The sequence below is a fragment of the Colias philodice genome, chromosome 20, assembly GCF_061535455.1.
Source record: "Colias philodice isolate Cphi_HAF_F1 chromosome 20, ilColPhil1 Martin Lab GWU primary, whole genome shotgun sequence".
In the NCBI taxonomy this organism is placed as follows: domain Eukaryota; kingdom Metazoa; phylum Arthropoda; class Insecta; order Lepidoptera; family Pieridae; genus Colias; species Colias philodice.
The window spans coordinates 1,301,978-1,353,161 of record NC_143105.1 but is presented as its reverse complement, the minus strand read 5'-3'; the positions used below and the strand labels follow the sequence as shown (position 1 = coordinate 1,353,161).

The following is a 51,184-nucleotide window of genomic DNA, read 5'->3' as shown; positions in this document are numbered from 1 at the left end:
TGAATAAAAATATTTTCATGAAATATTAACTATGTATTTACAGACAAAATAACGCGAAAGTTATTTTGTCTATCTGTCAGTCTGTCTCTTTTTCAGGCCTCAACCACTGAAATGATTTGACTGAAATTTAGTACTGAGATAGCTAAGACCTGAAAAAAGACATAAACGGGACCTATGCGGGTTTTTTTATTGACTAAAGGCCAGGTTATAAAATAATCAGGATACAAATTATTTATGTGCAAAAAATAAGTACAAATTATTTGATTACTTATCAACGAAAAAAACTTCGCACTTTAAACGAATAACAAAAACTTTGAAATGCCATATAGGGGCCATCCATAAATTACGTCACGCGAATTTTAGAACTTTTCAACCCCTCCCCCACTCCTTGTCACACGTTGTCACATTTTTAGTACCCCGTTCCCCCTAATGTGACGTCACACATTTTTCAAACTTATGCATGTATCTAAAAATAATCAAAAGAAAACAGTTATTTTCATTTTTTTACTTATTAAATATCGAAAATTTAAAAAATCGTAAATTTTAGTGTCCCACTTGCATTACAACATGACTCTAGGAATTAAATGTTGTTGCGTAAGAGATAATCTTATAGCGAGAGTGCGAAATTATTAAAAAATACATATAGGTAGGTAGATTAAAAATTTTCTGTTCAAAGTTTTTTGCTCACGTACAAATTTCGTTTCGTTTTATTATGTCACGTCACAAAGTTTTTGATCCCCCCTGCCCCTTGTCACATTATGTCACATAAAGATGATACCCTCCCCCCCTATTAACGTGTGACGTAATTTATGGATGGCCCCATACCTACATGTTGAATTTAGTTCACATCATACATAAATAATGATTGCAACTGCACAGCTGTTCAGCCCATACAGATCGATACTAAAGGTTTAAAGAAATCCTCGTAATGGAAAATAGATATACATACATAAACATGTATTTTGAGAAAATACGAGTATAGTTTTTCTTTAAACCTTTTTTATTAAACTTACAAATAAAAATCAAAAATCAAAACAAATTTAAGTTACCAATGTATCGAAATAAATTTTAAATGAATGTCAACTATGTAGTAGACCACCTGCCTTTATGAAAGTCAGGGGCATGGGCGTAGCCACGGTGGGGCAGGGTGGGGCACTTGCCCCACCCTGGCTCTGATCTGGAAGGTACCTAACCAAATCTAAAAAACGTAATTATCTAGGTACTGACTACAAAACTTAATATCCGTTAAAAAATTCTCACTCGAAAGTTGTCAGTCGACACAAAGTTTCTGCCGTTTATACAATGATGTATCCAAAAATTTCCCGATTTTGATATATTTGATCATCGACTAAACATATTCAAAGAACATGTTTGTCAAATAGTGAAATGATGTCCTAGTTGTGTAATTTTGTAAAATTTGTTATTATTGTATAAGAAACCATTATTTTAATTGTATATCTAAGTAATATTTAATTATTGAATTTTTAATTATGAATTTATTGTAACACGCTTGAAATAACTGTAAGCTGTATCTCATTTTGTAGTAATTCTACACATTTTGTTGGGTTGCGATCTGCTCCCGAAATTGATATGTCGCCTATGGGCCCGGCAAGATTGTAACCTGTTATGTGTATTCAATTTAAATAAATAAATAAATAAATAAAATGTGATGTAAACAAAAAGCAGCTTGCGCTTCTATGTTACATGATTTAAACCACTTTTGGTGCCAGAAAAATTTGTGTAGTACTGTAACAGTACTCAAACCCACCTCACTACCCATTCAAAGCTGTTTTTATTGGGTTATTGTAAATTTGCCACAAAGTTAATTCGTCACCTAAAAAAGTATGTGTAAATTTGCCACACTTTTATTTTTTTAAAGTTAATTCGTCACGATTTAATATCAAGTATTGTAAATTCGTCACATCGATAATTTAAGTACAGATAGCAAAAAAATTAAACAATAAATTAATTTAAAATGTTTATTTCTTAATCAGTTTTAGATTTTCAACCTTACATGTAAAAAAATCACAGTCAAATTGGAGGGCGATGGACTTTGTAAAAACATAAGGAAAAGCATAACAAAGATAAATTTTGCTAAAAACCAAGGAACATCTATTTTGTATATGTTCTAAAAATTCACAGCAGTTATAAAGAGTATTACTTAACATCTACATTATTCTACATAGGTAATGGTAAAAATCACAGTTCTCTCTATAAATATTTTTAAAATGTAATGAAATGAGAGCGGCTCTATAATATTTATCACAATCACAGGAACAAATGGCCAGGGCCCGTCCTGTATCGTCTATACTCTGCCAGATTAAAACGATTGCCTTTAGTTAGTTTACTTACACACTGTATATTATTCTACATAGGTAATCGTAAAAATCACAGTTCTCTGTATAAATATTTTTAAAATGAATTGATGACTCAATAATGAATTTACCTTATGTAATGTGAATGATGACTGTAATATTAAAATGTAAATCATTATATTGCTGGTTTCATTGCAGGCTGAAAGGTATAATTCACTTGCCTTGCTTGCTGGCGGTACTTTACTACTTGTGGCAAATTTACAATAACCCGAATATACCTGTGACGAACTTACACATACTTTTTAAGGCATGTGACGAATTTACTTTCAATGTATGGAGTTTTAAAAACGTGACGAATTAACTTTGTGGCAAATTAGCCAAATTCGCACTAAATTTCCCATCCAATTTCACTTTTGTTTAAGGATAAGTTACTGACCATAAAAACACAAAATGCTGACAGATCCAGGTGAAGCTACGCTCGCAATCTTACATAAAAGTTTTTGGCCGATATCTCGGAAACTATCCATTTTAAGGCAAAAAATATTGGTAATTTTTTGTAGGTAGTAAAATTTTACACCTTTTATACTTTGTAAACTTTATGTAAGACTTTCCGTTTACGATTTATGGCCTATTTAATGAGCCGGTTTCATCTTTGGCAAGTAGGTAACTCTATAAATATTGGATTTATCAATGAAATGCAAAGGCATTAATATATTATACATAATATTATGCATTATCCATTTATTAAGATTATTTGAAACTTTTTTTCTAATCCTTTTTGAGTTATTTAACGTTTGGCGATAAATAGTAAATTTCAAGGTAGTTACCAATGTATGTTTCGTATATATTTCGTACATATGTTTCGTATTTATTCTAAATAATATTGAGTAGTTATTTTATATTCGGATGCAAGAATAAAATAAAGGAAAATATTTTAAAAAATGTATTAAAAATTTTCTATAAGTAAAAAAAAAATCAAAAATGTTGCCGTTTCGGAAACGGTGAAAATCCACTTGCATTGGAAATTTCTTCTTCGTTTTTATTACATCCGTAAAAAAGCTTTTGACCTGCCATGTCACCCGCCGAGCCTCAGCATTGCTACATTATACGTGGAACAACTCAAAAAATATGGGCACTAGAAAAAAAATTCAAACAAAACTTGTAGAGAGTAAAGTGACCTAAAAACCAGAGGCGGCTCGCCCTAAGGAGCGCTGGTGCAGTGAACTCCCATAAATAATTATAATAAAATCATACTCCTTAATTTCATTATTAATATTAATTATAACTATTTAAAATCAATCGTAATCGTAAAAAACTACTGTCAATACCAATGAATATATCCATCATTCCATCATTCCATACACCTGAATAATACTGTATTATACAGTAACGCGCGAAGCGGAGCGCTCACGATTGCGCTCCAATGAAAAAATATTTAGTACATTTCCTAATACGAAATTCAATAGGAGTGAAAGAGAGGGTTTGCCAGTGCCCTGCGCGCGTGAAACAGAAGATTTTCTATGGAAAAATAGCAAAATTCGGAGCGCCGCTCCCGCAAACGTTGCCGGTTCGTTTTTACCGCCGCGCCTGGGCGCCCGTACACATGACAGCTCTCTATATTATAAACAAAAACTCGACTCTCGAGTCTCGAGTCAACTTCAATGCACGCGCGCGAATGCAAATTCGGGAATTTTCTAATTAAAATCATAAGATACGTGTTGAAATAGTCTTTAGTTATCAGTATTACTTGTGAGTGTGAAAATGAACAATTAACTATAATGTGGCGTTCATTAAAAAGTGTGTTAAAACGTTACAAATTCGGCTTGAATTAAAAAAGCTAAGGGACTGCCACGGCCTGAACTTGACCTTACGCAAAAATGTACGACAAAAACGAAAACATATACCTACGCGTGTGTTTAAATCCGAACAATATTATGTGAAAACACCGTGGTTGTGTGGTTGTGATGAAAGCAACAACAGACATTTACGAATGTCTTGTCGCTTTAAGTTATAGATATTTTTTGCACACCAAAAAGAAAGACGTATGTATTTCCTTTATAAGTAATTTTTTTGATAAATGTACTGCTTTACACCATGTATTTTCAGTGTTTTATTTCAAGTGAACACCCATAAAATTTTGTCACGAGCCGCCTCTGCTAAAAACTATGTACATACATACATGCATTTTATTCATTAATCCAATATTTTAACGATCAACCGGTTCATCAAATAGGCCATAAACCGTAAATACTAAATAGTAAGTCTTACAAAAAATTTTACATGGTATAAAATATGCGAAATTTTACTTTCTACAAAAAAGTCTAAGCAACTTTTGCCCTAAAGTGGATAGTTTTCGAGATATCGGTCAAAAACTATAAGATTGCGAGCAAAGCTCCACCTGGATCTGTCTGCATTTTGTGTTTTTATGGTCAATATAAGTGACCATTAACCTAAAACAAACATGAAATCGGAAGTGCAAGGTTTTGCTTTATTTACTGAGTTATTTAAAATGGTTCATTTTTCTATTTACATAGACCTATATTTTATGGTAAAAAGGAATCATATTATTGTATTAGACAGATAAACTATATAATATAGGGATGAAATTTGCAACATAAACGGCTGTAGGTATCTTTTGTTTGTTTTGATTTATTCATTATTATTTCAGCTTGATACCTCCACGTGTTCTTGAAAAAAAAGGTATTTTTAGACAGACAGACGCACAACAAAGTCTGCCTGTCGGTTTGTCTGTCAACACACTTTTTCTCAGGAACGCGTAGAGTTATCAAACTGAAATTTATATCGAATACTCAAGTCTACGGTCTCTTAAAGCTGTGAAAAAATCAAACTTATAAGCCAACGCAATCAAAAGATACAGCCATTTTATGCTGCAAATTATCGCAAATTTCGACATTCGCAAGGGCATCAAAACCTACATTGTACCTAGGGTAACGGCACCAGTGGTCAGCCAGGCACCAGTGATCAGCCTATTGCGTTGTTTATTGGCCATAAATATCGCTGTAATCAAAATAACCAAATCACGCGCACTTAAATAGAAGCTCTGTTTCGTTATTGGTTCATGCATCACGCGATAGGAGCAGCAGGGGGTCAGGGGAGAGAAGTAAACACGTTCGTACAGGTGCTGTCCGCCGACAAGAGCAAAAGTGTCATGTCTGCAATATTTTTTGTTTCACGTGGTGCTCTTTTGAAAGGTGAGAAATAACATATTTTAGTATGAAATGTGATTGTGTTGTATAGATAATAACTTTATAGATTACTTAGAGCATTTAATTTTATGAAATTTGATAAAAAATATTGTGTTTTTACTTAAAAATACGAGGGGCTGACCATTGGATACTGATTTTTTATGAAAGATCCAATGGACAGCCCCTGGGGCTGATTACTGGGATTATTCCTAATTGTTAGAAAACCCAGTGGTCAGCCGCATTTAAAAAAATTTTTTCAAGCGGCTGACCACTGGGTCTCAATCTGTGGTCTCAATGATCCAGTATTCAGCCACGATGTTATTGAAATAATATTTTAAGTATAAATGCGAATGTTTGTGTTTAAATATATAAGTAATACTTCATGTTAGTTAAGTTTTACCTGAAATAATGGTATTATGTGTATTCATATCCAAAAGTTATTATAGTTCCCTTTTTTTCTGGCTAAAAATGCCGCCAAGACAACAGTATCCTCCAGAGAAATCCTCCAAAAGAGATCCTCCTGTGGTTGATTATAATTATATATATTTTGGATTATAGATACATCAATAATATTATAAACTAATATCGCTGATTTTTTTAAAAAGAATTATTGCTGTTTTTATGATAAATAATAAGAAATTCCTAGAAAATAAGAAGACACAAAGAGATTGTAATATGTAGTATGTTTAAAATAATATTTGTATTATGTACGATATATTTTTTTTTGTGCTAAGTGAATCGTTGCTATAAAAATGTGATTAATATAGTTGATTTTGATATAACATTGTTTATTTTGATCTCATAATTAGTTATACTTACTAAAGGCTGAACACTGGGTTCAACAAGGCTGTTTATTGGTTTTTAGAGGCTGTTCACTGGGACACTGGGCCATTTTTTGTTTAAAATTAATTATATATTTTACTAAGAGAATTATTGTTTTTGATAAACGCTGATTCGAAACTACAATAAACAATAAATCCATACATGTTGTACGTTTTTTTATTCGACGATTGTTGTAGAAATGGCAATTGTCAAAACGTCAAAAAGCTGTTATGAGGCTGACCACTGGTGCCGTTACCCTACTTCCCGTGAACACAGAGTCTTGAAATTTGGTTAAAAGCAATGTCTTATAGCGCAGATAAAGGAAAAATTGCTAAAACATACATTTTAGAGTTACAACATAATAAAAAGTAGGTTTATTCGGAGCCCTCGGTGTGCGACTCCGACTCGCACTTGGCCGGTTTTTTTTTGCCCCACCCTGTGCCCATGGCTAGCTACGCCCATGGTCAGGGGTTAAATTATACATAATTAATAAATACTACATTTCATAAATTCGATGGTCGTATCGTACTATGTATATAGCTTATATTATATACCTACTAGCTTTCCACTCGCGGCTTCACCGGTTTGTCTAGAGCCTAATGCCGCGGCCACACACTCGACGAGTGGTATGGGAAGTAACGAGGAAAGTAGGCAGAGACATAGTGTGGCCACGTTACTCGTGATGCCACTCGTCGTGCTCATCGTCCTGCTCACTGCTCCCTATTTTGTCGGCTTTTGCGCGCGAGTCAAAGGACCGGCAATACGAGTGCGAAATGAAGAGTGTCGCGATTAATCGCGCGAGTAGATCAGTGTGTGGCCAGATAGGGCAATGTCGCGGCGAATAACCGCAGCGCGATGAGCAGGACGAGGAGCATAGTGTGGCTGCGGTATTATAAATTATACCTTTACGAAAACCTCAAGAATCACTCTATGTATTAAAAAACCACATCAAAATCCATTGGGTAGTTTAATAGATTTAAGAATAGGTACATAGTGATAGAGAAAGTGACTTTATTTTATACTATCTACCTATGTATTGATCTTCATTTATAGTAGAAACAATTATAATTATTATAATTTAAGACGGTAAAAAATTTCTAGCTCCTCCTTACTATGAAATTTTTTAAACTATATAACATGAGGAAATATTAAAAATACATAATTAATTCCTTAAAAAAACTTCCTGCAATATTACAATTACACTTTGTGCAAATGATCCCTTTGAATAATTAACCTTCATTTTGAATTCCCTTGCAGTCTGCAATATCTCGAGACGGGGTTTAGTTCTAGATTAAGATGGTGCAAGTACTATGGTATCAAATGTCAGCCTACTAGGGAAATACGAAATTGGTAGTAAAGCTAGTTTTTTTTTAATTTTTGAGAATGTCATGCCCCCCTAGTCAAGTGGCTTTCAGTTAGCGTAGCGTTCAATAGAATAGACTACGAATGTATGAGATTGACGTAAGCTGTAGATAAACCGTAAACGTATCTACAGCCTACGTCAATCTCATACATTCGTAGTCTATTCTATTGAACGCTACGCTAACAGAAAGCCACTTGACTAGTGGGGCAGGTAATTATAGCCTGCTTCATGATAGATATTCTAATTCAAACTCAATCTCAAACACAAACATTTATTTATTCAACTAGACTTTTTTGAGAAGCACTTTTGAAACGTCATATTTTTACATATTTTTAACATTTACCACCGATTCGAATTTGTTTATTTTTAGGTTTCTGTGTTTTACATAATTATACATAATTTTTTTATACATAATTCTATCAAAACATCCTCAACTCTAGTAATGACATAGTTTAGTTTCATCTTTTGTTTTCAATTAGCCTTCCATATCTGCAAAAGACTATTGTTAGGTTACAGGTATAAATAGCAATACAATTCGTGCAATACCCACACGAATCAAACAAATAGATCATTTACAGTTAGGGCCGGCGAAGATATGGCGGAGCGCAGCACAGAGCAATTTTCATTGACAATCTATTATAAACTTTGTCCTCATTTAAAATAATATTCAAAAACACTGCATGATACCTAATCGCTTCGATGCTCCTCGGGAATAAATTTTTGTGACTTGATTCTGAATGTTATTGTAATGAGGACACTGACGATAATAATTTGACAACACAAAATGCTCTGCGCTGCGATCCGACATATCTGCCCCAGCCCTTGTGTAGGCACCTGTTATGTAGACCATTAAACATGCAGAGCGCAGGTGGCTAATCAATCGTATAGTTAAGTTCAATTCTTTAGGCTATTGTTCCGCTGAATAGAGGATATAGGCCAATCACCCTTTGTTAGCTATTAACCAGGCTTTTGTTGGGTCTACATTCTAAAGTGGTTTAATTAGGAAAAGGAAAGCCTTTTATATTTTGTTGTGAACACTGAATAGGTTATAAAGAAAAAATTAAGGACTTCCCACCGAAAATCTTCAGACTTTGGCAATATTTGCACATCTAGTGGTTCAGAAATAAAATCATAAACTCATAACGAACTAAAATCCATCAATTCGTAAACGCTTGGCAAAGAAACTAACATAGAGAATAAAAAAAACATAATCGAACCAATTCGTATCTTTAGAAATCTGTTCGATATATTTGTTCAATTCAGGAAGGCATCAAACTTTAACACCTCCACATGTATGGGTTAGGTAAACTGAATAGATATCGATTATTTCTATAAATACACACACTTTATAACCTTGGTATTGGTGAACGTATCGTTACAATCGATTTGCAGTTCTTGCTTAACCTTTATGTAGGTAAACCTAGAAAATTTAGGACATGGTGAAAGCTCGATATTTTTAACACATACCTATTTGAATCGATCTTTATTATTATATATAATGTGTAATTCTTTATGTGTACTACACAATTCTAAGCACAATTTAATCAATAACATCTGTATACTGTTTTTTTAAATAAACTTAACACTCATATTTTAATAGCTTTAACACTAATTAGGAAACAACTGAAATAGGAAGGCATTCGAAGGTGTACCTCCTAATTTCATAATTTGGACACTTTAGATGTCAGTCACTTCTTTATTATTCATTTTATGTACAGTCTACATCGTCTGTTATTTCGCCTGTATATTGTGTAGAACTACAGTCAGTACCAAAATACGACTTACCAAAACAATTCGCAAACAAAATCGAATTTAGTCGACAATTGAAATCGTTTTTGCTGACGCTAACGGACCACAAATCCGCGCCCCGATATGGGGTATCGTCCTAACCCATCTAGGAGCAATATGTCCAGATGGTTCATAAATTGTGGGCCGTGGGACAAAAATGATCGAATTATTTTCGCCGACATTCCGCTAGAAAGGGATGCTAATAAAAGATATTGATATAAAATATTGCGTTATGAACGAGCTTTTTCGGTTTAAATGTTTCTTCAAGGTTTTCGTGGATCTGGCTTTTGGGTTGAGTTATTTCAAACTATTCGTTATATTCTTCGGTTTCAATTTTTTGTACAATATTTATAGATGAAAATTAGAACGTACAACTGGAGTTGAGAGCCTCGGCCACCGTACTATTTAATTATTTAGGTACCGTAGCACCTATTAGTTCCATGGTGAATTGGGATTCCCAAAGTTAAGCCGAGACAGCATTTCTTGTATTATTAAAAGCCTTTTTTTCATTATAAATATGACGTTCTTATATATTTTTATTTTATTATTTAACAGCATGTCCTCAATTTTCTTCAAATGCTATTTAAAACTAAAATAAAACACTATCAACTGCTCTATATCTTTTATTATTCACATACCTAATTGTTCCGTCCTTACCCCATTTGCTACGCTTGATTAACCGAAGCAATGCAAGTAAAACCGCAGCACATCGCTAGTATCGCAATCCCACTAGTGTTACTGCTAATTGGCATTGTTACTGTTGTGCTTGGGACACGGTTTATCGTCCTGTTTGGGGTTCCTTGGGCTAGTTAGTCAGTTCCTTGTACAAGCTTAACAGCTATAAGCTCTCTTTCAAACTCAAACTCATTCAAACTCAAACTCAAACATTTATTTATTCAATTAGATTTCTTATAAAATCACCACAATCACATTTTTAATTTAATTAAGGTTGAATGTCGATGGTGACCACTAGTATTGAAAATAATAAAATAAATATTGTAATGAACATTCACGATAATCCTTTTTCGCGGGAAATTGCTTTTAGAAGTGCCAACAAGTTTCTTGACGACTCTTCTAAGATGAACCAACATTCCGAAAAGGAGGAAGTGATATAAAATATTAATCCTTTAATAAACACTTATATACATAGTTTTCTAGAAACTTTTTCGTAATTAATACAGTTAGTAAGTTTTGTTATAAAAGATTTCAGGACAATTTTCACACACGGCACGATCTGGTCCCATACTAAGCTTTGGCTTGTGTTATGGAAACCAGATGGCTGATAAACATAGATAATTAACACTCAGACACAGAGCAAACATCTATGTTCATCACATAAATATTTTCCCTGGGTGGGAATCGAACCCACGACCTCTGGCTTGGAAGGCAGGGAACCAACTAAACCAACCGGTCAGTCAAGACGAAAGAAAATATGTAATTTCAAGGAAATTCGTGAAAATATACGGAACCAAAGTTCCCAGAGGGTTTTCTTAAAATTACTGCTTAGTTTTATTCAAAGAAAGGACTTTGATAGAACACTTTAGTTTCGCACTTCTGCAACCCACTTAAGACGAACCGCCTTTAGGTATTTTGACGATTTACTCGTCATTTGGACATTGTGTTCAAATGTATATGTTATTAACTGATTATCTGGGTTAGCCAGGATATGACGCGGTAGTGTTCTAGCTTTCAAATGCCGTAAGAATATTAAAAATCGGCCAAATAGTTTTTGAGTTATAAACAAACAAACAGAACATCAAATCTACTGCTAAATACTTGAAACTGATAAAAAAGAAAATTCGTTTATTATGGACACAAAATTATAAAAAAATATACATTAGAGATTTATGCAACATACATTTTTAATCATTCCATGGTATGCATTTTTTTGTGTTTTGCTATCATAATAATTTATTCATCATTCAATATTTTTGTCTGTTGATATTTTCCATGTACTTACATTAATTTCTCTTTGCAAAAGTGTATCCAGAATCAATTCCCGTAACAGAATGTCGAATAAACTGCGTTTCCTTTATAAAAATGATATTAAACATCAAACATGTGTGTTCCTTGATCATTTCCCTACAAAAGAAATCACATCATGGATTTCTTGTTATTTGCAAAACGTATTTCTGAGATATTAGGCTGTCTACACACCTGCGATCGCACAATGCTTGTCTTGTCATTGCAATGCCTTTATTTGGGGAATTAATTCGGTTGTTGAAATGTGTTTCATATAGTATTTCATTATAATATATTTTCTGCAGCATTTTCTGTTTGAAACGTTTTTATTATTATTATAAAGTAGGTGACGCGGGTGATTTCGATTGCCTTTAATTTTTTCTTAGCGGAAATTACCAATTCGACGCATAGGTTACAAACTAGTTATTTTAGTACATACAGCGTTTTTAAGGTTATTTTTAACTAGCTTTCCACCCGCGGCATCGCCCGCGAAAAAAAAGAAAAACCCGCATAGTTCCCGTTCCCGTAGGATTTCCGGGATAAAACCTATCCTATGTCCTTTCTCGGGTATCAAAATATCTCTATACCAAATTTCATGAAAATTGGTTCAGTAGTTTAGACGTGATTGAGTAACAGACAGACAGAGTTACTTTCGCATTTATAATATTATTAAGTATGGATAGTATGGATTTATTTTTCAGTATAAATAGCGTGTGATTATATTTGTCGCAGTCATCTGGTTGAATCTGATATTGGTTTGAATGACTAGAAGGCTAGTCATTCAATCAAATAGCAAATTAAACCATTAGACCACAGATATTCACTGTCTAACAATATTACTTCATAAAGTCTATTCAGTATTAATAATTACACAAACGACAATAAATAGTAATTGATTGTAGCGTGTTGTAGTGAACATCAAACATAATCTAGTTCTATTCTTGGCCTAAATAAAGTTAGGTGTGTATAGGTTCAACATCATTAGTACTACGCTTGATTTGATTGAAGTTTCATATAGGTTAGATATATATAGGTTTAATACACGTCAACTATTTCTACATTTTAGGTATAAAAAATATAGAAATAGTTGACACGTTGCTATTATAAATTCATTGAAATGTAGGGTTCGTATGTTTTCACTAACATAATTAGGATAACATTTTTCGAATTTTTAAGAAGTATATTCAAGCCTTTATAACAAGATTTTTTTTAGCTTCAAGTGTATGTTCGTATGTAACGGTAATGTTTGAATGTGACCGACGCCTTTGACGACGCATGACGCACTTTAAACAGACAAATGAAATTCAAACTTTGTACACTTATCAACTAAGCTTATCAAGGATCGGTGTCAACTGTCAACTCAATGATTTCATGAGTGTAAGCGTGTCATTAGTTTTTTTTTTTAACAATATTGATTAGATATTTATTTGGTATATAAAAAACTACTTAGCCATAATATCCTCTTATTTACAAAGTAATTTACCTAATAACCACGAAACTAACAAGTCTAAACCTAAACACCTAAACACAGCTTCATAAATCTTAACCACACGTTACGCCACATTAGCTCGATAATGGCGTCAAAAAATTCCAAAGTTTCCAGAAGTTTCCATTGTTACAGCTAACTGCTGGTTTTAAGAATAAACGTATAATAATTAAGTTAGTCGCCATCAATCACCGCGCCATCTGTAGGCGGTGGGGAAAACACCGGGCAAGTGTATTTATAGACCAGGTTAGAAAAAATAAAGTGTAGTACCTTATTTTTCTTATTACAACTTTATCGTCACCTTATTATTTATGAAATTACATTAAAAATAACAAAATTGTATACACGTAAACAAATAACTTATTATACTGTTTTGTTTTATGATCATAAACGGAGTAATTGAGTTTTTTTAATCCTTTCTCTTGCCCGCCAGTTCTTTTCAAAAGTTGATTAGGTCTGTTTCTTAAGTTATATAAAAACAATAGATAAAAACAAAGATTCTGAAAACATGCCAACAATCAATTTATTCAGTCTCACAAGCATCTACATTCTACATCATGAAAATTATAATATGACAATGTTATCTAATTCGATAATACAAATAAATATAAATGAAATATGATGCATTGATTTTTAATCATAAAATTATATTTCAACTTTTATGTTTAAATATCTAATAATTTTAAGAAAATTATAAGAATAGACATTGATATTTATTGATTGATAGATTTTGATATTATCATAATAATTGATACTGTATGTTATGTAACCTAATATTAATCTTCGTATGCTGCTAAGTCCATCAATTAATATGATTAACTAAACTAATTCAGTCCGTGTCTATAAATAAGAACTGAAAGGCAAACAACGTACTCAAAGGTAACTTTTGTTAGGCGTATTCGTATAATTGATTGTTCCCGTGAATTTTAAGCGTTCAATTATTTAGTCGTGTTTTTCGTAAGCTCTATCAAACTTATTCTTTAGACAAAAATAGGCTATTTTATATGGTGTACCTTTATCCAGGTATTATATTCCACAAATTAAAGTTACTTTACTAAAAAAAAAGCTAATAAGCGTTTTCAGGTTAAGGACGCTGTCACAAATCTGCGTTACTCAAATTTAGGTATCTAACGACGTAACTTTGTTCGCGGCAATATCACGCTCACGTAAACATAGCGCATTCCATTTTATAGACCATCTTCATACTTGATATTATTTTTAATTTTTGATATTATGTATTTTTATTGAAATTGATTCCAGAAGATTACTAGGAACTTTAAAAATTCATTTTGTTACTTTTATTAGTAGGTACGATCCTAATAAGTATGTTAGTATATTCAAACAACTTAAAAAAGTGTGACTATTTTACATCATTATTTCATTGAATAATAATCTATGAATTGTATACAATATCCAAGCTTTTTAAGAAATGTAGAATTATTATCATACATATTATGATGTTACCGGCACTGTATTAAATCCGGCATTGTATACAATTCTTAGTAAATGTATGTTATTCCGAAAAATAGTCGGAATGAAATAAATTATAGGTATTCGTCACATAACACATTACCTAGGATACTCTTAAATCTGAACTTTTCCTACGTAGCAAACACATTTGCAAGTGTGGGTAGTTTTTGGGGTAGCTATTAACCAATATGAGGTCAAAACTAAAATCCAAGATGGCGTCGACGAAAATTTTAGATCTTTTCGTCATGGGTGTCATTTTCATGGTTTTTGGGGTAGCTATTAACGAATATGAGGTTAAAACCAAAATCCAAGATGGCGCCGACGAAAATTTGACTTTTTTCGTGATGGGTGTCATTTTCATGGTTTTTGGGGTAGCTATTAACGAATATGAGGTTAAAACCAAAATCCAAGATGGCGCCGACGAAAATTTGACATCTTTTCGTCATAGGTGTAATTTTCTTAATAATAAAGAAGTAAACTAAAATAAAATAACAAAGATTTTCGTCGGCGCCATCTTGGATTTTATTTTTGACCTCATATTGGTTAATAGCTACCCCAAAAACCATGAAAATGACACCCATGACGAAAAGATGTAAAATTTTGGTCGGCGCCATCTTGGATTTTATTTTTGACCTCATATTGGTTAATAGCTACCCCAAAAACCATGAAAATGACACCCATGACGAAAAGATGTAAAATTTTCGTCGGCGCCATCTTGGATTTTATTTTTGACCTCATATTGGTTAATAGCTACCCCAAAAACCATGAAAATGACACCCATGACGAAAAGATGTCGAATTTTCACCGGCGCCATCTTGGATTTTAGTTCTGACCTCATATTGCGTAATATCCACCCCAAAAACCATGAAAATGACACCCATCACGGAAAGATGTAAAATTTTCGTCGGCGCCATCTTGGATTTTATTTTTGACCTCATATTGGTTAATAGCTACCCCAAAAACCATGAAAATGACACCCATGACGAAAAGATGTAAAATTTTCGTCGGCGCCATCTTGGATTTTAGTTTTGACCTCATATTAGTTAATAGCTACCCCAAAAACCATGAAAATGACACCCATGATGAAAAGATGTAAAATTTTCGTCGGCGCCATCTTGGATTTTATTTTTGACCTCATATTGGTTAATAGCTACCCCAAAAACCATGAAAATGACACCCATGACGAAAAGATGGCAAATTTTCGTCGGCGCCATTTTGGATTTAAGTTTTGTCAAATTGCTTTACCCCACCAATCCGTTCAACAACCCATAAAAAAAGAGGATCTCAGTCAACATAATTTTTAAAACATAATTTTAAATTACAAATAACTGGAATATGAAACTTATACAGTTTACTCTTATAAAGTATCAAATATTTCAAATCACGAAAACGACAGTATACGCACAATAATCTTTTTCTAATTCGTTTTTATTTTTGGGACGAGGAGCGATACACCCGTCCTTCCAAGAGCGCTTCTGAGCGCGGTCTGACGACCCGCGAGAGCAAAATGTATGAAGAAATCGACAAGTATTTTTAATTTAGCTTATAATTGAAATAAAATTTTGATTTAGATACAAAAAAACTATCACAATCTATAAAGGACTATATATCCCTCAATAATTTATAGGTAAGAAGATAGATTAGGCTTTTAATTTTCTTAAAAGTGTACCGGTTTAGACCCCATTTTTTTGCATTTTATGCCATCATTGTGCTGGGAAAATCGTATTTCAGTGACAATTTTGTATGACGTCGTACAATTTTTATAAGATGATCGTAGAACTGAATATATTATCTTTAAATTAAGATATTACTTTGTTCTCACGTGTAAGTGCTTTGAGTTAAAATTGTACCGTAAAATAGCGGTTTTTGTTAAAAATCTGTTATAGCACCCTTAATATCATCGTCATCATCAGCCCATATACGTTCCCACTGCTGGGACACGAGCCTCGTATGAGGGCAGGTTAATATAAAATTCATTTACTCTGGAGTAAAATCATTTATATGTATTTTAGTGAATCTAATAAACACTTACAGGCTATTGATACCTACATAAAATAAATATTGTAGCTTCATACAAAAAAAAATTATTAATTTTCTAATTCTAGTACAATTTACGAAATTATCGTTTAAGAACTACACAATTTTAAGTTTTAATTTATTATTAAGAATTAGTCTCAGTATTAAAATAATTTGGAAAATCCAAAAGTGCACGCCTCATAATTTTTTTTTAATAAATATTTATTAATTATTATTTTTGTTTATTTAATAACAATTAAACCACATCGAATCAAACCCTGAAAAATGAAAGGGTTCTATTCCTGACCATACTCAAGCGTAAGAGAAAAAAAAAGACTCGATTAGTAAAGTATTTCGGTCGCTATCGTGTTAACAAGAAAAAGGATCCGCCCATACAGACACACGGACGTCGAACAGAAGACAGAACTTTTTTAAACTGTTTTTTAACTAGTTTAAATAACAAAAATGACATCAAAAATATCATGAACGTTAAAAATAGTGTTTTTTCTTAATATGTGTGTGTATGTATTATCTTACAAGTGCAATGTATGATACATAAAGACATTTTAAGTTTGAAAAATCAGATGTTTTGCGCGAAGTGACAGTAGTACCCACCTCAACGCTTCGCTTATGAGGCGTGCAAAATAACAATAGCATAATAATTACGGCGTACGTTTTTAAATTCCCCAGCAGATCCAAAAATATAAGGGAATTTCTTAGAACAATTCTAAAATATTAATAAAATCCAAATGAAAGTTTTAATTGCGTTCAATATTAGGGTACATAATCGAGTCCGAATTAACTCAAGGGACGGCAGATGCGTGAAATTACTCAATTAAAAGTATTAAAGAAATTTCCATTTAGCCCTTTCTATGCTAAGAAATGTTGGCTAAAATAATTATTAGTTACTTTCCCGTGGATTCGAAACATTGTAGAGTAAGGATTATTTGAACGTCTTTTGAAATATTGATGTTTTCTCTATGCTTATAATAAACTAACAAACAATAAAACATTTAATAAACTAAAAATTCGTTTTATTTGTGAATTGGAATTCTACTAATTCAAAGCCAGAAAATAATTCCTAATTTCAAAGTAAATCTTACTAGAAATTATAATTAAGTAGTTTCGAAATATTATAAAAATCAAAATGGCGCCCGCATAAATGCCCGCATAACACAATTTTTTATCCAACTCATTTCTTTGCGAAGTTTTGTATTAAATTTTGAACTTATGTCTCACAAGTAATGTACTAATAAGTACTTACGTAAAGTTATACCACAGATAATGTTATTATTAATCAGTAGGGAATCTTAATACAAAACGTTCGAACCGGCTCACTCGTACAAGCAAGCGTGTTTACGAGAATCCTAAGCGGTATGCAGTACCTAATAGCTAGTATATTATTATTAGTCTGTGCTAATAGTGATTTATGGGGATTTTTTTGGCCGTACGTTGGATGACATGACGCTTGTATACTGTCAGAGGAAGGTCAGAGGCGTAGTGTCTTCCAAGTTCCAGAGGACAAAAAACACCTTATCCTCGTGTTATTTTAGGTACTTACCTATCTTATAACACGCCACTGTTTGCCCTTTGTCATAAAAATTCATCTATTAACAACAGAACAAAGATTGTATATTGAAAATTAAAAATGTACAGCTCGCGTGTAGCACACACACAAACCTAATTGTTATTTATTGCAAACATAAACGGAAGTTGGAATTATGGAACCGATGTGGCTGAAATTGGTTTATTTTTTATTAAAAACTGAAAGAAGTTATAATAACTAAAGAGGCATAAGGCATTTAAATTAGAAATATTGTTTACTAGCTGCGCTTCGCATGGCTCCGCTCCTGTTGGTCTTACCGTGATGATATGCCTATAGCCTCGATATATGGGCTATCTATAATCTAACACCGAAAGAATTATGCAAATCGGGCCAGTAGTTCCTGAGATTAGCGCGTTCAAACAAATTCTTCAGCTTTATAATATTAGTATATAGATTACTTGTTTCCTGCTCAAAATTAGTAACCCATAGTCATAGGTATATTTACCAAAAAATTATAGATAGATATACGTCATTGTCGAATAACTTCAACTTGCACATACCTAACTGCATGCAAATGCATGTGATATATTGCATGCATATTTATAAACTTTGTATGGATCAAGGAAAGCTACATTAGTAAATAATTAGAGTAATGTAAATATTGTAATTAAACAACTTTAACCTTTTTTTTTTAAAAGTGGGGAAATCTTCCTAAGATACCCACGGCCCCCGGGGAAGGAGCCGTGGGTTATGTCGGATTCTTACCGACTAAAACCCCACTGTGTTCCGTCGAGCCGCTTTAATGATGGGGCCGCGGGTATTGGTTAGAATTCTTCCGCGACAAACACCTTTAACCTATAACGTAGTATATTATTATTAGTCTGTGCTATAACCTAAAATGTACTAATTCTGCAACTAAAATATGGCAGCTAAATTATGACAAAATGATAAAACTCTCATGTTTTGATTTCTGAAATTTAATAAGGGGCTTATCCATTCTTATTACTCGTCGTAATTTCTATGAAATTTTAGCAACAAAAGCTTAACTAGAAATAGTTAGAGTAATGTAAATGGGTGAAAACCCAGACGAACTACTTCCTACAAGTATAACACTCGTAGTTAATTTAACGTAGATTCGAGACTACTTTAACTACTTGACTCTAAATAAAAAATCCACTTACTATTTAACAAATTTTAATGATATTAAAGGTTCAGGAACATGAATATCGAATGCAATAGAAGGTGAATGGGATACAAATAATTAGGGGGTTAATGTTGGTTCGTAAACGGAGCACTTATGTGAAGAGCCTGCAGCGGCCGAGCCTTAAAATGTAGGAAGCGCGTACGTACACTGAACGTTGCAGTTGTAGGGAAATTGGTAGAAATAATATAATTGAAATGATTGTAAAAATGTATATGTGGATAGGAAGTAAGAATACAATTGTAGAATCTGGACAGAAGAAAAATAAAAAACTTGTTGAAAAGTGATTTTTTGGCATATTACAGGAATTAACCATGGAAACGATATTTCACGCGCGGCGGTAGAAAGTAGGCTAGATGTCACTCTAGTCTAGCCTAGTCTTTTCACTATCTGTCTAATCTTGTCTTTTCCCTATCTCCATACACAAAATAATATCATACACTCCTTTACAACGTGATAGAATTATTCTTTATTTAGTAAGGAAAGTATAGGACCTTAGTAGAGGACCATCTTAGTGTTTGTTCTTTCTACATTTACAAGAACTTGAGCATGCACACTTAATTACACAAATCGCTCCATTACGATGAAACTCGCATTTATAATATTAGTAAGGAAAGCAGAGGACCATCTCAGTGTCTGTCCATCCTATAATTACAAGCACTTGAGCTTGCACGGTTGTTATCCATTGGAGAGGCAATCACCAGGTCTTATGGCGTATTCACAGATAGGTACGAGCACAGTACTAGTATCAACGCAAAATATCGCTTCATTCATTGCTTTAAATTCCTTGTTGTTTGGTATCATCTGCGTAATTAAGTATGAATGATAAATTATTTAGCATTATGTGGAAATAAAACTTCGTTATTACATAGATGTATTGTATAGGCTTGGGTTTAAGGTAAAAAAATACCTTATACATATTATGAAATTGATATTTCAATTATCTTCCATTAAAACTTTAAGTAGTCCTTTACAGTTATAATAACTACTACTAGTACTGCTACTAATATTTGTTTTAGTCTATCTACGATTTCTTTTCTACTTCTATATATATCTCGGAGAGGTACTTAGTGCTCTATTATTGTCACCAAATTAAAAAATCACGATCCATTTACCAATTTTCTTCCCCTATTTATAAAAAGTACAACTAAACTAATCACGATTATGTGGATATTTCACTTAGATGCTCCTTAACCTACATATCACCAATCCTTATTTGACAACTTTGAAATTACGTCTTCACAACAAGGTATAGCAGCCAATATTAGAATGTGTTGAATTTAATATCACACAATTAAGCAGGAACTATGCAATAATGCTATATCTGAGGATGACGTTAATTTACACAAGATTTTAGGCCATATATCAAAGGACTAAGATTTCCTTTACCATGCAAGAATAGGTCTACTAGGAGATGTAGGTAATGATATCCGAGACTTGTTAAAAAAGCTTTACGTAGTGATATCAAAGTACAAATTAGGTTTCTCAAAAGAAAATGATGCACACTAATATTATACATACCTACCTAAGTATGACTTAATTTCTGCGTCGTTATTAAGCCCAAACCTACAATTTGAATTGAAACTTTATTACAAGACTAGCTTCCGCCCACGACTTTGTACGTACATCCCCATTTTTCCCAGTTCCCGCAAGAATTTCGGGAAATCCTTTCTTAGCGGATGCGTCCTAACATCTACCTGCATGCCAAATTTCAGCCCGATACGTCCAGTGATTTGGGCTGTGCGTTGGTAGATCACTATATCAGTCACCTTTGAGTTTTATATATATATAATAAACACTGTGCTACATAAAACCTTCGATAAAGAAACCGCAATATTCGAGTTTTCACTTTTCAGCTTCGAGACTTATACTGATTAAGATTGGAGCTAAAATAAATAATAAATATCCATCCAAAATTCAGAAAACAAACTGTATTCTCCACAGCATTATAGCAACATTAACCTCGCTAAAATTCATATTTTATGCAGTGGCAACATATTTATGCGAAACTCCTAACCTCAAAAGTACATTTAAAATGTAGGAGTAACGCGAACTTTACGAGGACTGTAATCGTTCGTAATCATGATAAACCCGACAGTAAAAACATTTTTACGTTCAGCCATATTTAATATTTGTACTTCGTAATATTTAATTGTTTTCCTTATAACTTTAGGTCAAAGTTATTCCGCCCACTTGCATGATTATTTTTTTGTGATCGATCATTTTCCATTTTGAATAATGTACTTAAATAATAATTAATTAGAGTAAATGTTAGGAAATGTTATTTTAATCACTTTAATGTGAAATACCATCTATGAAAATGAAAATAGTGATAATCTATACTTATAATAAATCTGTAGAGAGGCCAATTCTGTACATGAAATATATTTAAAAAAAAACTATGAAGGGGTGATAAGGGATCGCTACTGATGCCAAAAATGCAATCAGTAAAATTTTTGTCTGTCTGTCTGTCTGTCTGTCTGTCTGTCTGTCTGTCTGTATATTCGCTATAGAAACAGAAACTACACGACGGATTTTAACCAAATTTGGCACAATTATTCTTCATACTCCTGGGCAGGTTATTGTAAAAGAATCATGTAAATCGGTGTAGAAACACCAAAGTTATACATGAAATACGCTATAAGTCATCGCGCGTGAATACAGAATCATGCCATAAGGATTATTTTTGTGTATCAGTTGCCGCGTTCGACGCGCTTCGCGGCGGGAGCTATAATAAAAACCGGCCAAGTGCGAGTCGGGCTCGCGCACAAAGGGTTCCGTAGCAGCAAATATAATAAATTACAGTTAAATCAACCTATCTCAAAAACTATAAGAGATACTTTGATCAAACCAAAAATCGTTGAAAGAGTTAATTAGCATGCATCACCTCTATTTTTTTTAGAATTTTATACCCCGTAGTTATAAAAATAGAGGGGGGGGGACATACTTTTTACGACTTTGAGAGCTGATATCTCAAAAACCGTTCACTTTAAGAAAAATGTTTTTTAGAAAACTTTATATCATTTTAAAAGACCTTTCCATTGATACCCCACACGGGTATGTACATCGAAAAAAAAAATTTCATCCCTCAGTTACATGTATGGGGGGCCCCACCCCCAATTCTTTTTTTTACTATTTAGTGTCATATTTTTGTAGCGGTTCATACAACACATATTCCCATCAAATTTCATCACTGTAGTACTTATAGTTTCCGAGTAAATCGGCTGTGACAGACGGACAGACGGACAGACGGACAGACGGACATGACGAAACTATAAGGGTTCCGTTTTTGCCATTTTGGCTACGGAACCCTAAAAAGGCGGCGGGTCTGCACCCGTTTTACGCGTTGTCACGGCATCACGTGTGAACGGCTGAACCGATTTCGATAATTCTTTTCTATTATATTCCTTGAAGTACGAGGATGGTTCTTATGTAGAGAAAACGTAAATATGTTCCACGGGCGAAGCCGGGGCGGACCGCTAGTTAATAATATGCACTTAAAATCTATTTCATTCATCATTGATATAAAAAAGATTCTACGAACTATCATAATTCGTAGCATCTTTTTATTTTCGATAGAGGTTCATAATGAACCTCTATCGCTTTTGGGATTGAGAGGCAGTTAATAATGGATCAAAAGATAATTGAGTGAACACATAAATTATACAATAAAGGAGTTAATTAAACCTTAGGAGCATACAAAGGATATTGTAACAATGACCTTCATTACAATGCTATATTGAAGAAGCCAAAGGTAACCCATCAACCCGTTGACTACGCCTTCGCTTACTTGACCTACAAATCAATTACTAAGTGTATTTGTCCAGTCAGAAGTAGCTACTATCCACTGAATCCTGCCTTCTAAATTTTGTTACTAGATATTTTATTCGGAAAATTTCCATTCTAATTTCCCTACAAACACAATATACGACTGTGTTATTGTACCTACTGCTAAAATAATAACCAAGATAATCTTGTACTTTATGTCCTTACTTTGAACATCAATGACAAATATATTTCAACACACTCCACGTTTAAGACGTAAATTACCATACCAAAGACCGTAATTAAACTTGCCAACTTAAATGTAGCATTTCCTCATAAAACGTCAAAGGAACAATAAACTCCCCTCCCCTGTACAAAGAAGTTGCCAGTTGTCAAAACAATTACCATTAATTCGGGCAAAATGAAATCCTTTGAGACACTCACTACGGGAGATGACAAATCCGATAATGTTTTGATAAGGCTTTTAAGATATTTTAGGCGCCAATAAATCTGTCAGAAACTTTGACCGATCTGACATCGTTGAGAGCTGAATGACTATTTAATAAGTAAATTGAATTTACTTATTTTCATAAAGCTAAAGGAAATTAGAAATGTTATATGTTATCTAGTATTAGAACTTAGAAGTTTTCTTATTGGTTACTTCAAGAAAATAATCTATATGTATAATAGGGTGGAGTGAAAAATATTTTTTTTCATTTTCGTTTCGGCATACCTGTAAAAAGATGTCATTATTGCTCATAAATACACATGCAAAATTATACTTTGCAGATGATACATTTAGAGGTGCCCCCAACATCATGAACTTTCAGAAATTCAAAAAATTTAGTCGAAAATCATTAAAGTTTAATTTTGACAAATTAACGCTAAATCAGATTCTGTGTTATCTCGTTGGTTGCCAACGGGAAGACACGGAATACATAATATTTCAATATATAAAAAAGTGGCTATCGCTGGCTACCAGTGGCTCTGGTCGGTGGCCCGTTTGTGCCGAATCTTACTGTAGGAAACGTTGATTTTGAACAGTGCCGTTAAGGAAATAACACTAATGTTAGTAATATTTCTTAATTATATTTTACACGTAAATATAATTAAGATCATAATTTAATATTTTTGATGTGAGTTCTATCTATAATTTCGCTTTGTTACAGTAAAATGTTGCAAGTCAAAATACGACAAACAACATGTTGTCCTGTATTTTGTTTGCCAGAGAAGTACCCAGTGTCTCAATTACCAACTTATACTGATGCTAAGAAACTATTACTTATTTATTAGATATGAATTTAAACCTGATAAAATAACAAAATTCATGATTTATCCGAAAGATAAGCTACGGAAATGTTTGATGTGTGGCGAAAAGCATCGCTTCCCACTATTAGCTTTAATAGAGTACTACAACTTATTCGACACACCATATTCAATGAATATAGACGCTTATTAAAACCTTATCAAGACCGACAAACTAACAAAAGAGAACAAGAAAAGATAACTGAAGTATTTTTTCACTCAGTACCAAAGGTTATTTGATATTTGAAGTTTCAAATGCATTTTTTTTAATTCTCTTGTACTTGCTCAAAAGATTATACCAACTTAACTATGTGGCAAGAATGTAAGAAAACTGAGCCTCTGACTTCTAATTTATCTGAAGAAACCTTAAAAGACATCGTGAAAAGCGGTTTGACTACGTTTCAGAATATCAAAGATTTTCTATGCCTTGCCCAGGCCGTAAAGCATGTTATCAAATTGGTGACATAAGCTTCAAGTGCAGTTTGCCGAGAATGTAAACAAAATGATTTTATAATGGCAAGAGCATCAGTATCACGATTGCTAATGCCTAATTTTGAAAAAAAAAACAGCGTTATCTATACTAATATTATAATCTATACTAATATTATAAAGCTGAAGATATTGTTTGTTTGAACGCGCTAATCTCAAGAACTACTGGTCCGATTTAAAAAGTTCTTTCGGTGTTAGATAGCCCATTTATCGAGGAAGGCTATAGGCTGTATATCATTACGCTTAGATTAACAGGAGCGGAGCCACGCGGGTGAAACCGCGAGGCAACCGCAAGCGCAGCTAGTACTAAATAATTACTTATTTCTGATATTTTCATTCCTCCATAATATCATTTTCATTAATGAAATACGTTAAAACAACTAATCAGGCTATTATTTAGTGTATCACAAAGAAGTTTGTTATATAATAGACTTGAAGGCCATAAAAATACTGTGATTAAAAAATAAATCAAAGTTTGCGAAAAAATCATATTTTTCTAATTTTCAATTGGGTTGGGGCACCTCAAAACATCAAGACAGGTAAACAATATTTTGTATGCTGAATTCACTCATTAAAAGGCACCTTTCTGTCGCTATGCCTTTTGAAAAAAACAAAAAAAAATTTCTTTCATACATTATCACTCCACCCTAATGTATAACCTTTATAGCCATATAAAAAATCTATTATAAAAACAGAACGAATTTATTTTTGAATTTGAATTTTGAATTTTTGAATTATTAAACAATTAATTTAACATCATATAGTAACAAAGCCGTTAAACCGTATTTTACCCTTGAGTTACTAGAGAGGGCATTGCTACTACACTATTTGTAACACGAGTTAGAGCCAAGCGTCTCAAACATCGCTTAAATATCTATGAATAGATAACTAGCCGCCCCACGCGCGCCCCGCACCGCCGCGATTGTCGCACAGATTTTGTTCGTGGTGTCCTCTCTATACGTAGTAATAATACCTCAATGATTTTACCTGTGATTTTACCCTTCCACATAGCGATACCTTTCGCTCGAGACTTCAAACACTGGTTGCCATAGCAACCGATATAATAACAAGAATATAACCTCTTTAGTGTCTGAATAAAATGTCCAAAAATAAGAAAGGTATAGTGTGGGAAGACAGAGAAGTGCTATTTGATTTGCCGTTTGAGTATGTACATAATATGTTTTTACCTTATATTGAAATATCTGTTTCCCATTGTATAAAAGAGCTACCTACTCACGACAGGTATACTTACTCCAGTAGGTATAACTGGGATGAAAAATATAAAAAGTTGAATTTAAATATAAATAGTAATCTTTTCTCTTTAAAGTATTGTTGTAGAAATAGATACATGTTTATTGTTTTAATTAAATTATTAATTACATCTACCTACTGGTTTAATACTCTATGGTAATTAATTTTAATAATTATGTAATATATTTTTGTTTCGAACGTTTTGTTTATAATCACTTGCCTCACAATAGGTAAATGTGAAATTAAAGTGAAAATTAAAAAAAATACTCATTTCTTGCCAGTTCGTCTCTACATTAATTCCAAACTTTCTTTAATATTACCAAATTAAACCTATATTTAAACAAACTCTCTTTAAAAAAATAGTTCAATTTCTCAGATACCTAAAACTGCGTTCCGGCGAAAAGATTTTCGACAGAATCGAACCCATAGAAGATACAAAAGGAAACTGCGGGGTTAAAGGTCGAATGGTGGTAACTAACCTGAGGGTAATATGGCATTCTTTGTCGTCACCTAGGATTAATCTATGTGAGTATTAACAGAAAAACTATATTGGAAATTTTGACAATTTTTTTTTTTCTTTTAGCGAAAATAATAAAAGTGCTAGGTAATAAAAGTTTAACATTCGGATCAATAATATATATTACTGAATATAAATAGTACCTATTCATTTACATAATTGCAAAAATGTGTTTTCTCTCAATAATTTTATACATATTATAAAATCAATATAAAACGTTTTCTTCGTCGTAGCGTAGTCTTTTGTCTTATATTATAGTCAATATCCAGCTCATCAATGCATTATTATAATATGAAGTACCCATATTATATACATTTTTTAAGAATATAAAAAATGAAGTATATTACTTACGCTGTGTTAGTTAAATGACGTGTTTTTTCACCGTAAAATAGATGTAACCTAGATGAACTAACTCCATTGTTTTCTTTGAAACAATAATTCCTAAGACTAGCTTCTTCACGTCTTAATTCTTACAAAGAAACAAATTCTACAGCTTCTCAATATTTAGTATACATGTCTCCAATATCGAAGTATCCCCATGCCCCACTAGTATACAGTATTCATGCTATGATTGCCCCACGGGATTACGGGGGATTGAACTAATTTCACATCCCATGTAATTGTCTCTTCATAATTAATTCATAGAGATTATTAATTTCATGTATGAATAAGATTACTGTTTGCACAAGTATATTATTATTAGTCTGTGCTGTTTGAAACTAGTTTATAGCCGTGCGTTGCTCGGTTCTCCTTGACTCTATTGATTTATGTACTGCGTAATAAATTATATATTAAAGTAATTTACTTAGTTAATTAAAAACTGATTGCCCACAATTGTACAGATGTTTAAATTTATAATAAAGAGAAACAATATCCTTCTTCATAAGCTTGTTTAAAAAGTTTGTAAGTTTATCCATCACTACAAGAGCATGCGAAGATATTAGACAACAATAATTATAAACAAAAACAATTATGTAATAAGAAAGTTGTAGCATATATACGTTCGTTAATTTAGTCCAGATATCCAAGTTTATATTTTAGAAATTATTATTCCAAAAATCTTATATAACGCACTCAAAGTCGCTTTAGCTAATGCTATACCATTCTTGGAAATATTCCTTGCCTATGAAACGGCCTTAGGCATTTATAAATGAATCCCCAAAGGCACAAACATTCGGTATAATTTCAGTAATTTGATCCGAATAGATGTCATGTGAGTCAAAACCGATTTATGTGATATGGGCTTACCGGGCTTACGATATGCAACGGTAAAATAGGGTTCTCTAATTTTGAAAGGTAATATTTTATTCTCTTGTTTTTTTTTTCATGATGAAATAGCTTCTAACTTCGCTAACAACAATCGATGAATATATTTAAGAAATGCAAACATTGAAAACGGGGTATCAATATATGCATCATCCACCTTAGAAAGAACCTGAGAAAATAGTTATATGATATAGGTAATATTGAGAAAAAAGAGAGCTTTTATTTTTTAGTAACATGCGCTGCCGCACTTTTTATCACATACTTTAATACCAAAACCTATTGCTTATTCTTTGAAAGTAATGTTTAAGTTCTGATATCTAATCTAATATTCTAATATATATTATAAAGGCGAAAGTTTGTACGGATGTATGGATGTATGGATGTTTGTTACTCTTTCACGTAAAAACTACTGAACCGATTACAATGAAATTTAGCACACATATAGAGGGTAACTTGGATTAACACATAGGATAGTTTTTATCCCGGAAATCCCACGGGAACGGGAACTATGCGGGTTTTCCTTTGCAAACGCGGGCGAAGCCGCGGGCGGATATCTAGTCATACATATTATGTCATGCTATAGTACTTCAGGCTAAATTAATTATTATATTATTAGTACCTAGGTACCTAACTCCAAAGAAAATGGAATAAAGGATACTTCCAAAAGTAAAATTAATATTTTCTTCTTCCAGCCATAGGTTTAAACTGCTTCATAACAACCAGTACTAAAACTGTAACCTCTGGTCTCCGAGGCAGTACACAGGCGCTGCATGTTCAAGCGGGGTTCAAGAGGAATAGATATGAGTTTGTTTTCACCAATTTGTCGCCGAACTGCATCCGCCATTACACCACTGTGACTGCTGTTCATAAGTTAGAGGTTTTTCTTTATGCCTTCTACCTAATAATGTTGAAAATTCAAACATTTTAAACGTTAATTTATGATTACAACTACCTAGTCTTCTTTTGGAAGTCATCTATAATCGCATTTATAGTCGCTTCAAATAGATAGACTATTTCAATTCATATGAATTTTTATAAAATAAAAATTTTCCTTGTTAAAATAATTAAGACTCATTAATAGATGTTTGTTACGCTAGTTGTTTTCCTAACTTCAGAGCTTATGCGGGGTCAAGGCTGTACAGGGACTTAAAACTACGAAGCGCTATAATTCATAACAAACAATTACGCATTCTACCCCTAGAAAAGGTAGGTTTTTAACCATAAATAATATCTAACTAAAAACTATATTGTGATCCTACAGCAACGTTGAAAATCGTTTAGTACATTAATAAAAAAAAAATAGTTCCCTCCAAAATAAATGTCAGAATTGGATACACGTACTTGCATTTTTTTAACGATGAATAATCTAGATAAGTCATCATTATAATGGTAATAATTTCAGATATGCCTAAGTGAGTCTGGAATTTGGAATTTATCAAGCGAATCAGGCAATTTGGGTACAATGGTGGTAAGCAATATTCGGATAGTGTGGTACGCGGATATCAATGAAGCTTTTAATGTTTCTATGCCGTACATAACGATTGATAGTGTAAGTTGTTTTATTAAATACTAGCTTACCGCCCGCGGCTTCGCCCGCTTTGTCTAAAACCTAATAAATCTATACTTATAATAAATCTGTAGAGAGGCCAATTCTGTTCATGAAATATATTTAAAAAAAAACTATGAAGGGGTGATAAGGGATCGCTACTGATGCCAAAAATGCAATCAGTAAAATTTTTGTCTGTCTGTCTGTCTGTCTGTCTGTCTGTCTGTATATTCGTTATAGAAACAAAAACTACACGACGGATTTTAACCAAATTTGGCACAATTATTCTTCATACTCCTGGGCAGGTTATAGTAAAAGAATCATGTAAATCGGTGTAGAAACACCAAAGTTATACATGAAATACGCTATAAGTCATCGCGCGTGAATACAGAATCATGCAGCCATAAGGATTATTTTTGTGTATCAGTTGCCGCGTTCGACGCGCTTCGCGGCGGGAGCTATAAAAAGGCGGCGGGTCTGCACCCGTTTCGCGTTGTCATGGCATCACGTGTGAACGGCTGAACCGATTTCGATAATTCTTTTCTATTATATTCCTTGAAGTACGAGGATGGTTTTTATGTAGAGAAAACGTAAATATGTACCACGGGCGAAGCCGGGGCGGACCGCTAGTTATATACTAAAACCTTCCTCTTGAATCACTCTATCTACTAAAAAAAACCGCATCAAAATCCGTTGCGTAGTTTTAAAGATTTAAGCATACAAAGGGACATAGGGAAATAGGGACAGAGAAAGCGACTTTGTTTTATACTATGTAGTGATTTATTACTATACTTTATTATTCCTTAATAATTTAACTTTTAATTCGGTACTTTACCGGGAACTAACATTTCTAGTTGTTCAAGCTACGTGTTGTTATGATGATTTATTTATTGTGATTCTTACATTAATAGGTGCAATTTTTACTTAAAATATAAAAGTTCAAAAAGTTATGATATACCATTTTCTATAAAACACAGACCAATTTAATTAAAATTATATGTATAAAACTTTTAGATATCAATCCGTGATTCAAAGTTCGGTGATGCCTTAGTTATCCATGTGCGTCCTACATCTGGTGGCTATGTACTCGGCTTCAGAGCAGACCCTAAGGAGCGTCTCCCCGCTCTTCTATCAGAACTGCAGGCTTTACATCAAGCGTATACTGAAAAGCCGGTCTTTGGTGTTGAAATGAATTGGAACCATGAGGTATTTTTACTCAATTCGTTGAATTTTAAATTAACATATCGACAATTTTCTTGAATTGATAATTTAACCCATTGACCACCGTAAGGCCCGATCGGGGCGCGACACAATAGATTTTCTATTGTGTCTGTGATTCCGAGGACTGATGGATTAATTTAGGTACTATATTTTTGAGAATATCCGTTATTTAGAGCCATTACGCACTGTCGACTAGTGTGACTTACTATAGTTCAAATAGGGGCTTGCGCACAGTCGTCAGTCGTCCAGGCGAGTCGCACTATAGTCGAACTATAGTCACAGACGCCGGCGATTGAATCGCCGGCCGCGGCGACTAGTCGACAGTGCGTAATGGCTCTAAAATTCAACCTGTTATCTAACAATTCCCACTTGGGCTACATTCCACTGCACATAACACGATGTAACGTACAGTACGATTCATGAAAGATGACCATAAATGGCGGCCGTCTGCGCACGTACACTCATGAAGAAAAGACTTAAGACAAAATAATATTTTAATGTTGGTTAAATAATTTATTTTTTATTTATTTAAAATTAAATCCGCCCGCGCCTCACCTCGTACCTCCAAAGGGACCTAAAATATGCCTTCTGCGCTGTGGTCATCTTTCGTGAAACTTACTGTACATTCGAAATGCATTGTAATACGAAAACAAACATATCATCGCGATAGTGAAAACATAAAAATATGTAGGTATGAGAAAACTATGCACTGCATAATAATTTAAAATGAGGTTAACTGATCTGTAGAAGGCTGTCTGTTCGTTCACGCAAAAACTGTTGAACAGATTTAGGTGAAACTTTAATTTGTTTTGAAAAACTTAATTTGAATTAGAATCCATGCACTCGCGATTTATATATCGGGCACTGCTAGTACTATAATATTAATATCACTTATTTATGTTTATTTCAGGAGCCACGACCCTTGAATGAAGATATTGACGAATTGGAAGAAATAGGAGAACCGCGTGGAGAAATGGGATCAACTCTCTATCTAGCTTCACATTTAGCTCAGAACAATGAAGATTCCAGTGTTCAACCAGTGTATAGTCCTTATTTGGGGCTTGCTATCGAACCATTGAAAGAAGGAATTACTTTGAAAAGCTTATTTGAAGTTCAAACTACCACATGAATACTAAAATTATTATATTTATGAGAATAAACTGTAGACTAAATAAGTTTATTTTGTTTATTCGTCTTCATATGACCCTCCCTATCCCATAAGTTGCAGTATTGTGACCACAGATTGTGACCAAGATTAGCAGTTAGCACGTATTAGCTTGCCATGTAAAAAATTTAAATGTCAGAATCAGTAATGTCAATGTAAACTTCAAACGTCAGTCGTCACTCGTCACTTATACACAATTCACAAATCCCTACGATCTACAACTATGTTCAGCTTGCAAGTTTAACCAGCATTAAATAATACATTTATCTTGATATGTTGCTTAATTATAACAAGATTTGCATGTACAATACGTCCAAAATCTTATAAATTTTTGAGAATAGTGTTGTGTTGACTTTTGTGTATAAGATACAAATTATTAGTCGCTTTGGCAATATGAATAAAGAAAATAATAGGAGTGCTGCTGGATTGGTAAGTATATCAATTAACTTTCACAAACTTTCACAGAGGTTATTATATCAAGAAAATTTACTGGAATGTAAAAAACGAAACAGAAACTAAGATTAGATCATATCTAATGAAGAATATCATTAAATAGCGTCCATGTCATTAAGTGGTTATGTAGAGTTTGTTACTATTCATCTATTTTGTCCACGGAAAGCCTCTATACACCAAAACAATTTTAACTTTTCAGAGACGCTCAGCCATCGCTGAAAGATTAAGGCTCCGAGAAGAATGGCTTGCTTTAAAGGGTGTGGATGATAACAATAAGCAAAATAAATTCTTGACCAAGAAACCAATGAATGTGCGGACAAATAAACAACCACATACAAGTAAAGTAAGTAATAGTTTAAGGTGAGAGAATCTCACATCTCTTGTGTATATTATTTCATACTTTTCCTTACAAAATGCTAGTTAATGAGCTATTGTAATTAGCCTAGTAACTTGATTTTAATTAACCGTAAACTCGAATATCAAATCATCACACACAATCATGTTTGAAATTAAAACTTTTTGTTTTGTAACTAAATGTAAATACATATTATATTAATACAATAACAAAACTACAATCAGTCTCAATAAATCCTACATATTTGACAATCACCTAAAATCTATAATTTCCTAAAACATAATTATATGTAATATGAACCTTTATTTCAGTTGCCGTCAAAACCCCTGAAATATATGAATACAATAACAAGTGAAGCGCTACGCGGTGTGGTTGCGTACGTCGATGTGGGGGCGGAGTCTCGAGCGCTAGCTCTTAGGGCTGCTCTAATGGCCCTCGGCGCGTCTGTGGTGCCTGCATGGAGCCCCCTTGTAACGCATCTTATTTGGACACAAGGTTAGACTACTGTTTCATTTATTAGCTTGGCGAAGACTAGAATTTTTTGTGCAGTTTTTTTATGTTTTGTCTTTATGAATAGAAATTTCCCATTCAAGATTTATAATGATGATAAGTAAAGCTATTTAAAGAACATCCAGGATTATTCTTAAAAACAACTTATAACATATATAATACCCATATACTTTGTAGAGATAATATTAAATATTATTTTACTTATCATAAAATCATCTCACTGTTAACACAATAGATGCATTTAATTCTAGGAGGATGTCGCAAGGTTCGTGCACGGGGCAGAGCCCTAGCCTGCCAGCTGGTGTCTCCACTATGGGTGGAGGCCTGCGCGGCGGAGGCCCGGCGCTTACCAGAAAGATTGTTCCCTGCACCTACTAGGCCTTCGGACTTGCCGTCGCCGGCTACACTGCGGCAATTATTGGTTAGTAAATAGCAAATGTTATACTTATAAATAGAAGATATTAAAATTGCTATTATTGTTTGCTAATATCACCTATTCCCACGATTTAGTTCGCTTCTCAATTTGACACTAGATGGCGTCGTGTAAAATAACGAAAAATATTAAAAATATTTAATTTGTAATAACTCAGGCCCCGGAATCACAGACACAATAGTGTTGTGGACCGATCGGGCCGTTTGGGGCTCAATGGGTTAATTGTTAATAAATAAACTAATTTATCAACATAAAAAGAGACTTTATTCGGAATAAATAAAACAATTAACAAATGACCTTTAAACGCATTCACAGTATTATACTTAGCTCACATTTCTACAAATTCATTATTAACATTCCAGAAAAAAGCCGAACATGACAACATACCATTGGCAGATCTTCTCTCAGACAGTAGAGATAGTGACGAAGGAAGACCCGCACGATTAAGGATATCTAGTGAAACTGAAAATAGTCTTGAAATTCGCAAAAAGCCAAACAAGCCCAGAGACAAGTCTAGTGATAAGTCGACGGATAGGTCGCGAGATAAATCGACGGATCAGTCACGTGATAAATCCACGGACAAGTCGCACGATAAGTCCACGGATCAATCGCACGATAAATCGACGGATGGATCGCATGATAAATCCACGGATCAGTCGCACGATAAGACCAACGCATCTATTGAATCTCCAAATGAAACGGCTAGTATGTATTATTTATTTATGTTATTCAGTACAAATTATTATAATGTTCAAGTGTGTTTGTTTTTCGTTCACGTCGCAACGGAGCGATTCTATGATATGATTTTTCTGTATTTTTTCTTTGACTACTCTGACGACAGACGAAGCTACGTCCACGGCCTTTTTTATATTTATTTTATGATGTATCATAAAGTTAAAAAACTTTTTAAAATTTTAATTGTTGTTTAGGATAAAAATCATAAAAATGAACTCATTAGAATGATTACAAAAACCTACAGATCGCGTAAACACAGCGCCCCGTAGAGCCCTCCCTGTCACACCCACTTCCCCGCCACGGACTAAATCTAGAAGGAAATTGTTCACCCACAAGGAAGCTGAACTGATCACCGATGATGATGATAAAGGTATGATCTGATAATTTAAAAAAAAATTGGTTGTCTGTAAAGTCGGTTTACTGACGATAGTTGAACGTGACAACGTCCGATTGTGTTTCTTTGTCGCTCGTTCCGCGCTCTCGCTTGCACTTCAAGCCTTACATGGAACGCCTCAGAGCGAGGTAACGCCGCATGAGTCATGTTTTTTCGTGCGTGCAGCCGGCTCTATCGAATTATAAGACGTTGTCACGTCAAAAAAGTAGTTGCGAATTCATTTCGTAAAACAATAATTAGCATTGACTATGGTAATCGATTTTGTCTTCCAAAACTGAAACATTATTGCATATTTCCTATTCTTAGGTAATGTTTGTGATCTTTTTTGAAGAAGTTTTATCCGCCCTTATGTTATTTTCTTTGCTGTTAAAAAAAATCTATTAGAAACATTCTGCCATATTCATTATTGCTATAAAAAAAATTGCAGTAAAATTCTTATGATCAAACAGAAACCTCAACACCCGCTAGACCTAAAGCGATGCAACTTACGCAGCGAGGTAGGCAGGAACTCGCACGCGCTGAGAGAATCGCGAGGAAGCTGGTGACGTCATTCAGCAAAAAGACACAGATACAGACACACAGACAAGTGCGGACCCACAAATTTGTGCCGAGGATTGTGAGTGTTGAAGTTAAATATTAATTTAGCTAGCTGTGACCCGCGGTTTTACGCAGACCCCACTCCTGTTGGTCTTAGCGTGATGATATAATATAGCCTTCCTCGTTAAATGGGCTATCTAACATAAATCATTTTTCAAATCGGACTAGTAGTTCCCGAGATTAGCGTGTTCAAACAAACATACTCTTAAGCTTTATATAAATATGTATTTATATAAAGCTTAAGAGAAATATCTTTAGAAAAAGCTTTAGAAATATGTATTTTCGATGTTAATTGTGCATTAAAATTTAAAAATGCGAAAAGCTATTTATTTATTATTATCAGCATGGACAATGTTTACTTATTTCTACAAAGTTTAAATATGTTCATTGTCTACCAACACAATATTATGTTAAACTACATACAAAAGTTTAAATATGTTCATTAGTTGTCACTATACATTATAATTTACAGCTTATAAACATTGAGATAATATTACTATGTATGGAGGAGACACCAAGAACAAAATCTGTGCGCCATTTTTTTGCTCTAACTTAGTTTTAAAAATGATTATCTAGTTAGGTACTTACCGATGAAAAGTTATGTTAGTCACTTTTCCGTATTATTTGTATTATTTGTGCAATATCGTAACACACACGAAGGCATATTTGATGCATTTCACTTTAAAACAAATAAAAAATGAGCGTGCAGTTAAGCCATATGGCTTATGTTGAGCGGAACATAAGTGATGTAGGCGGTGTCGTCTCCATATGTATATCTCAATGTTTATAAATGTTTGATAACATAATAATTCGAAATTTCAGGTACTAACAGGCATGTCGAAATCCGAAAGGCACGAAGCTTGCAATGCCCTAAGAAAACTCAACGCGAAAATACAATCAAAAGTGAACAGAAAAACTACCCATGTATTACTTGGTTCTTGTAAAGAAGTTGTTGAAAACAACCCAGATTTATCTATGTGCAATCAATGTAATAAACCTGAAGATATATTAGAAAAAATGTTTTCGAATATAAATGTTTTGGTCGACGATCATTGTAATAATATAGGTAATGAAATAAACGTGCCGACTGGAACTAAAGTGGTTTGCAAGAATATAAGTGGCGTTAGTGTGTTGTGTAATAGTGATTTAGTTATTAATAATGTGAGTGCGAATAATGGTGAAGGGAACAGTGTTATGTGTAGCGCTGACACTGTTAATACTAAACCAAGGTAATTATGTTTATTTTTTATTAATTTTTGTCTAGTGGTTTGCGTATAGTTTTTAAAATGCATTTTAATACAAGATTCTTTCACTTGATCTATAAAAGTATGTGCCCCATTCTTCATGCATGTGAAAATTAACTTTTTTCGATTCAATTAGAATATTGTTATACAAATTCTTCATTCCATTCAAATAGCAGACTAATTTCGTGTCTTACGCAGACAAAGCGGATGTGAAACTAAGCACAAAGTATTAAATTACATATTTGTAAAAAAAAATGTTTTATCTGTTTTTGAGTGAAAATTTTCGTTTTGAGATTCTAAAGTGCAGGGTGAAGAGAATTTCTTCTATAAGAAATATTTCTTTTTTTTACCCAAAAGTTGGCAAGGTTTGGTCGCTTGATGGTAAGCGACTAACACCGCCCATGAACATTTGCAAATACCTTCGCATGCTAATATGATTATTACGTTGTAAATGTAACTAGTGGTATGGCCCGGCTTTCTCTGTGGTACATATTTAGTATCCTATGTCCTTCTCCAGGCTCTAAACTACCTCCCTGCCAATTTTCAGCTAAATCGGTTCAGCCGTTCTTGAGTTATAACTGGAGTAACTAACACAACTTTCTTTTATATGTATACTAGCGGTCCGCCCCGGCTTCGCCCGTGGTACATATGAAAAATAGATGTTGGCCGATTCTCAGACTTACCCGATATGCACAGAAAATTTCATGAGAATCGTTCCACCCGTTTCGGAGGAGTATGCAGACTAACATTGTGACACGAGAATTTTATATATAAGATATAGATTTATTCACTTTATATAGAATTTTCTATTATCTTCAGGACGGTAAACGCACTGTTAGGAGCGGCGCGTGGTTGCAGAGTGTTGTATGGACAGTGGGCGCTCGATTCAGCTAAAGAGGGGAGATTGTTACCGCACTTTGGTTATGAAGTGCCACATTTGTTGAAGATTGCACAGGTTTGTTAAGTTGTTTTTAAAAACATTAAAAATTGAAGATTACTTTTCGGTATTTGTATATGTTTCTTTTGCATTGAATCATCACAATAAATAATTACTAAGTATCAGTATTACTGAAAATATCTTAAAATTGTATATCTTTATTCTTATTAATCTTCCAGAAAGCCCGCGTGGAACGTTCAGCATTAGGTCGGATGCGTTCAGAATACGCGTACGACGTATTTAGCGGCATAAAAGTGCGCGTACAACCGAACGCGTTCCAAAAACCCGCCATTATTCAACTTTTAACACTCTGTGGCGCGATAATACAAGATGGCGGCTGTGACGTCACGATAGGAATGGCGGAGGGCGAAGTCAGCTCGAAATGGGTTTTCGATAGTGTTGCCGCGGGCAGAATGAGGACAACTCGACGATATTTAAATAAAAATATTCCGACCGAGGTTGTTAATTTGACGCAAGAAAGCGTTTAGGGCCATTTAGTTGTCGTTCGTTTTGACATGTGCCTCATTCAATATGGCCGCTGTGATGTCAACGCTAAAAAATATTTCTGTTTACATGTAAACTGTAAAGTAATTTAAATTATGGATAGGTACTTGATCTGATTATTTATATTGTACAACGATAATGAATTTTATTTATTTTGTTTTAGAAGTTTGTTTTCACGGTATATTTTTTGTTACTTTTATTTTTTTACAATCAATCTTTCTTATATCCACTACTTACTGCACTTCCTTTTCAATTTCTTTGTAATAATTTTTGGAGCAAACTGTAACAATCTAGAGATACTGTTTATAGTTTATCTATCATATACTAATATTATAAATGCGAAAGTTTGTGAGGATGTGTGTGTGTGTTTGTTACTCTTTCACGCAAATACTACTGAAGCGATTACAATGAAATTAAGCACACATATAGAGGGTTACTTGGATTAACACATAGGATAGGTTTTATCCCGGAAATCCCACGGGAACGGGAACTATGCGGCTTTTCTTTGAAAACGCGGGCGAAGCCGCGGGCCGAAAGCTAGTCTATCATATTCAATTAATAATAAAGGTTATGTGTTTTTAATTTTCATATTATATAGATACTTATAAGTTATATATTATGTTATACTTATTGTGCATGCACCTTAGTAACCAATTTGTAATAAATAATGAAATGAAACATACATTGTTTTTACAATGTATATTTTAATTTGTTTGAAAGAAGTGTTGTATAGCTTCAATAGAAATGTTATGTCGAACAGAGCATTATCATATCAATGAATTGTACCAAAATTACCAAATTATTTTTGTATGCATTTTTGTATAAAATTCTACAATAAATATTTATGAATAATTTTTGTTTTATTACTTAATTTCTTTGAACCATTTGGATGGCTATATTTATTAATAATAACATGGAAATCTTGAGGCGAAATTTTGTAATAATAAGTCATAGTTCTTCGAATACGTGTTTACTTTGATTTACTACTAACTATTTCCGTGCGGTAATCTATACTAATATTATAAAGCAAGAGTTTGTTTGTTTGAACGCGCTAATCTCAGGAACTACTGGTCCGATTTGAAAAATTCCTTCGGTGTTTGATAGCCTATTTATCGAGGAAGGCTATAGCCTTATTATCCGGAGCCACGCGGGTGAAACCGCGAAGCGCAGCTAGTTAATAATATTCTTAAATCTTAATTCATAGGCCTTGGCTTCTCCGCTTCAACCTATTAGCCTTCTTCTATTTAGCCTGAAGAAAAACCAATAACCATTCGATGTGTTCAAATATAAATGCACAACCTTAGAATACATATATATACGGATTTAATTTAAACCGTTCCGTTTCCTGTTTGTTTTATACACAGATCACAGAAACTAAAGGGTTGTGTACTTAGAATACTTACACAGGGTGTCCCACTATTGGTATACTAAGCGCGAAGGGACTTGTAGTTTTGCATACACTGACCACGAAAAAAATACAAATTACGTCAAAAATTTTTTGTTAAATTTTTCCTGAAAATCCATGTTTTCTTCTCTAGCTTCGCACAGCCGGCATATACCGCTTCGCTAATATGAGCATTTTGTCTATGAAAACATAATGCTAAACGATAGATCACGTGCTGGTGGCAAAGTTAGGCGGGTTGCTTGTTATGGGTGTTCACATAGAGTTTTTAGAATTATTCATCTAAGTATTTGAAAAAAAATGCGTCTGGAATTTTATAAGTATTTTTTACGAACTCAGCGTATGCAAAACTATAACCTACTTTGAGCTTAGTATACCAACTTGATACCAACAGTGGGACACCCTGTATAAACTCAGTTTAACAACAGGAAACGGAAAAAGAAAACAAAATAAAACATTTGTTGTCGTGAGTGCTTGCAAAATGGCTGCCAGCCTGCCACTCGGCACATTTTTCACGTAGATTTCCACATCAGCTGCTTCTCATATATTTATTTTTAAATAACCTCTCGACAATGGCAGGGTCTTAGATTCGGATAAATCAGTAAAAGGGATTGGAACTGTGCATCTTTCCATGGAAACAGTACTTACCTAGGTCTCCACTTTCTATTTTATCGTTTAATTTTTTTTAATCCAACTTAAAGTTACAGGGGCTAAGATCGAACCTAAGCAATAATATTAAAAAATAAGGAAATAATAAAAAGAAATAGATACGATTATTTTCCTGAAAACATAGAATGCATTGCAAGTAAAATGTTCCAAGTGTCACTAGATGGCGTGCAGTGTCCGTTTAGAAAGCCGTTAGAGAAAGGACAGAATATATTGTATTAATATTAATACACATCATTTCACTTATCAATGTGATAGAAGAAAGTTTATATTTCGTACGTATATAACTACTTTATCATTTTTGAAAAAACTTGCACTGGTAGATAGCTACATTACTGAGGCTATTTCCTCTTGAGCCACCGCATCAAATTCCATAAAGACAGACAGCGGTGTAGGTAATCATAATATGTATATAAAAAAATAATATGTAACTAAGTACAATAATACATAATATTTCTTGAAATAAAACAAGCAAGCAATTTAAAATTTTTATCACTCAATTTACTAGAACGCTGTCAACAGCACATTGTTCTATATTAGTAACTTGTAAGTGATAATGCTATTGTGTTGCATAATAACATCAATTGAATCCATACTAATATTATAAATGCGAAAGTAACTCTGTCTGTCTGTCTGTTACTCAATCACGCCTAAACTACTGAACCAATTTGCATGAAATTTGGTATGGAGATATTTTGATACCCGAGAAAGGACATAGGCTACCTTTTATTGCGAAATATGTACCACGGGCGAAGCCGGGGCGGACCTCTAGTTATTTATATATCTATTAAATTATAATTTGTGACGTGTTTTATTAGATTTGGTTCTATCATTGACATAAGTCTGAAATCTTGTAATTAATGTCTGGCGGTCATTTTAAAGTATGGTACATATTTCATAAGGTATATTGAAACAAACAAATAATTATTTATATCACATTTAATACAAATATATAGTACCTACACGAAAATCCGCTAATAAACACATTTTTTTTTTCCAACCAACGGGAATCGAACCCACACCCGCTGGCGCAATTTAATACTCACTTACCAATATACTTACGAATTGTTTTCGTTCCGTTGTTTTATTTATTTTTATAATTTATAAATAAACAACTATAGTTTCTTAGTACTTCCCCGATGACTGTCAACTGAATCATAAGAGCTTATCATACACAATCAAGTATAATCTAGTATCTACGCGTTTAATAAACTAAAAAAGAAAATATTCAATATATAAGATAATAAGTAGTTAAGTGTGTATAAGATCAAAGATGTTTGTAGGCCAAAAAAATTCAAGGATCTCTATGTTTTAACTATGTTTTAAAACTGATGTAGAATTTTGTTTAATATGCAAAAGAACATAGGTAGTACCTAGTAGGTACCTAGGTACTACTTGTAATAAATAGTGACAACAATTCATCAAAATTGGTTCAGTATAATTTATTTTGAGTAGTTTTGCTATCATGCAAAGTTTCATATAATAGCTCCATCTATATTATTTACTAGCGGTCCGCCCCGACTTCGCCCGTGGTTGAAGTTTGTTTACGTTTTCTCTACATAAGAACCATCCTCGTACTTCAAGGAATATAATAAAAAAAGAATTATCGAAATCGGTTCAGCCGTTCTCGAGTTATGCGCTTACCAACACATTTTGCGATTCATTTTTATATATAAGATATGTTAATTTATATTGTTATGAAAAAACAAAACAAACAACTTTTTATTTTTTCAAAATAAATCGTGATAAACACAATAATCTAAAGAAATAAATATTTTTTAAAAACTATTACTTGTCATGTAATAGTTTTGTAAATGAAAAGATTATGTGAAAATGAATCTAACGATTCGTTTGGTTTAATAATATGCATCCCAGGCTGTAGATTGATTCTTACTTACTTGCTCAGATCGCCATCGATCAAAGTTAGGATATGATCCCATAATCATATCCTAACTTTAGGAACTTGAAGCTTGAAGGAAATAGATGAAAATAAATAAATATATGCACTTATTTCTCATAAAAATTTTATTATTTAGCTACAATTATTATTATATGTAGTTAGTACAGCAAAGAATAAAAATTACATAGTAAGTTTTAATTTGTGTCATAAAGAATAAAATTAAAAGTTAAACAATCATATCATTTTCTTAACATTAGCACGAAAGGTTGGGTCATACCGATCATACAAAAAAGTATTTGAGCATTTTAAATAATTATTTCTAATCACACAATACTTATTATATAGTTAGATCCCTCAATTAGATCTCAAACGACGAAAACGACCCTAAAAGAGTAAAAGACAACGCATGCGCCATTGCCGCCAAGCGCGAGCGCCTATGTTCGCTGCACGCAGCCTTGACACCGAACCAGCGAACCGGAGACACTTCACTTTTATCCTGTAAATGCTCATTAACATTTTATATGGAACAGTTCACTTAACTGGCCGTAGAAAAAGAAATGTTATGTTTTCACCTTTTTCCGTCTAGAAAACGATAATAAATTATACATGTGACAACTGCGTCTTTCCAAACTATACAAGGCCAGTACGCAACGGTGTGAAACTAATCACGTATAGTTTGGAAATAACTTTTTTACAAAGTTCTTCCAATCTATACAACAGCAGTACGCAAATACTTGCAAATACTCGCGTATACTTTGTAGAGAAGTAAGTAAGAATAGCGCTCCAAAACATACAGCGCCAGTACGCATGCGGACTAATCGTGTATGTTTCGGAGTAAGCGCGGCGTCTCTCCATTGCTCGCGTTTATATTATTGTATTGCTGTTTTGAAATCTATTATTAAAATGCATGTGTATTGTGTATATAATGTTGCGTACTGATCGTATATTTTTTGTATCGAGGATGCTTGTGTCTTCGTTCCCGACTATACTGCACGACTTACAATTGACAATAGTGCTAAAATGTAAGAATGTAATAAGTCCAGAAGAAGACGGTTGCGAGGCGACGGAGCCCCGCTTCGCGGGGCTCCTATTTTTGTGTAGTTAAAAAAAACACGAACCTAACCTAACCCATAGGTAACCCTTATATCTGTTACCTATTTATTTTTCTAAGCTTACCTAATAATATTTTTATTCCATATTTTACTGAATCAATCAAGAAGAATAAAAGTACTACTCGACCAAGCCAACTAGACGCTCGGGTGGAATGCGGCCTCCCCGCCCGCTTACCGCCTCAGGTACCGCGTTCGCCTTAGTACGGTTCGCAGCATCGACGCATTCGTACGTTTCGCATCGCTAGTTATTTCTGTACTTTTTATTATTAATCGTTAAAGCTTGTTGTTGACTGTTAAGTTTTTCGTTGTTATTTGTTTAAGTTTTTACTGTGTTGTTATTCATAGACAGCCCTCGAAATGGGGAAAAATAAGACTATTCATAGCGGAGAGCGAACAGTGATATTATTAATATTTTTTTTTTGCTATCTGTACCCGAGACATGGGCGGGTGACGTCACAGTTGAAAAGGGTCTAGTTGGCTTGGTCGAGTAGTAGATAGATATAGCTTTACAAGTCTTTGATTGCCTATATATTTATTATTTCGCTCAAGCGTAAGTGGTGTTAGCTATATTTAGTTATACATATTTTGCGTACTGATCGTGTATAGTTTGGAAAGAAGAAGCAAGCATCCGCTTTACAAAGTATACACGATCAGTACGCAAAATTCGTGTATATATTGTAATAACAAACTTAAAAACAGCATTACAAAGTATACACGAGCAGTTTCCTATGGTTGCGTTCTGGCTATGTATAGTTTGGAAATACGCGTGACAACTGTGTCGTTACATTTAAATATTTCTATTTGTATTGAATGAATTAGGATTATTTTTGACACATTATAGACTAGCCTTGAACTTGAAGCAGCCCTGGATAAATAAAAAAACCCTGTAAAATGGTAACTTTATTTTGGTAGAATTATTTTTAAAATGAATCGAGGTGTTTTCCTGTTTAAACATAAAAACATAAATAACCTAATAAAAAATTCATCTTTTTGCAATATTATGAAGAACGTGGGTCTATTACCTTACCTAATAAATTATTTTTTCATCTAGGAGCAAAAAGTTTTGACATATTGTGACATTTCGCAACTCGCACTTTTCCAGAGAGGGAGTGGCCGTGGCCGATCCGGCCATTCGTACGAGTCCCGCTCTTCCTTCGCTCAAGTTGATGATTATGATGATGATCTGAAAAAATGTTATTATTATAGAAGTTACACAACCAAAAACTGGATACATAATTGATAATACATGTTATATTTATATAGTAAATTCCATCATGTATATTATATGCAGTTGAATGAAAATGATTATAGATAATATACAATACCACGGACACGAAAAACAATACATAGACGACAAACCACAGATTATTAATAGTTTTCAATTACCAAGAAGTTTGATATAATTACTAGCGAACCGATTACAGTGAAATTTAGCACACATATATAGAAAATCCAAGTTGGATTAACACATAGGATAGGTTAAATAGGTTTTATCCAGGAAATCCCACGGGAACGGGAACTGCGGGTTTTTCTTTGAAAACGCAGGCAAAGCCGAGGGCGGAAAGCTAGTTTAATATAACACAATTATTCTTAATAAATATTTAAATACATACATATAAGTATACATAATAAGAAATTGAAAAAGAAATGGAACACTGAGGGGTCCTTGCTTCGAAACCAGGTGGTCAGATAATAATATTATTCTGTGTTGATAAGAAACCAAACTCCTTTTAGTGTTTATCACACGTTTATCAACACATAAATAAACATAATAAGAATCGTAACAATAAAATGAAAACAAAGTTGCACATAAAAACAAAAAAAAATATTTTGTATCTTCACTGTAAAAAATGAAATTATAGTTTTTACACAAATACATCTGATTAACACATTTAAATATCGTTATATTATGTATAAGTATGTCTTTACATTTTATAATTATTTATTTATGTACATATAATTGTACACAACATTTACTAAACTTTCTTCACTCTTTATTAACACCAAATAAATTAATGTGTGCACTGAATTTTATCAAAACGCATGCAGCCGTTTCTTTATGATATGTAAGCTGTGTCGCTGCATGGTTCCATCCGCGGGTAAAAGAGAATTTCTATAACTTATGTGTTATTCTGATACATAAGCTACATCACTGCTTATTATCATTAAAATCCGTTCAGTTAATTTCACAACAAATATGTAACAAACATCCATTTGCATTCTTGCCATTGCAAAATGTACATATCTACCTAATCAATATTTTTATTTTTTAGTGCCCAATTACGCAACTGTCCAAAAATCAAACTATTTATGTACATAAAATATTATTTACGATTAATCTAGCTCTTTAATTTTGAAGGAATGAATGTAAAAAATAACTTTCCTATAAAATAAGCATTTGATTGTGATTTTTATTTATTACTTACTTATTACATTATTTAAAAAAAAAATGAAAAAAGCACATAATATACCTAAATACCAACTTGGTATTCAAAAATCAAAACCTACGGAACCCTTAGTTTCGCGATCCCGACTCGCACATTTACCACGTCACATTGGTAGAAAATACATAAAACACACGCTTTTAGATTTGAATATCGTTTTTGAATAATTGGGTCACATAATGGTTTCCTTAGTGGCAATAGGTATAATTAATTATACCTATTGTAGTGGCCGAATACCTAACTAAGTACCTAGTATGTTTTTAATTTTTAATTGAGTGCGTGAGTTCGTAAAGATTGTGTTTATTGTTTTGACTAAAAATTGAAATATTATTAGTAATGGTTGTATTATACATGGTAAATACTAAATATGTAGTTGGCATAAAATAAAGTCCCTCCGTGCCATACGCAGTCAGCAGCCTGTCTTTATCTGTCCGTACTCCTTCTGTATGTAGATCATGATGTAGATATGCTTAGTATTCGGCTGTAGAGGTAATATTTTAATTTTTTAAATAGGTAGGTATGCCTAGATAGTAACTAGTAAGTAAGTATCGTTCTCGAGAAAGTTTTCATAAGAGCAAACAAAAAATAGAATCAATATTGCAAAAAAAAAGTTTTGTTCTAAAGCTAGTTTTAAGTTTATGGTATATGTGAAATCCTGCAAAGATTGTCACGGTCTAAGATCCGAACATAAGGCGAAATTCAACGGCGTGATAATAGAATGAGACCAATTTTATAATTAATTTAGTCTATTAAAAAATGTATTAAAAATGGGTTGACTGGGAAAATCCTGGACAGGACATTTTTAATGAATTTAAAAAAAAAACATTTTTTTTTTAATTAATTGCAGAATCAAGATAATAAAAAAAAAAATATAATAGACTTAAAGTATGAAACCTACAGAATGTGCAGTCATAGTTTTCTAATATTTACCGGGACAAACGGCTAGGTTGGCAGGTATAAACAGGTATGTCGGTACCAGTTACTTTCACTTGATAGGATGATGAAAAAAAAAATTATGTCAGCACTGTTTTATTACAAAATTGTTTTATTATCTCGAAACTGCAATTAATAAAAAATAAAAAATAAATAATTAATTAAAAATGTCCTGTCCAGGATTTTCCCAGTCAACCCATTTTTAATACATTTTTTAATAGACTAAATTAATTATAAAATTGGTCTCATTCTATTATCACGCCGTTGAATTTCGCCTTATGTTCGGATCTTAGACCATCACATTGTATTGTCGAAATTACGTAATATTAGATTGAAACTAGGGATGAACGATACCGATACCGATATATCGGCCGATATAATCGGCAAGCCGATATATCGGTATCGCCGATTATAAAACAACCGATACCGATATCAAACAATTAAAAAACCGCGCCCAATGAACGATGCGGGAGGCCGCCCGCGCGTGCGCACTTTGTTTTTTGAAAAAAACTCTACCAATAGTAAACTTTTATTAGGAACTGATTGTATGTGTATAACTTAAAGTTTAACTGACTTTGCAAAATAATAATACTAAAATAAATGGCTTTCTTTTTTTTTTTGATTTGGCATTGTTATTTAAAAGAATACGATTTACAGTTGAGTCTCTGTTAACTGTTGGTAACTTTTATGCATAATTCACTATTTATTTTTCTACCAAGCCATCGATATCGGTATCGCCGATATTTAATTACAAATATCGGTATCGGTATCGTATCGGCAAAATCATGTATCGTTACATCCCTAATTGAAACTTATCCAATAATGTACCTACGTATTATTATGACCTATGTTTCTTACATAATATTTTGACACCATGAATAGTTTCGCGACATTCCGGATAAACTGTGGCAATTAAAAAAAACTTTTGTTTAAAATTAACATGGATAAAAGAGTTAAAAGCCTGAATCGTAAGCCATTTTATTTTCTTTTTTTCTGTGAATATATCCATATTCCACATGTTTTAGTCTATACCTATACGGAGAAAACACCACGTTCTAAAGTAATCCATCTGTCAATGTCATACTTGACAGTTGACACTAGCAAATAGACATCTTCTTGCCATGAAGAAAGAAAAAAAAGCATTTGTCATAATGCACATCTCACAAGTTCTTCACTTTTCCATCATAATAAAAATACAATTAGCATCGCCGAATACCGTTCCTGCTGTCATTTATTTAGTACATGTATAACTATAGAACCAGTTACTCGACCTTATAATATTACTGTTACATGATTTTCGCGTATTTACCGACAAGCCGACTAACCAGCGCATTGAACTTGGACAAAGAATAAAAAATGACAATTGCGCGCAATTTCAAAAAGCGAATGTCAAAATATATTGAAAAGAAAAACCGATGAAATATTTAAATTTTAAATACGTGAGTACAACTTTTATCAAGATAGCCAGTGACAAAACGCAATCTAAAATCAACAACAATATCTAGGTACCTATATGCTATAGGTAAACGCCTTGAAAAGCAAGGAAATGTGAGTATTCAACGCACCTACATAATATTAAGTATCAATAGACATTTTCCTTTGTTTAAGATTTTGAATCGTAACTGCCATTAGCAAAAAATATTTTAACAACAATGAATGCAGGTAGATTTAAAACAATGCATGTTTTTACAAATCTTGAAATCACCACGTGCTTGTGGAATAATTTAAAAATTGGTGAGCTTGTAACAATAGTTTATTCCGTTGTAAAACTTTATACCTACTAGGTACACAATTGAAGGTTTAATTTTCAAATAATTTTCATAACAGCGTTGCGCGAACAATTACCATTCAGCATTCACTCATGCTTGCTTAAAAATGAGAAGATTGAACATCGCCGACAATTTATTAAGTTTAAAATATGCATTACTCATAATGGCAGCGCAACAAGTTTCATAATACCGTTTTGGCGCCAAGATCGTCGATCTTTGGATAAGGTAGTTATATAGGTACCGCAATTCGTGCTATGACAGCTGTAGTAATTTAAATCATAACGGTTGTACACTTCTTAGTCCGCGGTGAATCATATTTCCGCCCGATTCAGGATGCCTTGTATTCAGATATTACGATAATATATGTACACATTGCGACAATGAAGAAAGAATTTGCTAATTCCACCATTGAATACAAATTGGTCGTATTGTACTGTGTGCGTTGCGAATATTTTATTAACGAAACGCTTTGCTGCATTTCATCAAACAAAGGAATCAGCTGTTAAATCATTAAATTACATTCAACTTTTAGATCTAAAGTTATAAACAGACGTTCGAATTTGGTACGGACCGCACCGTGACCTTGGTGCGCTCCGGACCATATTCGATCATGTGTACAGTGGTCCGCCGGACATAATTATTATTATTGACGGTACGGTTGGTTCGATGGTTTTTTCATCCGAACTTGGTGCGGACCGTACCAAATTCGCGCGTGTGGACGGGCGATCGCACCGGACAGCGCATTAGTCATAGACTATATACTTATTACAGCTTTAGTCACAGTTCTACCGCCAAACAAAACGGACGTCGGTCGATCGTTATCAATGGCGATGGCGTCGGATGACGTGGCTAATACTGAAAAAAGATTAATAATATAAATTTTAGAACTCTACAAAGATTTATGATATGACTGCATATGTCTGAATGAATCCCTGTCTTTTAAATATAATTTTGCCCATTCTTTTCTCTTCGTTTTCTTCTTTTCAATGGTTGCAACTTGTACTTGTACTTGTACCAAAAGAAGCCTTGAACTGAGGTCTACATGTGAAAAAAATACAACATTCTAACCACGAATTTATGACGAGAAATAGATTTTCAAAGAATTCGGTTTGACTTTTAATGAGATTACTATGATCAATGCTCGAAATATTCACAAAAAAAGGAGATTAATTTGTATTAATTTGATATTATTGAATTGTCTTATAAATCTAAGATATTTTTTTTGTTCAGTTAATTTATTACATATTTAAAGATTGTAATAAATTAACCTTTTACCTACATATAATAATATGTATATTGAAATATCGACTATAACTAACGACTAAAACATAAACAAAAACTTGGTAATAGATAGTATGATATATAATTTTATTTATAATTTTATTTACTAGGGACAACCCTGACATTCTTTGAAAATCTATATCTCGTAATAACTTCGTGGCTAGAATGTGGTATTTTTGTCACATGTAGAACTCAGTTCAAGGTTTCTTTTGGTACTAAACAGAGCTTCTACTAACGCCTGCATATAATATAAAAAAATAAAAACGAAAATCAGTAAAAATTACAATACTTTCGCCTCTATCGACAATATCGAAAAAAGGGATAATTTGCGCCTTTAATCACTTCATATATTAGCAACGTAATAAATTATCTAGTCGCTAGTGTATCTATTTTTTTATACGAATTTATTTAGCTCAGTCAGCCGCGAAAATTCCAATATTTTAAATGTTTTTTTAAAAATCGTAAATTTAATCGTAATTTTTAAACAAAGAATATTTTCTTTGTGCGGCAATGCCTGGACGGATAGCCGAAACCGATTGAATATTGAAACTGTAAAGGCGAAGCTGCAAATTAATTGTAATTTTAAATTATCGTGCAAAGATTTTTATACATTCGCTTTAGAAAATGAAGAGCTATTAAAAGCTGTTTCTTCCAACAGCAAATATAAATGCCAAAAATAAATTTTCTCTATTTAACATTGCTGTTTTTATTATCTCCCGTAAAAAATAACTAAAACTCGTATTTTTAATGCTGTTTACCCTTAAATCAAATACTGGCAACCCTAGGTGCGGTGCGGTCGTGTGGCGAGTCGATCGCACCGCACGAGTACGGTGGTCCGGTCGCACCAGTTCGAACGTCTGTTTATAATTTTAATCGTGTCCTTCATTTCGGCAGTATGAGCTACATATATCGAGCTATATGTGATACAATTTACGATGGAAACCGGTCCGTGCCGTCTACTTCGATTCAGTCAACCTGAACCAAATTCACATAAAATGTTAAATGAATCGTTAAAACGAACTTTCCATCGACTATTTCGTTCTACCTTCTAATTTTGAATTTTCTTTTCGAACGGCGATAACTTCGTACCTGGCCTAAATTGGAGTCGACAGCACAAAGAGATGTTACCTGTGTCACAAAATGCCACGTGCAAACTTGATCTAGCACAACACTCGGGACCGCATGCAGGCCGGGATTGGTGCAATTTGATAAAGGCACAAACATTTACACCGAATCACGTCCTAAGCGTGGCCACCGCTGTGAACGACCGGCCGGGTAACGGGATCGCGCGCCTCGGATGCTGAGTAGCGGTCTTCGAAGGCCGGGCCCGCTTGGATAGGCCGGGACTGGTGCAATATCGCTCAACAGAATATAGCACCGGTCACCGCCCAGCCACACGGGCCTCGTACGAGCTGCTGGGTTTTCCTCGGTGATCGCGGTTTCGTGTGAACTGAGAGAACTCGCGCACGACCGAGTCGCGTTGTAAGCGCGCACTGCACTAGTTGCCCGCGCGGCGGTCGACGGCCGAGTGCGGCGGCGCGGGGAGAGAGTCGCGCGCGCAGCTGTCGCGCCACACCGCCTCCCCGCGCACCCCTAGCCCCGGCCCTTTATCGTTCTGGGAAGTGGTTCCTAAACTTCCCCACTGTTTTGTCCTTAAAAAATCTCCCCGACACGTGGGAAAATCGACGCGATACATTATTGGAACGAAAGTTGTAAACCTTGACATGTAGCCGACGTAGAGATGACGTGCGCTCGAGTGAGCTTTTCGTACGATGGTACCTCCGTGGTGATTACGTGAGGTCGCTCTCAATCATG

General features: G+C 33.6%; 2 protein-coding genes and 3 long non-coding RNA genes across 6 annotated transcripts; 2 read left to right on the top strand and 3 right to left on the bottom strand.

Moving 5' to 3' along the window:
• Positions 1-3,370: 3,370 nt before the first annotated feature.
• On the bottom strand, positions 3,371-4,481 carry LOC149479255 (uncharacterized). Its single transcript, XR_016317201.1, has 2 exons — positions 4,182-4,481; positions 3,371-3,925 (listed from the first exon to the last, which is right to left on the bottom strand). It is a non-coding gene; the product is annotated as an uncharacterized LOC149479255 (long non-coding RNA).
• Positions 4,482-4,795: 314 nt separating this feature from the next.
• Positions 4,796-6,811, bottom strand: LOC149479254 (uncharacterized). The gene is made up of 2 exons (XR_016317204.1): positions 6,605-6,811; positions 4,796-5,258 (listed from the first exon to the last, which is right to left on the bottom strand). It is a non-coding gene; the product is annotated as an uncharacterized LOC149479254 (long non-coding RNA).
• An 18,964-nt stretch (positions 6,812-25,775) lies between these two features.
• Positions 25,776-31,675, top strand: BBS5 (Bardet-Biedl syndrome 5 protein). The gene is made up of 7 exons (XM_089708227.1): positions 25,776-25,898; positions 26,362-26,510; positions 28,461-28,638; positions 28,884-28,974; positions 29,171-29,317; positions 30,329-30,520; positions 31,446-31,675. The coding sequence occupies exons 1-7, from the start codon at positions 25,834-25,836 to the stop codon at positions 31,662-31,664; spliced, it is 1,041 nt and encodes a 346-aa protein (XP_089564353.1). The 5' UTR covers positions 25,776-25,833; the 3' UTR covers positions 31,665-31,675.
• Positions 31,676-31,938: 263 nt separating this feature from the next.
• Positions 31,939-38,714, top strand: LOC149479252 (uncharacterized). Of its 2 annotated transcripts, none has more exons than XM_089707833.1 (10): positions 31,939-32,129; positions 32,353-32,496; positions 32,820-33,003; positions 33,270-33,439; positions 33,814-34,156; positions 34,431-34,556; positions 35,030-35,196; positions 36,000-36,406; positions 37,241-37,376; positions 37,538-38,714. In XM_089707833.1, the coding sequence occupies exons 1-10, from the start codon at positions 32,094-32,096 to the stop codon at positions 37,844-37,846; spliced, it is 2,022 nt and encodes a 673-aa protein (XP_089563959.1). In that variant the 5' UTR covers positions 31,939-32,093; the 3' UTR covers positions 37,847-38,714. The 2 variants fall into 2 exon arrangements, with proteins under 2 accessions (XP_089563959.1, XP_089563960.1); XM_089707834.1 differs by lacking the exon at positions 31,939-32,129 and adding an exon at positions 32,161-32,271.
• A 3,261-nt stretch (positions 38,715-41,975) lies between these two features.
• LOC149479251 (uncharacterized) lies at positions 41,976-50,708 on the bottom strand. Its single transcript, XR_016317278.1, has 3 exons — positions 50,498-50,708; positions 43,965-44,125; positions 41,976-42,326 (listed from the first exon to the last, which is right to left on the bottom strand). It is a non-coding gene; the product is annotated as an uncharacterized LOC149479251 (long non-coding RNA).
• Between the last annotated feature and the right edge of the window lie 476 nt (positions 50,709-51,184).

Bases quoted from the DNA above. Each gene is read 5' to 3' on its own strand.
- BBS5 (XM_089708227.1), top strand. From the start codon at position 25,834: ATGTCCAAAAATAAGAAAGGTATAGTGTGGGAAGACAGAGAAGTGCTA. The intron at 28,639-28,883 runs GTTAGAGGTTTT...TCCTAACTTCAG, and splicing joins ACTGTGACTGCTGTTCATAA to AGCTTATGCGGGGTCAAGGC. The intron at 30,521-31,445 runs GTATTTTTACTC...TGTTTATTTCAG, and splicing joins AAATGAATTGGAACCATGAG to GAGCCACGACCCTTGAATGA.
- LOC149479252 (XM_089707833.1), top strand. From the start codon at position 32,094: ATGAATAAAGAAAATAATAGGAGTGCTGCTGGATTG. The intron at 33,440-33,813 runs GTTAGTAAATAG...TTAACATTCCAG, and splicing joins CTACACTGCGGCAATTATTG to AAAAAAGCCGAACATGACAA. The intron at 35,197-35,999 runs GTGAGTGTTGAA...TCGAAATTTCAG, and splicing joins ACAAATTTGTGCCGAGGATT to GTACTAACAGGCATGTCGAA.